The 72,089-nt window shown below is 33.7% G+C and overlaps 3 protein-coding genes across 8 annotated transcripts in view; 1 reads left to right on the forward strand and 2 right to left on the reverse strand.

The window, feature by feature from the left end:
• Positions 18,348-33,425, forward strand: LOC109330598 (long chain acyl-CoA synthetase 4-like). Its single transcript, XM_019564841.1, has 19 exons — positions 18,348-18,646; positions 19,416-19,479; positions 19,588-19,677; positions 20,176-20,232; positions 20,431-20,479; positions 21,045-21,121; positions 26,902-26,941; positions 27,026-27,120; positions 27,236-27,403; positions 27,637-27,747; positions 28,078-28,165; positions 28,260-28,326; positions 28,872-28,947; positions 29,035-29,152; positions 29,790-30,035; positions 30,668-30,807; positions 31,137-31,322; positions 31,880-31,999; positions 33,193-33,425. The coding sequence occupies exons 1-19, from the start codon at positions 18,495-18,497 to the stop codon at positions 33,238-33,240; spliced, it is 1,992 nt and encodes a 663-aa protein (XP_019420386.1). The 5' UTR covers positions 18,348-18,494; the 3' UTR covers positions 33,241-33,425.
• Positions 43,947-47,643, reverse strand: LOC109331537 (nucleoside diphosphate kinase III, chloroplastic/mitochondrial-like). Its single transcript, XM_019566099.1, has 7 exons — positions 47,469-47,643; positions 46,565-46,705; positions 45,566-45,603; positions 45,408-45,458; positions 44,923-45,090; positions 44,720-44,832; positions 43,947-44,250 (listed from the first exon to the last, which is right to left on the reverse strand). The coding sequence occupies exons 1-7, from the start codon at positions 47,539-47,541 to the stop codon at positions 44,127-44,129; spliced, it is 708 nt and encodes a 235-aa protein (XP_019421644.1). The 5' UTR covers positions 47,542-47,643; the 3' UTR covers positions 43,947-44,126.
• LOC109331536 overlaps positions 71,814-72,089 on the reverse strand; it is a 4,552-nt gene continuing 4,276 nt past the window's right edge. For all 6 annotated transcript variants that reach the window (XM_019566095.1, XM_019566094.1, XM_019566097.1 and 3 more), the window contains one exon: positions 71,814-72,018. In XM_019566095.1, the coding sequence (XP_019421640.1) occupies positions 71,935-72,018 (84 nt within the window). In that variant the 3' untranslated portion in view covers positions 71,814-71,934. The remainder of the gene's footprint in view (positions 72,019-72,089) is intronic.

A 72,089-nucleotide genomic window follows, 5' to 3' on the forward strand; every position in this document is an offset into this window, starting at 1 on the left:
ATTTAATGTGATATTATTGTGAAGAAGAACCTCTCATTGACCTTGGTTAGGTTTTGATGAAGATACAAACATTAAAAAAAAGGGTAAGGATCTTAAAGTATGGTAAGCACACACAAGAAAATAGATAAGTCTAGACCTAACCTTTATAAAGTCATTCTTACTTATTATCGCACAATGTTCTTGAAAATATCTTTTACATAGTTTTAAAAGGATGATAAAGATTAAGGTTCTCAAAAGAAGTTTTTAGAATTAAAGGTTACTTTAAACATAGTAGCAGTTACTTGAAACACACTAACAAATTACTTAATACAAAGTAACAGGTTACCTGTTAGAAAAAAGTCAATAACCGATTAGAGTAAGTGGTTAATCGATTGCTATTTTGGACAACGAAATTCAATAACCAATGATCACGACATAGTAATCGATTACTATTTTGGACAATGAAGTTCAATAACCAATGATCACGACATAGTAATCGATTACTGTGTGCTTTTAGTGCAGTTTAGAATTTGAAATTCAACCAATATCTTCCCAAACATGAAAGTGCAGAGTGTCAAGATAACACTATTAGCTTGCCTATGTTTTGATGACGACAAGGATTTAGTGAAAGCTTGAAGATAACTCAACAAATCAACATGCCAAGGACTCAAGAGCTTCATGTCTAGACTAGAGTCATCATTAATAGTCTTAGATATGTGTCTTAGTTATTGAGTCTTAGATGCAAATCTCACAAGTCTGAAAAACAATCATATCATTTACATGAGACATGCCATCTAGATTATTATGTGTTTATGCATTAATTATCCATATTATTTGTGTATATTAGGCATAACATAATGGTAAAACATGTATAGTTGATAAACATAACATATAGGTAATTTACCATTTAATCTCTTAGCTGGAAAATATGTCAGTTAATCGATTAAGCAAGGCGTTAATCGATTAACGTGAAATCAGTTTTAACAAATAACTGAAAAACAGAATTCAGTTATTCTCAACAACCCGTTAATCGATTAAAAGGGCACTTAATCGATTAACTGGGCGTCTAACAACTTTTCTATATAAACTGTGTTTTTACACCATGCTTCATTCATTCATTCATTTTTAGAATTGCTAAGTTATATATTTTTCCGTGCTCATTGTGTGTCATATAGGCAGAGAGAAATGCATGTGAGATAGTGAGAGATAGTATCATGCTTAGGATTTAAAATGTCATCCAATTGCATGTGATTAAATGTGTTCATCATCCTATCTTTTCTTGCATTTCTTTTAGAGATTTCGTGGGGTAGAAATTGCATGTTTCTACATAATTCTAAACTCATACATATTCTTGTTAGTTTGTGAGATTTGTATAGGGTTTATAGTTGGATTTTAATTATAATATTTGAGCCATATTATGCTTTATAATACTCTATTTTTGTGCTATTTTTGTGATATGAAAAGTCGTCTCTTGGTGTCTTACCACCAAAGAGACTCAGTGAGTCTTCACCAAGAGTTAGAGGTCTTGAGTTTAGAACATATTCTTGGATGGGGCTAAATCATAAGAAAGATTTTCTTAGGCGATTAGAGTAGTCAAACCAAGGTAGGGGTTCTAGGATTTCAAGAAGGGAGCATATGAGGTCTTGTATTGGAAGTGTGCATGTAATATACATTCGTTTCAATATTAGTGAAGAAAATCTCCTGAGATCAGAAGGGGAGGATTGGATGTAGTTTTTCAATGGAGCGCAAAACAAACCAGGATAAAAATTCCTTGTTGTAGGCTTTTTCTAACCTTATCTATTTACTTTTCAAGTTGTTTAACTGTCTATTTTAGCTGATATTTTGGATACTATAATTCTGTCATATAGAGATTAATTATGTTCAAATATATATGTTGTATCGTTTCTATAATATCAGTGAGTGACTGTGCAAACAAGCCATTCAGCAACTTGTTGTTTTGTGCAATTTAATCGATGAAGTCAATGCGTTAATCGATTAACTGAGTGTTTTCCAGAATAGGACTTTGGTGTGAAAAGTAGTATTTGGGAACCGCGACACCTATTCAACCCTTCCTTCTAGGTGTATTCTGTCCACTGATACCTAATAAGTGGTATCAGAGCTAGTACGACGTGCTAGCTCAACCGCATACGCGTGATCCTCAAGGGAAAACAAATGGGTTCCACCAACCCCTTTGGCGGTGATGGCACATCCATTAACCGCCCTCTCGTATTCAGTGGCGAAGGATATGCCTACTGGAAAGTCCGCCTGAAAATATTCATAGAAGCCATTGACTCGGATATTTGGAATCCATAGTCAACGAGCCTTTCGTTCCACAACATTTTGTGGACGATGAACCGAAAGAAAAACCGAAAAGTCTATGGACCGATGATGAACGTAAAAATTCAATACAACCTATGTGCTAAAAACATCATCATATCAGTCCTATCATATGATGAATTCCTTCGGGTTTCGTAGTGTCAATGTGCCAAGAAAATGTGGGACACTTTACAAGTGACTCACGAAGGCACTAGCGAAGTCAAGCGTGCCAGGTTGAATGCCTTGACACATGAGTATGAGTTGTTTCGTATGTTACCGAGTGAATCTATCAGTGACATGCAAAAACGATTCACTCATATAGTAAACCATTTAGTTGCTCTAGATAAATATTTTACCAAAGGAGAACTTACTAATAAAGTTTGACATTGTCTTGACAGGAGATGGCAACCTAAAGTTAAAGCTATCATGGAATCCAAGGATCTTGACTCCATGCCTTTGGCGACATTATTTGGAATGCTTCAAGAGCACGAGATGGATCTTGGACGCTTGACGATGCACGAGGAATCAGACCGCAATAAGAAAAGTATCTCTCTTAAATTAACAATGTCTCAATCTACAGAACAGAAAGAGGATAATGAGTCTGATTCAGATATGGATGATGAAACGTTGAGCCTTCTCGTACAAAAAATTCAGGAAATTCCTAAAGAAATGAGGCTTCAAAAGTTTCCAGAAGAAAGAAGCGTGCGTGTCAACTAGAAAAGGCAAGGGTAACAAAGAGCGCTTCACTTGTCATGAGTGTGGTAAGCCAAGACACATAAGGTTTCAATGTCCTACTTACCTCAAGAAAGTTGATACAATATCCTACAAACTTAACTTTATTAGATATACTATCACGAATTATACAACATTCAGAATCAAAAGATACACAATTACCTTTGTCGCAGAGTTGGCTGATACTCAACAGATTGTGTTCTAGGCCTTCAACATATAGCAAATTCTCGATCACTGCCCAATTTGAGTATTCAATTGTTCCGGTGTCAAGTATCTTTCCTTTGTTGTTGTTTCCATACGTGGCAAACCTTTTTTCTTTCAAGGATAGATCTTCGAATTTTGATCTATCTCTTGTCATATGTCTCAAGCATCCAATATCAAGATACCAAAGTTGTCCATGTGCTCGTAGACATACCTGCAAAATAGATCTCTTGCCTTTTTTAGGTACCCAATTTATATTGGGTCCTTTTATGTTAGTAACCAAAGAGTCATCTCCCTTTTTCATCCAGACATATACACCACTAGGTATACCATATTTCCTGATGTAACAAGAGTAGGAAGTGTGGCCATGTGTGCCACAATAAAAGCATGTAGGAACCTTCTTATTATAAAATTTCTTATTAGGTCGAGTAATAGGTCTCATATATGGTCTTATCCTACGCATAGGGGGAATATATCTTAGTCTAGTATGGTCACCAACATTTCTACTTTGGCTAAGCATAGTGTCTAAAATGTTTTGACTCTCTGTGAGTTTTGCGAGTTTTCCATTAAGTTTCAAATTCTCATTCTTCAAAGTATCGCAAGAATCACAGACAGTTGATTGACATAAATTATAATTAGAGCAATTGCATGTATTACATGAATATATTAGATCTAATGTTTCATTCTCTAGTTTTAGTTCATCTAATTCTTTCTATAATGAAACTATTTTTTGTTCATTTAGAAGGATTACTCATTTTCTATCAGAACTAATCCTAGCTAACTTCTTTAATTCATCATGCAATTCGACATAAGCATTATATAAATCCTCATAAGGAGGTGAATCATCATATGAAGAAGATGAGGTGTCAGAATATACCTCGTTGTTTGAAACTCTGCAACAAAGAGTGCTCTTATCTGAATCAACTTTCTTGAGGTAAGTAGGACATTGAAACCTCATGTGTCCTAGCTTACCACACTCGTGGCAAGTGAAGCGCTCTTTGTTACCCTTGCATTTTCTAGTTGACTCACGCGCTTCTTTCTTCTAGAAACGTTTGAAGCCTCCTTTCTTTAGGAATTTCCCGAATTTTCGTACGAGAAGGCTCAACGTTTCATCATCCATATCTGAATCAGACTCATTATCCTCTTTCTGTTCTGTAGATTGAGACATTGTTAATTTAAGAGAGATACTTTTCTTATTGCGGTCTGATTCCTCGTGCATCGTCAAGCGTCCAAGATCCATCTCGTGCTCTTGATCTCGTGCATCGTCAAGCGTCTAAGCTCCATCTCGTGCTCTTGAAGCTTTCCAAACAATGTCACCAAAGGCATGGAGTCAAGATCATTGGATTCCATGATAGTTGTAACTTTAGGTTGCCATCTCCTGTCAAGACAACGTAAAACTTTATTAGTAAGTTCTCCTTTGGTAAAATATTTATCTAGAGCAACTAAATGGTTTACTATATGAGTGAATAATTTTTGCATGTCACCGATAGATTCACTCGGTAACATACGAAACAACTGATGCTCATGTGTCAAGGCATTTAACCTGGCACGCTTGACTTCGCTAGTGCCTTCGTGAGTCACTTGTAAAGTGTCCCAGATTTCCTTGGCACTTTGACACTGCGAAACCCGAAAGAACTCATCATATGATAGGGCTGATATGATGATGTATTTAGCACGTAGGTTGTATTGAATCTTTTTACGTTCATCATCGGTCCATAGAATTTTCAGTTTTTCTTTCGGTTCATTGTCCACTAAATGTTATGGAACAAAAAGGCCTGTTGACTATGGATTCCCAAATATCTGAGTCAAATGTGCTGTAGGCATATCCTTCGCAGCTGAATATGGGAGGTCGGTTAATGGATGTGCCATCACCGCCAAAGGGGTTGGTGGAACCCATTTATTTTCCCTTAAGGATCACGCGTATGCAGTTGAGTTAGCACATCGTACTAGCTCTGATATCACTTGTTAGCTATCAGTGGATAGAACACACCTAAAAGGGGGGTTGAATAGGTGTCATGGTTCACAAATACTTATTTTCGCACCAAAGCGCTATTCTGGAAAACACCCAATTAATCGATTAACGCATTGACTTAATCGATTAAATTGCACAAAACAACAAGTTGTTGAATGACTTGTTTGCACAACCACTCACCAATATTATAGAAATGATACAGTAGATATACTTGAACAAAATTAATCTCTATATGGTTGAATTACAGTATCCAAAATCGGCAATTAAACAACTTGAAAATTAAAGAGATAATGGTAAGAAAAATCCCGCAATAAGGATATTTATCCTGGTTCGTTTTGCGGTCCACTAAAAAACTACATCCAATCCCCCCCTTCCGATCTCGGGAGATTTTATTCACTAAAATTGAAATAAATGTATATTATATGCACACTTCCAATTACAAGACCTTAGATTTTCCCTTCCTGAATTCCTAGAACCCCTACCTTGGTTTGACTACTCTAATCGCCTAGGAAAACCTTTCCTTCGATCTAGCCCCAACCAAGTGTATGTTCTAAACTCAAGACCTCTAAGTCTTGGTGAAGACTCACTGAATCTCGTTGATGGTAAGACACCAAGAGACGACTTTCCTTATCACAAAAACAACACAAAAACAAAGTATTATGAAGCACAATATGGCTCAAATATTACAATTAAAATCCAACTATAAACCGTATACAAATCTCACAAATTAACAAGAATATGTTTGAGTTTATAATTATATAGAAACATGTAATTTCTACCCTACGAAATCTGTAAAAGAAATGCAAGAAAAGATAGAATCATGAACACATTTAATCACATGCAATTGGATGACATTTTAAATCCTAAGCATGATATTGTCTGTCACTATCTCACATGCATTTCTCTCTGCCTATATGACATACAATGAGCAGAAAAATATGCAACTTAGCAATTCTAAAAATGAATGAATAAATGTTATGAAGCATGGTCTAAAATCACAGTTTATATATAAAAGCTGTTAGACGTCTAGTTAATTGATTAAGTACCCTTTTAATCGATTAACGACCTGTTGAGAATAACTGAATTGTATTTTTCAGTTATCTGTTAAAACTGATTTCACATTAATCGATTAACACCTTGATTAATCGATTAACTAGCATATTTTCAGCTAAGAGATTAAATGGTAAACTACCTATATGTTATGCTTATCAACTATATATGTTTTACCGTTATGTGATGCCTAAGATACACAAATAACATGTATGATTAAAATCCTTGTCTTCATCAAAACATAGGCAATCTAATAATAGTGTTATCTTGACACTTTGCACTTTCCATGTTGAAAAGCATGAATAACTTAAAATGTTAGATAAAAAAAATATATAAAGAAAAGGTTAATTTTAGATCTTGAAAAGAAGATATGTGAATTGTAAAACTTCATTGATGTGCTGAAAATTGAAATTGAAACCTTAGATGCTAAGCTAACTCTTCATGTAATTGTTCTTCTAATTTAAATGTGACATCTATTTGTGAAAATTGCATTTGCATGAAAAATGAACACAATGTCTTAAATGATAAACTTTCTAATTTTACATCTAGTTATCACAATTCAAACAACTTACTTGCTACATGTAAAAATGATGAGATTAAGTCTACTTTGGAATGTATACATGCAAATAACACATTTCACAATAAACATATAAATGTTTTACAAATTTCACATCTTGAATCCCCTACTTGTTTCTATTGTGGATTGTATGGTCATACCTTAAATGCATGTAGTGTTAGAATTCATGATGTTCCAAATGGAAATTGTATGTGGATTACTCAGAAACAAAATCCACAAGCTACTAACATCAAGGGACCCAAGCTTAGTTGGGTACCCAAGAAAAGCAAGTAATTGTGTTTTGTAGGTATTCCTAAGGACATATGGACTTCAACTTTCATATGAGCATCAATTCTTCTAGGTAAATAAGAAGGTGATAAGATCAAACTTCTGTGACTTGTCAGCAAAGGAAAGGAGACTATGACACGTATGAGCAACTTGTCATCACAAATGCTTGAAGATAGGAAACATTGTGCAACAAAGGTAAAACAAGGTATATCTTCTTAACTACAAGCATTACATACTTTAAGTGTCATAAATATATTCTAAACTGAAATCCTAGCAAGGACATAAACTCAAGAATCACGAATTCCCCAAAAAATCATTTTTAGGCCTAATGCTTTGTATGTTAAATTTACATGTTTTTAAATTCCAACATGAAATTATTAAATTAGCATAAGAATATTTCAATCATATTTTGATTAATAAGTAAATGTTATCTAGTATTTTCTAATCATGTTGAAGCACAGCAAGTTAAATCTCACATTAATGCAAATTTAACCAAAACCATGTTTTTTGGAAAGCCTGTGCGAATTTAATGCTTGATTAAGCCATCTCCAGAAGAGGTGAGGAAATATATGCTTACTATTTTGTAGATACTAATGAGGATAATTGATATTCTATGCAAGAAAAGGACAAGAATCAAAAATTGAAGAAAGGCCAAAGAAAACATCAAATATGACAAACTGCAAACATCTTGATAAAGATGAGGTAAAGCATGTGAGATAACCAAATATCGTGATAAATACTGCTCTACAATATCTAATCACATGTCATGTCTGATATATTACCTAAGTGTTTGAATGCATGCTAGACTTCTAGATAATTCTAAAAGTTCATTTATCGCCACAATATGCATGTATTCTTAATTATAAAATGCATTCTTGATTGTATATGCGTTCATGCTCTTTTGGCTCTGTATTAAGTGCACATTAGGTGTTTAGGATATATCTTTATCTTAATGTCTTAGTAAACATATAAACTAATTCAAACTGTGTCAAAATTTGTTTTTGTGACTTATTTAATCAATTATTCTGTGATTTAATCAATTACTTGAGCTTTTTCAAATTGTCTTAATCGAATATATGTTCCTTTAATCGATTACCTGGGGTAAAAATGTTTTGAAATCTTAATCGATTAAGCTGGAACATAATGGATTAACTGTGTTAAAACTTTTATCCCATTAATCGATTAGCACAGAGGTTAATCAATTAAATGCAGCAATAAAAAAGATTGCACATCAGTTTTGGGATAAGTTTTTGCTAAACCCTAACCTCGTGAACATTGTCCTCTTGTCTGAAATTGATCCCACAATTCATCCTCAAACTCACATTAGAGCTACCCATTCCCTTCTTCTTTCCTTCTTTAAGCATTCAACCCATCAATTCGGTTAAAAATGAAAAACCAAGTTTCCCCCTTTCAAACCCTAACTTCGTTTTAAACCCATAATCGATTACCCATCCAATTGATTCTGCAACCATGAGTAATGAGAGACCAAAGAGAGTGAAACACATAGCTGGTTCAAACCATTTTCTATATCATCCTGGACGTGCGAGAAATCTCAGTGCCGAAGGTTCCTCTTCAGCAACGCAGAATCCTCCACTAGGTTTAGACCCATTTTATGCTCTTGCTCTTCAAGTAGAGAGGTTGTCTCAGTTCATTAGCCGAAAACCTACAGACATTTGTTATGCCGACATGGTATGGATGGTGGATCAAGGATTTCAATTTCCGCATGAATTAGAGGCACAAGGGGTTGTACGTTTTATGGAATTAAATGGTAACATTTACCCCTCTCTGGTTTGGGAGTTTTATGCTAACTTCCAGTATAAGGATGGTAGGTATAGGAGTATGGTGAAAGGGGAGCTGATTTTATTAAATGATGTGTTGTTCATGGATGTGGGAGGCTTATCCTTCAGTATAAGGCTTATTTTGTGGTTTGTGTAATCTTTTGGTTGTTGCATTGTAATTTTCCAAACTTGTTTAGTTTATTTTTGTGCTTTGACTTGAACAATGTAATCACATAACATGCTATGAATGAATATGTTGGTTTTGTGCTGGTAAAATTGAATTATGTATTGCTCTTATGTTTTCATTTAACAAGTGGCATGGAAAGTTATATCATAAATAAATGGTATCAACAAGTGGTAAAACAAGTATTTCATGGTATGTACATAAGTGATATAAAACAATTGGTAAGGTACAAAAACAAGTGCATGAAACCAGTAATAACCAAGTTTATAACTTTTTGCCAATAGCAGGTGGCCTACATTGTTTTATATCATATCAGTAGGTTTAATGGATTAATAGCAGGTCATAGTCGATTAACCATTATCTAAAATGCATTTATGTGAAAATTTGAGCAAGACTTAATCGATTAAGTAATATGTTAATCGATTAACATCCGTAGAAATTGCATTGTATGTTCTTTCTTTTGACAATATACTTTCATATATGACTTTGCTTTTTGATCATGCCAAAAGGGGGGAAAGGTTTTTCTTTATGTTTTGCAGGACTTACAAGAGATGATAAGTTGAGGCTTCCGCAACGAAAAAGAATACATCACCCAATGCTCGAATTGAGGGGGACAAAGAGGGAGAAACGTGCATCAAATTACAAGAATAGGATAAAACATAGTTGATTGTCATCAAGCATATCCAATAAAGAACTGTTAGATCCAACAAGTTGTTAACAAATGTCAACAAGTGTTTGTCATCATCAAAAGAGGGAGATTGAAGATGTAAGCATGCATGAATGAGATATTGAAGAGGCAAACATGTATCACATAATGTTTTGATGAAGACAAAGGACACACAAAGTTTGATGAAGAGAAAAGAGTTATAAAGGCAAAGGATCGACAACATACATAATATTCAACGACAAGCTTGATATGATGGGCCAATCAACAAACAACAAGTATCAACTGTAAAGTCAATACTCAAGTTCACAAAAGGCAATGCATTCAAAAGAAGATCTAGCGGTTAAGTATTTTTATATCTTTATTAGGTCTTAAGATGCTTGCTTAGTAAGGGTCTAGGCTAGGATGAACCCTAATGAAAGTCTCACAAGCTAAAATCAATCATATCTAAAATGAGACTTACATGAGTACATACATGATTTACATGTACATACAAACATACATGATCATATGTTTTTAATGCATTTAACAAGTGTTTTAAATCATACATCATTCAAAGGCATGCATAATGAGTTTATAAATCATGTAGGAGGTTCATTCATCATTTGAAATATGTTTTATAAAACCATTAATCCATTAATAGATGCATTAATAAATTAATCCTTGGAAACACATTAATCGATTAAATGAGAGGTTAATCGATTAAGGTGGTTACTGTTTCTGTTTTCTGTTATTTTCAAGAAACCCGTTAATCGATTATGGTTAAGTATAATCGATTAACTTCAGTTAAAAACAAAATAGTATTTTAACCCAAGTTTTTCATATTGCTTCATAAGAGAGAAATAAGAGAGAATCAAGAGAGATGAACTCTGATTCATAGGCTTAGAACACATTTTCGAACAAAGAGTTTTACACAATATTCAGAAGATCTTAAGCTCAAACTTTCATATCTTTTGGAAAGATTTTCTAAGTGTTCTTTTGAGAAAAGAAAAGGGTGAATCTTTACAAGATATCCGTTGAGCTTTCATTGTCATATTGTTGTGAAAAAGAAACCTTGCATCTGACGCATTTTATTCTGTAATTGTGAGATCTTTAGAAAGGTTCTTAGATTGTAAGAAGAGTGTAAAATCTGCATATTGAGGTGCATATGTAACTTGAAGAAAATTGTTAGACTAAGGCATTGACATACTCTCTTAGTGTGTTCTAGCATAATAGAAGGAAAATAGGTTTGGGAAAACCCTAGTTGCGATTAGGTAAGTGTCTTCACAAGAAGCAAGCGGTCTTGGTAGTAAGTGATACTTAGGCTGAAGCTAGAGTCACGAACGGTGAGATATCCTAGTAGGAGAGCTTAGTAGTCAAACCGAAGTGGGGGCTTTACAGTTCCAAGAAAGGAGCATCTTGCGTCTTGTATTGGATGTGTGTTTGTAAGAGCATTGAATTTCCATAGTGAAGAAAAATCTCCCAAGACCAGAAGGGGGGGCTTGGATGTAGTTTGCTAGTAGACCCAAAAATGAACCAGGATAATTGCATATTTCGCATTACTTGATTTACGAAACTTGACATGCATATAATTATCTAACAATTGCATATTCTTTATTGTGCATTTACAAGATATTATTTATTGTGCATTTACGTAACTTGGAAGATCTAAAGAAAATTGTTTTCACTGTAAGTGAACCATATAATCGATTAACTTGTTTAGTTAATCGATTAAAAACATATCGATTTAATCGATTAAGTTTGTGTTCAATCGATTAAACAATGTGTAAATTTGTGTTCCCTCTTTGTTTATCGAGCGAAGATAATTATTTACCGTATCTCCTATTCACCCCCTCTAGGTGAGTGGTAGAGCCCCGTGGGACCCAACATAAGAGGTAAGTGAATCTAAACTCAGAAAAACCTTCAAAATTTTGAACTTCCAAATGCTTTCAATGAATTTCATAGTGACTATATCAATTTGTCTAAATTAATTTCAAAACATAAAAATGACTTAGATATTTTAAGAAATAAACCCTCACCTTCTTCTTCATGTTCAAATTGTATTACTCTTGAAAATAAAAATTCAACATTGAGTCATGAACTTAATAGTTTGAACAAGAGTAGTAAAGATTTAGACAAAGTGTTAAAAGTGCAGAGACATTCCATAGACCGAAGATATCTAGGTTATTCAGACGGACCCATATCAAATAAAAAGGATGTCAATACAAAAATCAACTTTCAAAAAAAGTATCCATACATCTAAGTGTTATAAAAATAATCTTAGGATACTTAAGCATCAACCCATTTGCTCTTATTGTAAAAACTTTGGGCGCATACCCAATACTTGCATGATTAGAAAATATGGTATGTCCTTCGGTCGATATAAATGGGAAGAGAAATGTGATAAACCTCTAGGACCTAAATCAAATTGGGTACCTAATATAACTTAACATATTTTGTAGGAATACTTGGGAGCCGCCCGTGATTTATAATACTTGGATAGCGGCTGCTCAAAGCACATGACCGGTGACAAAAGCAAGTTCTTTGTCCTGACTACAAGGGACAAAGGTTATGTCACATATGGGAGCAATAACGTAGCACATGTTTCTATGTTGAATGAGACTAATCTCCCAAAATACTTTTGGATAGATACAGTCAGTACAGCGTGCTATGTTTCTAATAGAGTTTTAATAAGATCAATTCTAAAGAAACCCCCTAACTCTTCAAAGTTAGAAAACCATATATTTCTCATTTTCATGTGCTTGATAAGTTTGATGCAAAAGCATGTGAAGGAATCTTTCTTGGTTATTCTCTTATAAGTAAAACTTTTAGAATCTTTAATAAGAGAACTTTAACCATGGAATAGTTTGACATGTTTCATTTGATGAAACTAACCCCTCTAAGGAAGATACAATTGCTTTTGATGATGAACACTTACCTAGCTCCTCTCAAAGAGAAGCATCCATTACCGATACAACAACCAACACGAAGCAAATGAAAATAGATGATGATCTACCATCACAAGAAGAGCATGCTCATTCCGACTTGCCTAAAGAATGGAGAGCACACCAAGATCACCATATCGACAACATCATTGTTGATATCATTAAGGGAGTTTCTACTCATCTTAAATTAAATGATGCTTATTTAAACATGGCATTCTTATCTCAGATTGAATCATACAAAATTGATGATGCAATTGATGATGAGCATTGGATTTCTCCTCGACCTAAGAATAAGCATGCAATAGGGACTCGATGGGTTTTCAAAAACAAATTGGATGAGAATGGTATTATTGTAAAGAATAAAGCTAGACTAGTTGCCTAAGGCTATAACCAGGAAGAATGTATAGACTTTGAAGAAACCTTCGCTCTGGTTGCTAGGCTTGAAGCTATTAGTTTTGATTAACAAGAGCTCCAACTTCACCTAGAAGGGGTGAATACGTGGCCTTAGTAAAAATTAAAAACAATTCATATACAAAAGATAATCGCAAAAATTACTGGTTTTAATTGATTAAATGGATAATTAATCAATTAAAAGAAAGCTTGAGTTAATCAATTAACAGAAGGCTTAATCGATTATCCTTGCTGATTTCTTGGAAAATATTTTGTTCTTGATACATCAAGAAAGCAGTGATTAATCTAATTTAATATGCATGTAAACAGTTCAATGAAAATGATTAATCTTGAAAATTCACTTATGCAATAATCTTGATATGAATATAATCAAATATAATGAAATACGATAATTGTGCGAAAGTAAAAGTGTAGGGAAAATTTTGATAATGCTTGGGAAAATTTGGGACTACAACGTAGCTAGGAAAATAATGCAACAAGCAATCATGTAAAGTGAGATTTCCAATAGAGGGGATATCTTGATTTTCATAAACTCAGTCACTACCCTTTGTGTTTTTACTTTCTTTTTACATTTGAGGAAATCTATATAAGGAATAGTATAATTTCTTCCCATCAAATTCCTGCCATGGAGAGTGAAGTCCAAAGCTGACTTCGGCAATAGTGAATGGTATTTTGAGGCAAGCTGAACTAAAGATTCTCAAATCCATGTCGAATTGTTGTCCTTTGACTGATGAAAAAAACTTATTTTTCCTTACTTTCATATTATAATAAAATATTCTCACAAGTTCAGTGTAATAAGCATGTTGTTCCTCAAAAAAATCAAAGAGATTCTATTGCTTAAGGAATTCAAGGAAACGAAAAATGTTCAAATTCAAGAGAACCTAACCTTCCATACTTGGGAGAAATCAATGACTGTCGAAGGAAATATTCCTAGAATACTGAATCTTGCTCATCACTTTAAGAAAAGCAAGTGGTTGACTCCTTTGAATAGCATTGGAGCGTTAATTCTTGCTTCTTGAAGTGGAAACCATGAAAATGGAGGATTTCGAAATTTAGTGCTCAAACGCTGAAATATGTGGTGGGAATGTATTTAGAACTTAGAATGTAGTATATTTTGTTAGGTATCAGTGACAGAATACACCTAGAAGGGGGGTTGAATAGGTGTCACGGTTCCCACTTACCACTATTTGCTCCAAAGCCCTATTCTGAAAAATCACATAGTTAATCGATTAAAGCTATGACTTAATCGATTAAGTCGCACAAAATTAGCAGTTGCTGAATAGCTCAATTATACATCCAATTAAAGATTATACAAAAATGATATAGCATATATATTTGAACACAAATGATCTTTATTTGGCAGTAATACTATATTCAAATTATTAGCTACAATAAGCAATTAAAAGCTACTTAAAACAGTAAAGAGATAAGGGAAAGAAACAGTCTGCAACAAGGTTTTTATACTAGTTCATTTTGCGGTCCAATGCAAAACTATATCCAATCCTCCCCTCTGATCTGGGAGATTTTCTTCACTAAAATTGAAGCCAATGTATCTTACATACACACTTCCAATTACAAGACCTTAAATGCTATCTTCTTGAATTCGCAGAACCTCTACATTGGTTTGACCTTACCCAATCGCCTAGGAAAACCTTTCCTATGATCCAGCCCCAGCCAAGAGTATGTTCTAAACTCAAGCCCTCCAAGTCTTGGTGAAGACTCTCTGATCTCGTTGGTGGTATGACACCAAGAGACGACTTTCCTTGTTACACAAACAACACAAAAAATAGAGTAATGTGAAGCACAAAATAGCTCAAAATATTACAAGAAAGAACAAGCTATAAACCCTATACAAATCTCACAATTAATAAGAATATGTATAGGATCAGAATCATGAAGAACATGTAATTTATACCCTTAAGAAATCTCTAAACAGTAATGAAAGAATCATGCAAGAACAAGATAGGATGATGAACATATTTGATAATATGCAATAGATGACATGTTAATCCCTAAGCATAATATTATCTCACTCTAAACTCACATGCAAATCTCTTTGCATATATGACATACAAAGAATACGAAAATATGCAACTTAGCAATTCTAATATGAATGAATGTATTAATTCATATATGAAATCTGTTGAAAATACAGTTTATATAGAAAAGTTATTTTGCACCCAATTAATCGATTATGTTGTTTGTTAATCGATTAACGGGCTGTTAGAGAGTAACTGAATTCTGTTTTTCAGTTATCTGTTGAAACTGTTAACAAACTGTTTTCACGTTAATCGATTAACTGACATATTTTTCGTTAAGATGTTAATTGGTAAACTAACTATATGGTATGGTTATCAACTATACATGTTTTACCTTTATGTTATGCCTAAAATGTACAACTAACATGTATGATTAATGCATGAACATATAATAAACTAGACGGTATGTCTCATGTAAATGATATGATAGTTTTTAGACTTTGTGAGATTTACATATAGGTTTTCCTAACCTAGACTCAATAACTAAGACACATCTAAGACTTTAGTCTAGACATGAAGCTCTTGAATCTTTGGCATGTTGACTTGTTGAGTTGTCTTTAAGCTTTTACTATGTCCTTTGTCTTTATCAAAACATAGGCAAGCTTAAGTGCTCTCTTGACACATTGCACTTTCATATTTAGTCACCAATTTTAAGAAAAATGATCAAGAAATGTGATTTCTAGGTTGTGGATGGGTGACCACGGTTTGAGAGAGATGAAGAAGATGAAGAATTCTGGAAAAATGAAGATACACTTATAAAAGATACTTAGAGTACTCAGTTACTCATGCAGAATAATCGGTTAGTCAAATATTGAAAACCCACTTATCTAGAAATTCAAGCTAGATAATCGGCTACTCTCCAGAGTAATTGGTTACCCAATCTCTCTCGATCATCCAGTAATCGGTTACTGTCCTCATATATTAAATTCTTCAGGTATCCTAATACCTGATAGTGAGTTACTCTACCATGGTAATCGATTACCAAAAAACATGTAAAAATTGAAGAATTTAAACACATATGAGAGCAAGTAGGTATGCAATAACCATCATGAAGCAAACATGTAATTATATAAACACATTTTAGGATAAGTTAGCTTCATCTAAAATGCCTAGTTCTCTTCTAATTTTGTAAAACGATTCTTTTACTAAAAGCTTAGTAAATATATGTGTGAATTGTTCATGAGTATCAACAAACTCTAAAAACACATTTTTTCTTTTATACGGTTCTTTAGGAAGTGATGTCTTATATCTATGTGTTTGGTTCGAGAATGTATAATTGGATTTGTGTGAGGTTTATAGCACCAGTGTTATCCCACTTCAAAGGAATACACCTTAAGTCTAAACCATAATCATGTAACTTTTGTTTGAGCCACAACACTTGGGCACATCAACTATCTACTGTTATCCTCATCCTATCATCTTCCTCATCCTCATCCTCGTCCTATACTCATCCTCATCCTCATCATATCCTCATCCTCATCCTATCCTCACCCTCTACTCATCCTCTTCCTCATCCTATCCTCGTCCTCATCCTCATCCTATCCTCTGCCTTCGTAGTACTTAAAGCAACACATGAATGTTTCTTACATGACCACATACTAAGGCATATCCCAAGATGTGAAAAATACCACTAGTACTATTCTTTTCAGTTATGCAACCAACAAAATCTAAATTCGAATAACTAACCAAGTCACATACACTTCCCTTTGGATACCAAATCCAACGCTTGTTCTTTTTAAATATTTCATGATTCTTTTTACACAACAAGATGCAACTCTTTATGTTTTGATTGATATCATACACGTAGGCAAATACTACACATAATATAAATACAACAAGCAAGAAGATAAAGAAGGGAACCAATCTCGATACTTGGTTATATCAATGCATTATTAAACTCATAAGTATCAACACATGTATTTGATCATATAGAAGTAGCGATGACTTTGCATTAGTCTATCTCAAATCTTTTCAGAAATTCCTTATAATATTTGGATTGATTAACAAAGATGTCATTCTTCATTTGTTTGACCTGATGTCATCTCAAATCTTATAGTATTTCTTGAAAACATAACTTTATCTATTTCTTGTATAAAACAATGTGCACAAATTTGAAATCTATATATGAAATATGCAATACTGTTATAATTTATTTACAAATACATTATAGTAGATGATATAGAAGTCAAAACTAATCCTCAATTAGTAACATCGAGTTTGAAAGGAACCACAATAATATTATTTATATGACACTGTGCTTAAACAATTTTGGATCCTCAAAGAATTAATAATGAATATTTGTTCAAAACATTGTGGTGGCTAACTTAAATGTTTACATTTTAATTTTGTTGGAAATGCAAGTTTTTTTATATGTTATTATTATTTGATAGGAAGTGAGAAAATGAATATTTGTGATGTCGTAGGCAGAAAAAATGTAAAGGAGGTGTCAGTGTTCAAAGAAGGAAATATTATATCAATATGAAATGTTGGACAACATAATATCATTTAAAATAATGTTTTTTGTGAAACCATATTGGAGGATACATATGAAAACTCCCAACTCCAACTTGCTTGCCTTGTGGAGGGTACATATGGCTAAAAAAACCATCACTAACCCCAATGAGCTATTTTACAAACTTTGAATTTATCCCTCTTCCTTTTTTATAAATAAAAAATCATCCTGCATGTGTATGCTACATTAAAATTATCATTCAAGGAAGATCAGTCTATAACCAACGCTCCCTCTTGCAAATCAATTTTTCAAATGCCTTTTTAATGCTGCTTACTTTTTTTTCATTTGTTTTTTCCTCTACAAGATAAATACTTGTAGTTATAATTATATTTGCCACGGTTAATATAATATCATCAATAAATTGCTACAGTAACTAAATCAAATAGTTCATTTTCAAAGTTTTTTTCTTCAGAAAATAATGTTTATAATTACTAATAATTATTTTTTAATTTGTACTATACTAATTGTTTTGGATTTCATAAATATTCTATATTTAAAATTAAAAATTAGTTTGGAATTACTAAAAAATAGAAACTATGTTTGAATAAGAATGCATCGTCCAATGTGTTGTTTATAAATTTTAGTAATAAAGAATAGAGATTAAATTTGAATACGAAAATTAAAATTTTAAATAAGAAAAGAATTATTGACCAATGATTCCGGAGAAAAAATGTGCACTGATCTAAAATTGTTGACTAATGAAACCGTTTCTCACGTAAACAGGTTACGTTGCCATATACAACTCAGAAGAGAAGAGCCACAACAGAATAGAATACAAGCTCTTCATTCCAAACACTTAATATTTCTCATTATCTCATTGAGTAAGAAGGGATAGAGATATTTGGAAGATTTTTTTGGTGTGTGAAGAGAAAGATATCTGTTTGATCAATGGCTCAAGAAAGACTAATCGTTGAGATTGAGAAAGGAAAGGAGGCTAGTGAAGGGAGGCCATCAATGGGTCCTGTCTATCGTAGCATTTTTGCTAGTGATGCATTACCTCCTCCTGTTGAAGGTCTTGATAGCTGTTGGGACATTTTTCGGTATATGTTTTCATCTGAATGACTCAAATGACAATATTGATTATTAGGAGAAAAATTAATATGGACTATTAGATCCTATTTTAACATCAAAATTATAAGATATATGCACATGACTTATATGATCACCCATGAATAATTTTTAATTCTAACCATACATGTATTGTAATGTATTATAAGACCTAGGTTTATTTATTATTCTCACTGTTTTTAAACGAGAATTGTTATCATTTGAGTCACTCCTTATATATATATATCTTTGCTATGTTATAATTCATAATGATTTCAAAAAAATTAACATAGAAAGAGTACATATATTGAAATTCAAACTAATGTGGTAGTTAGGTAAAATCTTCTTTAGACAACAATTACATACATATATTAAAATTATAAAATGTTTGAGGATGACCCTCAATACAATGATAATATTGTGTCTTATGACTTAGGTCATAGGAAAACAACCTCTTTACTTATAATGATGGTAATGTTATATACATTTTATCTTCTCAACATCCCAATAAGTAGAAGCCTTTTTAATAGAATGAGTGATGGGTGATAGGATATATTATATAAAATTAACATATAAACATAAATTTGGAATTAAAATGGAAAGCAATGTTTTATAAACTAGCATAAGTGGTTATCAACATGCATGCTAAAATATTATGTTTAACATTGTGGTATTGTTATCTCAATTGATATAAAAATGGTAAGGATAAGTGAAAAACTGGAGAATAGTTAAGAGTATCTGACTGATTTTGTGCTATTGCAGAATTGCTGTTGAGAAATATCCAACAAATGGAATGCTTGGTATCCGAGAAAATGTTGATGGGAATGTATACTCTCTTTTCTTACTTTCACTTATTTTGTTTGTCATTTTGCAAATATTTTCCTGCAAAAATTTGTGTCACCACTTTTGAATTTTATTGTCTGATTCTATGTAGCCTGGCAAGTACAAGTGGCAAACTTATAAAGAAGCATACGACTTGGTTCTCAAACTTGGAACTTCAATCCGCAGTTGTGGTTATGGGGAAGTAAGCACCATGTGCCTGTCAAGTCCTGTAGTGTATCAAAATTTTATTTGAGATAGTTAGTATTTTAAATTATATTCAGCAGTCACAATTATGGCCATAATATTATGGTTTAGGAACTTTTAACAATGACATCACCACCACAATTATGGCCCACAATTTACGTAATTACTATAAACACAACGTAGCCAACTACCACAATTTAAAGCACACAATATTTTTATATCTATTTACATCAATTCGTTTCCTTATTTTTTTGAAGTAACCAATATCCCTATTTTGATGTACATAAATCATTTGCCATGCCCATTTTACTGGGAAATGAAACCATGTTATGCTTTTACTTGTTTTCATGCTTTTGACTTCTTTAATATGTGACTCCAATTCTTGGATTCTCAGTACATAATGAAGCATAGTTAAATATTATTTATTTCATATAATTATCATTTCTTGCAGTTTTGTATTTAATTTAAGCTTAGCTTCTGTATTGCTGATTTTCAGGGAGTAAAATGTGGTATTTATGGTGCCAACTGCCCAGAGTGGATTATAAGTATGCAGGTACAAGGCATTTTAAGATTGAAACCTTGTCTTATTGATTGAATATCTGCTTTGTACAGAAAGATTGATTTCTATTACTGTGCTGTGAGATGATGTTGTGGACATCCTTGGCCACCACCTAGGGGTGGCAATTTTTAATGTTGTTAAACTAGTTTCTATCCTATCAATATTTTCTGACATATTGCAACATATTTGCAGGCCTGCAATGCTCATGGACTTTACTGTGTTCCTTTATATGATACCTTAGGTTTGTGCACAACTTCTTTAGCATATGTCTACATAATGTTCATGACTTTGTTTTAAATTGCGGTTGTAATTGCTGTCATTATGATGTAAATTCTGGCCACTATGATTATGGATTATTTTTTGATTAAAAAAATATTTTTGAATTTAATGTAGTCCGATGCAATCCAATTGCAGTTTGATGTGGTCCAATTGCGGTCTGATGCGGCCACATCATTGTGAATCAATGTCACACTGCAATTATGGTGTGATATGGTTGCAGTGATCACTATAACTACAGCACTGTGACTAGATCACATGATGGGGTCTGCAATTTAAATCATTGGCTAATAATTTGACTCGACAACACAACTGAAATTTGTTTTCCAATTAGTACATGGTACATCCTGTTGTGAATAAGGAAAAATCATCATCTCAAAAACATAAACCAATTACTAGTACAATGAAATTTGTTTCTTGGGTTACTTTTATCACTGAAAAGATTATTTGCCCTCCTAATATTTTGATATTTATTTTTCATATTTTAATTATCATTTTTTTTAACTCTCATGTATATTTATATGACTTAGGTGCCGGAGCTGTGGAGTTTATCATATGCCATTCTGAGGTCTCAATTGCATTTGTAGAAGAAAAGAAAATACCTGAGGTTTGTCTATTGAAATTATCTATTACCTTTTATCCGTAAAAAAAAAAGCTCTTCTGAAGCACATATACTGTTAGGAACTAGATTTAGAGATAGAAAAGATAGAATGTAAGAGATGAAAGAATGATTCAAGATCAGAATGATCTTGAATGTTTTGAATTTTTCTTGAAGAATCTAGAATTGCAATTGCATTACACCAATTATGATTTCTAGAATTTTCCCCTAGGTGGTAACTGATTCCTAATCAGTTATAACCTCCTTCCTTACTTCCCAGAAGATATCTTCTAATTACATCATAGTTTCTATTTATAGAAACTCTCTCCTCTAACCAACTCTCAACCGAAAACAGAAACAAAGAAAACAGAAAAACTATCATTCTTTTCTTTTATTTCTTCTTACATACACATGTTTAATAGGAAGCTTACTCCTATTCCTATCAATACCCCCCCTAAAAGACCCACCTTGTCCTCAAGGGGAAAAGATGGAAACTTCTCTTGTAACAATGCAGCTTCTTCCCAAGAGTTGTTGCAAGATGATAGATTGGCCCACTTGATTAAAACTTCCACCTGCCCCTGTTCAACTTCCAGTTCATATTCTTCATTCAACAATGGAGGAAGTGGTTGAGGTTGTTGACTTGGTTTGAGAGCCTTCTTGAGAAGAGATACATGAAAAACTGGATGTATCCTTGCCTGGCTAGGGAGATCCAGTTTGTATGCTACCTCTCCAACCCTGTTTAGTATCTTGTAAGGTCCATAGTACCTAGCAGCTAACTTGGCAAAAGGTCTTGAAGCTAAGGAATTGAGTTTATAAGGTTGTATTTTTAAATAAACCCAATCCCCCTCCTCAAATACCACTTGCCTTCTATGCTTGTCAACCTGTTTCTTCATCTAGTCTTGAGCCTTAGAAAAGTTATGTTTGACTTCTCCCAGTATGAGATCTCTTTGCTGCAACAATTGATTAACATCTTCTACCTTAGATGGAAATTCCCCTGCTTTGATCAACAGGGGAGGATCTCTTCCATAGAGAGCCTTAAAAGGAGTCATACCAGTGGAGCTATGATAAGTAGAATTGTACCAAAACTCAGCCCAAGATAACCACCTTGTCCACTATTTAGGTCTAGGCCCTACAAAGCATCTCAAATATCCTTCCAAGCATCTGTTAACCACTTCTGTTTGCTCATCAGTTTGAGGGTGATAAGAGGTGCTAAGCTTCAAATTAGTGCCTGCTAGTCTAAACAATTCTCTCCAAAAACTGCTCACGAAGATAGGATCTCTATCAGAGACTATGAAAGAAGGGAACCCATGTAACTTCACCACCTCAGTCACAAAAACTAGAGCTACTTCCTTGGCAGTAAAAGGATGACCCAGGGCATAAAAGTGAGCATACTTGGTAAATCTATCAACTACTACCAAGATGGTATCCCTCCCTTGCATTCTAGGTAGACCCCCAATGAAATCTAGAGAAACATAAGCCCAAACCTGTGTAGGTAGAGGTAACGGTTACAACAAGCCTCCAGGGGTGAGGGTAGAGTGTTTATTTCTTTGGCATACATCACACCCTTCCACATAATTCTTTATATTCTTCTTCATTCCAATCAAGAACACACAACTAGCTATTCTTTTATAGGTTCTAAAAAAACCCGAATGACCTCCCATAGGGGTTTCATGACACTCCTTTAGAATCAAAGCCAATCTGTTGGACCCTTGTGGAAGAACCAATCTGCCTTTATTCAACAATAACCCCCCTTGAACTCAAACCCTGCATGAGACCCTGGTGCAACAACCAAGTCTTGTATGACTTGTTTCCATTTGGGGTCTTGATTCACCCCTTGAGTCCAATCTTTTATCTCCTCCACAGAAACTAGAGAAATAGCAGCATACATTCCCTTCCTAGATAGCATCAGCAACAATGTTATCCTTCCTAGGTTTGTAATGAATTTCAAAATCCATACCTATGAGCTTGACTGCTCATTTAAATTGCTCCTTTGTAAACAGTCTCTGATCAGTGAGGAATTTCAGGCTCCTCTGATCAGTTTTCACCACAAAATGTCTCCCAAGTAGGTAATACCTCCATTTTTGCACAGCTTGCACCAAAGCCATCAATTCTCTCTCATAAACAGATCTTTGTTGAGACCTCAAAGACAACCCCGTACTCCAAAAAGCTAGAGGCCTCCCTTCCTGCATTAGGATAGCTCCCAACCCTTGGCTAGAGGCATCTGTTTCTACCACAAACTGTTTAGAAAAATCAGGAACTTCCAAAAGGGGAAGGTTCTGCATTGCCAACTTTAACATCTCAAAGGCTTTTGTGGTTTGTTTAGTCCAACAGTAGTTGTCCCTTTTCAGCAAATCAGTGAGGGGTTTGGCTATCTTGTCATAATTCTGGACAAATCTTCTATAGTATCCAGTTAGTCCAAGAAAGCCCCTTAACCCCTTAAGATCCTTAGGTATAGGCCAAGAGCTCATCGCCTCAATCTTTGTTGCATCTGCTTCCACCCCCTTACTTGAGATCATATGGCCTAAGTACTTGAATTTTTCTTGGGCAAATGTACACTTCTTCTTGTTTGCCTTGAGAGAATGTCTTTGCATCACTTCCAACACTATTTGCAGATGCTCAAGATGAGTTGGAATGTCCATGTTGTACACTAAGATATCATCAAAAAAGACTAGAACAAACCTTCTTAAAAAAGGCTTAAGGACCTCATTCATCAAGGCCTGAAAGGTGGAGGGGACATTTGTAAGACCAAAAGGCATTACCACAAACTCATAGTGCCCCTCATGTGTCCTGAAAGTAGTTTTTTCCATGTCTTCTTCTCTCATTCTGATCTGGTGGTAGCCTGATTTCAGATCCAGCTTAGAGAACACACTAGCTCCTTCTAACTCATCCAATAACTCCTCAATGATGGGAATAGGGAACTTATTGGGAATAGTTATCTTGTTAAGGGCCCTATAATCAACACAAAACCTCCACCCTCCATCTTTCTTCCTTACTAAAATGATAGGACTTGAGTATGGACTGATACTGGGCCTTATCACTCCAGTCTGCAACATCTCCACAACCAATCTATCAATCTCAGTTTTTTTTATAATGAGGGTATTTGTAAGGTCTTAAATTGGGGATATTTGAACCCTCCTTGAGGTGGATAGCATGGTCATGTCTTCTTTTTGGTGGTAGCTCTTGAGGATCATCAAACACTTTATCAAATCTTCCCAATACATCAACAACTTCTGTTGGAACCCTCTGGACAAAAGTGGAATCAGCCTCTGTTCCTCTACAATGTAGCATCAACCCTTCTCCTTCTTCTTTCAAAACTTGCACGAAGGCTCCCAAGGAAAGTTGTGTTTTGGTTAAAGCAGGATCCCTTTTGATGGTGTACTTCAACCCATTCTTCCTTAGTTTCAACTCTAGCTTGCCAAAATCTTCCTTGACCTTACCCAGACTAGCCAACCACTCGAGGCCCAAAACCACATCTACCCCCTGTAAAGCAAACAGGTACAGGTTCTACTGGATATCCAACCCATGTACTACCAGTGTCAATTGGTCACACCTTCCCTTGCAATGGATTTTGTGCCCATCCCCCACTTCTACCACATATTTAGGGGTGGCTTGCACCTTGAGCTTCCACCTTTCCACCAGATCAGTAGCTATAAAGTTGTGTGATGCTCCACAATCTATTAATACCACCACCTCCTTACCCTCTAAAACCCTAGTCACCTTCCAAGAGTGTGTAGAAGTTAACCTAGCCATAGCCCAAAGGGATAACTGTAGGGAATTAAGGTTAGCCACTCTAGATCCTTCAGTGTTTGACTCTTCCTCCTCCTCATCCTCCTCTAACAAGATCATCCTCATTTGTCTATTTTTACACCTATGCTCTCTACTAAAAGGCTCATCACACCTAAAGCACAACCCCTTTTCTCTCTTCTCCCTCAACTCAGACCCTGTAAGATGTTTAAAGCCTCTTCCCCTAGTATTGTTACTAGACCCTGCACTGCTCATAGCTACTGAATTACTGCTCCCTACTGCCTGACCCCTCTTCTTATCTCCCCAATTTTTGGACTCCACTGTCACTGACTTGCTAGGAAAGGTATTCCTAGAAAAATGAGTAGGTCTAGGGTTCACCCTCTTCTGTACTATTAGATTTTTGTCCTCTATCATAAGGGATTTTTTAATTACCTCAGATAGAGAAGGATGACCATATAGTCTGATCTCTACTTTGATTTCTTTCTTGAATCCATTTAAGAAAATGCCCTTCACAAAATCTGGATCAATCTCCTTAAGTGCTCCCACATATTTTTCAAACTCCTCTACATACCCCTCCACAGAACCTTCTTGTTTTAAAGCTAACAGTTTCTCAAATGGATTATGCAACATTGATGGTTGAAACCGTCTAATAACTGCCACCTTAAACCCTTCCCAAGTTGCTTGAGGATTGCACCTACTCCATCAATGATACCAGTTGAGGGCCCTCCCTTCCATGGCCACCATAGTGGCTTGCATCTTTTCTTCATCAACTAAATCCTTCAGCATGAAATACCTTTCAAGTCTCTGTGTCCATCCGAAAGCATCATCCCCTAAAAAAATGGGAATCTCTAGCTTTCTCCACCTTTCCCTTCCTCGATTATCCCTCACTTCCCGCTCCTCCCCAAATTTGCTTTCTTCATCCCATGAATTAGGAACCCTAGCTTTTGTGGTGAGTTGAGCTAAGGTTTCTTCTAACCTCTTCATCCTCACCTCGTTTAATTCTATGCGAATGCGTTGTTCTTCCCTTTCCTTTCTCATTGCTTCACGTTCTAGAACCGAATCATCTGCATTTCTTGCCATGCCTCTTGTAGATACCATGCGCGAATTCCCTTCTCAGAAGCGTGCAATCAGGGCACCGAGATGGTGCTCTGATACCAGTGTTAGGAACTGGATTTAGAGATAGAATGTAAGAGATGAAAGATTGATTCAAGATCAGAATGATCTTGAATGTTCTGAATTTTTATTGAAGAATCTAGAATTGCAATTGCATTACACCAATTGTGATTTCTAGAATTTTCCCCCTAGGTGGTAACTGATTCCTAATCAGTTATAACCTCCTTCCTTACTTCCCAAAATATATCTTCTAATTACATCATAGTTTCTATTTATAGAAACTCTCTCCTCTAACCAACTCTCAACCGAAAACAAAAACAAAGAAAATAAAAAAACTATCATTCTTTTCTTTTATTTCTTCTTACATACACATGTTTAATAGGAAGCTTACTCCTATTCCTATCATATACCATGAACACCCTCACATGTCGATGTCGGACACGTATCCGACACACGGATACGTTCAGATTTGTGAAGGATATATATCTCTAGAGTATCCAAAAATTAAAAAATATAAATAAATAAATAAAACAAAGATGAAGACCTGTATTTGATACGTTTTCAACAACAACAAAATAGGACAAGATATGATACGTTTTCAACAAAAAAAATAGGACAAGATATGATACGTTTTATCAATTTTATGAATTATTCTATTATATTTTATAGTTTTGGTACTTGAAATTTTGGACGAAAATAATTTACAGTTTCCATTATATTTTCTACTTTAAATATTTTGATTTACACTTATAATTTTATTATATTTTATGTATTTTTTACTATTTTATACACGTATACCCAAACGTATCATATATATTAGAAAAAAATACATGTCGAAATATCGGATATATATCATATTCGACACATGTGTCTGCATTCGTACTTGATAGACAATCACTAATATAAATATATTTGTGTATGAAACTTTTCAGCTATTCAAGACATTTCCAAATGCAGCAAAGTATCTAAAGAGTAAGTTTCGTTGATTCTCTCTATTCCTTTCCTAAAATGTGTATCTATTTGACAGTAGCAATTACCTTTATTTCTTATGTGTAGCACTTGTGAGCTTTGGAAATGTTACTTCTGAGCAAAAACAAGAGCATGAAAAGTTTGGGGTCACAATATATTCATGGAATGAATTTTTACAATTGGTGGGTTATTCATTTCATGTATACTACTCTTCTAGTAGTATCTGTAAAATTTGACATTAAAGATACTCATTCTATGGTTGCGCACTCGTAATTCGAGTTTAAATGTCTCGCACAGGGTGATAATCAAAGTTTCGATCTTCCCGTGAAAAAGAAAAGTGACATCTGTACAATAATGTATACAAGTGGAACTACTGGTGATCCTAAGGGAGTGATGATATCCAATGAGAGTATTATTACACTCTTATCTGGGATCAAGAATGTGCTGGAGAATTGCAATGAAAAGGTAAATAGTTTTCTTTTACAGCTCCTCAATATTACTTGGAACTTGATAGCTGCAAGTTATAAGTACAACAGGGTACACAACAGAGGATTCCTAAATGTTAATTTCTTTTTATTTATGTTATGGATATTGGTTTCATAATTTGAATGTTTCTAGAAATATCAGTTTTAGGATAATGAATGTTTAACTTTCCTATCTATGCTTCCCTAGTCTCACTCCTTATTCTTGCTTTGCAGTTGCATGAAAAAGATGTGTACATATCATACCTTCCTCTTGCACATATCTTTGACAGGATTGTTGAGGAGGCAATGATATGGCATGGTGCCTCAATAGGTTTCTGGCGTGGGGTAAGTATATGTTTTAAATCTTTCATACTAAATAAAGTTATGATGTGTATATTGAACTATGGATTTGATTTTATGATTTTTATCCCATAAAATAAAGTCAAAATTTGATTTTTTTTTTTATAAGAATAATGCTACTTATACAGCCTTATACAACATCATCCCATGTCTGCAGTTTTCAGCATCTGATTAGTATTAGTCTCTCACCTCATTTTCTATACACATATATTTTGACTCTCATGAAGGCGTGGTTGTGAGAACTATGCACATGGGTAATGTGCAACAAGTTTTTTCTTGTTAATAGTAAAGCAACCATTTATGCAATGGCTGCAGGATGTCAGATTGTTACTTGAAGACATTGCAGAGCTAAAACCAACTATTTTCGTCGCTGTTCCTCGTGTGCTTGATAGAGTGTACACAGGTAAACTTTTGTTCGCAGTTTAGTGATCTTTCTTAACAGTTTTTCCTCACAAAATGTCATGTATTAAGAATCTCAATCTCCATCTGGTACACAGGTTTGAACCAAAAGATTTCTTCAGGAGGCTTTGTAAAACATACTATGTTCAGTTTTGCCTACTCATAGTAAGTAATATTTTTTTGGAAAACAATCCTCTTCAATACTGGAGAGGAAAGTTGTGGTTGTTCGAGTTGTATTGAAGGATAAAAGGGTCATATAATTACTTTTAATGATAAAAGTGCCAACCAGTTCTGTTTTTGTATGTTGTTTTGTATGTCATTAGTTGTCTTCTTTGCCAAATCATAACAAACTCTGTCAGGGGTTCTCTAAATATGAAAGTTTCACTAGAGCCCAACTCTTCTCCATTACTGTACAGTCCCGTTCTAGATTATAAGGAAAAATGGGATTCCTGATTTAATTTATTAAAAAGTAAGTTAGAATCAGGACCGTTAGATTTTTATTTTTACCGCATATTACAATCCTAACGTGGCAAAGGACTCTCGAGTAATGGAGAGGATCCAAATTAGTTTCACTCAGACGGTACAACTGTTCCTATGCCAAATCACACAAAAATTCTTAGTGTTATTATTATTGTTGTCATGATTGAAATTGTTTGTCCTTGGTAGGCACTGCAATATCTAATAATGTTAATCATGACAATTGGGTGCAGCAAGTTGCAAAACTTGAGGAAAGGGAAAAACCATGGAGAAGCAGCTCCATTATTTGACAAAATTGTATTTAATAAGGTGCTGTTATTTTACAAATTCTAATAACCCTCCATCTAAACTGTAACAAAATTCATGTCCTAATAGTATTTTTGCAACTTTGATCAGGTAAAGCAAGCTTTAGGGGGCCATGTACGTATTATTTTGTCTGGAGCAGCACCTCTATCTAAACATGTTGAAGGTTTCCTGCGGGTGGTAACTTGTTCTCATATCCTACAAGGATATGGTATGCTCTTGATAATAAATATAAACAATCTCATACATACCATGTCATCATTTTGTTTCTTGCATAAAAAATTATTACAAGAAATTCAGAGAGTAAAGGTTTGTTTTGAGTTGGTTTTTAGAGGGGGGGAAATGGATATGAAGGACTTGAGAGTTATCTCACACGTGTATTTCATAACTCTGAAGTTTTTTTTCATTCCCTCAAATAACCAATTCGTAAACATAACTTAAGAGATGTCCATACTTAACTTTGGACTCCAACATATTTACAATGACTGTGGATTGACAACTAGGAGTCTCAATAGCCTCATCCTAATTAATTCTAAAAAATCAGATTGTGAACATAATATGCAAGTTAACTAATGTGATCTCTCTCTTATTGTGTGCAAGTATCATAAGATTCCCCCTTACTTGACATGGATAATAATATGACACTCCAAATTATCTATTCACATTCTCTACTAATCAATTATAACTTCAGTTTGTTATTATGTATAATATGATTGAGAATAAAGAGTATGAATAAAAAAAATTACAATCTTAACAGTCTCTCCCAGTATATTTGCATGTAAAGTATTGATGTATTAGATTTGCATATATTTGGATTTCATGAATGACCTTTTGTTAAAATGAAATAGGTCTAACTGAAACATGTGCGGGAACCTTTGTCTCATTGCCAAACCATAACGACATGCTTGGTACTGTGGGCCCTCCTGTGCCATATGTGGATGTGTGTCTGGAATCTGTTCCTGAAATGGGATATGATGCCCTTGCAAGCACGCCAAGAGGAGAAATCTGTGTTCGGGGAAAACCTGTATTTTCAGGATACTACAAACGTGAAGACCTCACAAAAGAGGTTATGATAGATGGATGGTTCCATACAGGTTTGCTTATACTGCCAACTCACTCAGAGTTTTAAATTGTGTTTATTGTAACTGTGATTGCAACCGTTGCAGTGTGAATTATTTTGTCAGTAGAAACTATTTTTGAAATCGATGTAGTCCGATACATTTATGTTGTTGTCTGATGTGACCTAAATGCAATCTGATGCAACTATATTATTATGATTGGACATCACATGACAATATTTGTGATTGCATTACGTGATACGTTTTGAAATTTAAACCATAATGTCAAACTTTTTGTGAATGTAAATTTGTTTTTGAATTTGATGCTGATACGATGTTATTCAATATGGTAACATCATTGTCAGGATGAAACATAGTGGTAGGGGTGATGCAGTTGTGATAGCCACCTTAACTGCAATATTGCAACCCCATCACCTCCATAATGTGAAACCTTTCTTTCGGTAAACTATCTACCGAATCCCTGCAATTAGTACTTACATTTTTGTCTTTAAGACCTAACTTTAATAATCCCTATATCCAAATAACTAAGTTAAACGAGTAAATTGAAAGTGGAGACTGATTGGAAGGAGTTTGTAATTTATTCCTCTTTTATATTAGTTGCATGCTCCAGCTTGGTTACATTTTATTTATGACTGATCTTTAAACAGGGGATATTGGAGAGTGGCAACCTAATGGAGCCATGCAAATTATTGACCGGAAGAAGAATATATTTAAGCTTTCCCAAGGAGAATATGTCGCTGTTGAAAACCTGGAAAATATTTATGGTCAAGTTCCTATTATTGAATCGGTATGCCCTGCAAACCCTTTTAATGATTTTAAAGCCTTTATCTTGTAAAGAATTTGTTTTCCCAGTTGGAAAAAATACTAGTATATTAATATTTATTGTGGGTGAGATTCGAATCCATAATTTCCTTCACCTTATTCCTTAAATTCTTAAACTCTTCACACTGACCATCAGATACTAATGTTAGCTTGATTGGACATCGCTGCTTTCTGTTTGAACAATTAAATGCTATAACATCCATATATAGGAGTGGTTTCAAAAGATTTTTCCACGGCTGATAATGTTCTGTGACATGTTTGTATTAACTTTTGTCCTCCACTCCTCTATTTCAGATATGGGTCTATGGAAACAGTTTTGAGTCCTTCCTTGTTGCTGTTGTTAACCCCAGAAAGCAAGCACTTGAACAATGGGCACATGAAAATGATATTAAATCCGATGACTTCGATTCTCTTTGTGAAGATTCTAGGACAAATCGTTACATAATTGATGAGCTCACAAAGATTGGGAGAGGAAAAAAGGTCCTAAGCAGTTTCATTTTCTTCATATCATCCTGATTAGTTATATTGTACAATATAAAGTATATATTTAACTTGATGAATTTGATAATTTCTCATAAAATCCAACCAACAAGGTGTTGGACTAATGGTGAAAATCTTGCTTGATCCCTAAGATGACCAAAAGATTAGAGATTTGATTTCTGAGAGCGACACTTATTTGAAAGGGGCAGTCATGTACCTTGAAAGTGATTGGTTTCTTAGTAGTACAAAAAAAAAGTAAAATTGGATAGTTTCCATAAAAAAATATTATTATTAACATGCAGTAAGCTTTTCAAACAGAAGAAATATTTTCAATCTGATTACATGTTTAAAAAAAAATAGATTTGTCATGAAAATCCATATGATTGCTTATACATGAGTATTTAGATATGAACCAAAATTTACTTTTTATAAGAAGTGATTGAGTGGTAGAATATGTATTATACTGATGTCAATTGATCCTTATCCTCTGTGTTTGTAAGTATAAATATGAACATTACTCGAAGTTGTATCTGATCCTGAATTTTTCTTTTTGGCAGTTGAAAGGTTTTGAGCTTATAAAAGCCATTCATCTTGATCCAGCTCCATTCGACATGGAACGTGACCTTATCACTCCAACATATAAGAAGAAAAGGCCCCAGTTGCTTAAATACTACCAGGTACAAATTGTCAAACCCTGTAGGTTCCTTTTTGCTTCATATGAATAGAAACAAGTGATTAGTGAAAAATAAATGTATGCACTAATTTTATAAATTGTCCTTAGATCATTCACCATTTGTGTTTTAACATCATTGACTCTTATAGAAATATATATAAGTAAATGGTGAATAATGTACAAAGTGTATATACTTTTTTATAGTATTAGTACATAAATATCTGCACTTACTTCATAATGAAAACACTAACACAATATCTAGCTATATATATTTTGCCGGTGTTAGCATTACATGTCAATATTACATATCAACCGTCAAATTATTGAAAATGGGGAAGGGTAAGTTCTAACAAAATAGTCTTTTAAATTGGGGTTACTAAGATTATGACCTCTCGATAGCACAGATATGTTGAACACCCTTATGTTCAGATTTGTAAAGGATATGTATTCTAAAGTATTCAAAAATTAAAAAAATTAAAATAAAAAATAAATATGAAGGTATGTATCTGATATGTTTTCAAGAAAAAAAAATTAGGATAAGATATGATACGTTTTAAATTTTATGAATTATTCTATTATATTTTCTAGTTTTTATATTTAGAATTTTGGAGGACAATGATTTACAATTTCCATTATATTTTCTACTTTTGATATTTTGATTTACACTTATAATTTTTCATATTTTATGCATTTTTTCCTATTTTATATACGTATCCCTGAACGTATTGTATCCTATATTTTAGAAAAATGGGTATCGATGTATCCGACACACATATCTGTATCCGTGCTTCATAGATTGTGACTGTTGCGATATAGATTACAGCCTTTGCAGTATGAAATACTTTGTAATTAAAAAATTATTTTTGAAATTGATGTGGCTCAATGCAGTTGCGTTGCTGCTTGATACGGTCCAATGCAGTTGCATTGCGGCTCCAGCATTATGAATCAGTATCACACTGCGATTGCAATATAATTTGCATTGATCATCATAACCATAATATTGAGTCACATCACGATCTCCACACTTTTGAATCACCGAACATAACCATGTTCCATGTGTGATATGACTTTTGCAAGGTAAAAAATTGAATTAGAAAAATGCTACTGACAAACTTGTGCACCATTTTAATGTATGAGTTTCAGAATCAAGACCTTTACCTTATTATTTCTGTACTGACTACAATATTTGTTTTGCAGAGTACCATTGACAACATGTACAAGACCATAAACAAATCCAGTGCTTGAGACATGCTTTTTGAGATAGCTTAACAGAGATAAAGTATTTTCTGGATGAGAATGTGCTTGCCTTTTCCTCAGTTGTTTCCTTTTAAGTGTCAGTGTAGATGTATATTCACAGTGACCATATAATATGGTCTGCAGTGGATAGCTACAAAACCGTAGAAGGTAATAAAACTTGAATATAGATTTTTTGTCTGCCTTATACGTTTTTTCGTATTAATGAAAATCTAATATATATTAATTAAAAAATTTAAATATTTACTGTTGTTGCTATTTTTATTTCATTATTATTATTATTAGAAAACAACATGAGATAGACTCTAAGACACATGTATTTTCATAAAACTTTACTAAAGATGGTAAATTTATGTTTTTAACAATATTAAGTTATTACCCTATCATTGTAACATTAACTAATATTTGGAGCAGAAATGCAATATAGAAATTTTCCATTTGGTCCTTTAGATACATCTCATGTTTGCCGGCGGTGTAAAGTCTCTATTGGGGTTTTATGGGTTCTGCAATTTGTGAGAAGGCGTAAAAATATCAACCACTTCCTAGCCAGGGATATTTTAAGCACCTTTCATGTTCATGTTAGATATCAGTAATAGAATCTACCTAGAAGGGGATTGAATAGGTGTTGCGGTTCCTAAATATCGTTATTCGCACCAAAACCCTATTCTGGAAAATCATTCAATTAATCAATTAAAGGATTGTCTTAATCGATTAAATCGCACTTAACAGACAGTTGTTGAATGACTCGATTATACAATCACTCACAGATTATACAAAAATGATATAACAGATATATTTGAACATAAATGATCTTTATATGGCAGAGTTACTATATTCAAATTATCAGCTACAATAGGCAATTAAAAACAACTTAAAACAGTAAAGAGATAAGGTAAGAAATAGCATTCAACAAGGTTTTTATACTGGTTCTTTTTGCGGTCCACTGCAAAACTACATTCACTCCCCTTCCAATTAAGACCTTGAACGCTACCTTTTTGAATTCTCAAAACCCCTACCTTGGTTTGACCTTACCTATCGCCTAGGAAAACCTTTCCTACGATCCAGCCCCAACTAAGAGTATGTTCTAAGCTCAAGACCTCCAAGTCTTGGTGAAGACCCTGTGTATCTCGTTGATGGTACGACACCAAGAGACGACTTTTCTTGTTACAAAAATACAACAAAAACAGAGTAACGTGAAGCACAAAATAGCTCAAATATTACAATTAAGAACAAGTTATAAACCCTATACAAATCTCACAAATTATTATGAATATGTATAAGATCAGAATCATGAAGAACATGTAATTTATACCCTAAGAAATTTCCAAAAGAAATGAAAGAATCATGCAAGATAAGATAGAATGATGAACACATTTAATCACATGCAATGAATGATATTTTAATCCCTAAGCATGATACTATCACTCACTATTTTCACATGCAATTCTCTATGCCTATATGACATACAATGAGCACGAAAATATGCAACTTAGCAATTCTAAAAATGAATGTTTGAAGCATGGTGTAAAAACACAGTTTATATAGAAAAGATGTTTTATGCCCAGTTAATCGATTACATTCTCTGTAAAAATACAGTTTATATAGAATAATTGAATTCTGTTTTTCATTTATCTATTGAAACTGATTCAAATTGTTTTCACGTTAATCGATTAAAGCCTTACTTAATCGATTAACTGACATATTTTCAGTTAAGATATTGAATAGTAAACTACGTATATGTTATGCTTATCAACTATACATGTTTTACCATTATGTTATGCCTAAAATGCATAAATAACCTTCTCCTTATCTTCATTGCATGTTACTTTTTCAATTCTTTAGGTATCTTCTCTTCTCTATTCTTTTTGCTTAAATGTGTAGTTACTACTAATAATACAAGGGCTAAAAGTTTTAATGGGAATAGCATACATTTGTGACTAATAGAAGGGTAACGGATTTTAAAGTACATAAAGTTTTCTTTATAAAATTTCAATTTGTAACATTTGTATTAAAAATTGTTTTCATTATTATTTAAAACGTGGTAGTCAAAGAGGATATAATCCGGTATGACATATATATAAAAAAATGTATTTGTATGTTGTTTTGAAATCTTTGTATTTCTTGATTTTGTAAACAGGTCAGATAAAATTGGGTGTTCACATTGTCCATTTGGGAGGTTGAGTCTAATAGGCTTGATCTTATAATAACATCATTAATGGGGAAAGCATGAGGATATGTGGTCTGTAGCACCACTATCTATGATCCAAAATACATATTGACATTGGAAATTAGGTATACCTTCATCAATGTTATCACTGAGATCATGAGGATTTATGCTTGCAGAAAATGCATTAGCATCATTTTCATTGTTAATAGCCTTTGATTGTTGAAGCATATTGACCAACCCTTTGTATTGTTCATGGATTGATCCAAAGATTGAGTCATCCTTTCCAATTTGATGATAAGTGAGATTCTTTCCTGAGTTAGAGTCACAAACCATTGCAGAGTTAGCTTGCTCATTCCTGGTGAATTGGAAATTGGTTGGGAATCCATGGATTCGATAGCAAATTTGAATTATGTGTCCAGTCTTCTTGCAATGTTTACATAACTTCGCTGAATTGGTACCTTTGTTCCAAGAAGGTCTATGCTTGTAGAAGGACTCCTTCTACCATAGTTATTCGAACTTGCAGATACTCTACCAAAAAATGCTCTTGATCCCCATCCCATATTGGAGCTTCTTGCAACTAAGCCTCTTCTCATCAAACTGGTTCATGCTGCTAAAGCCTTGGTCTCAAATTTTGCACCGTATAGTTGCCTTTCTTGCTAGACAACTAGTGAAAAGACTCTGCTCATGTTAGGTAATGGCTCAATCAACATAATTTGGGACCGTACACTAGCATAAGCATCATTCAATCCTTTTAGGAATCTAATCACTTTATCTTCAATTTTGTATGTTCTCATATTGATCAAGGCATCACATGTACAAGGGATTTAACAACAACACTAGGGAAAGGGTATGAAATTGCCAAGCACGTCCTATAGTATCTTTAATTCAGTGAAATAATTGATAATACTCAACTCTTCTTACTTGAAATTTGCAATAGTTTCTTGTAATTCTACTATCCTGAACAAATTGCCTTGAGAAAATCCTTCTTTCAACTCATCCCTTACCTAATATGTTTTGTCCATCCATAATATGCTTTATGTTATTAAAGGTGAAACTGATCTTGAAATCCAAGAAATGACTATGTTGCTTGCTCTCTCCCATGGATGGTACAAAAAATCTATCTTGAGTGGCATTCGGATTGATCCATCAATGAATCTAAGCTTATGTTTTGAGATCAGGCACATTCTTATGGACCTTGACCAATAATGACAGTTTTCCCCTTTGAGTTGGGGTGACACGAGTGAAAATCAGTTATTCCCTTACAACTACTTCCCAAAAACTGACTATTACAACCCTTCCCTTTTCCCTTTATAGCCTTTCTTTCTAACTACTTTTGTAACTGCATTAACTACTATTCCCTTCAAAACTACTTTCTATTTCTTCTAATATATACATGTTTAATAAGAGTCTTGGGCCTCTTCCTATCAATACCCCACCCCCTAAAAGAACCACCTTGAGAGGGGAAAAGTAGGAAATTTCTCTTGTATGCTGCCAGCAGATTCCAAGGAATTGTTGTAAGCAGACATATGATTCCACTTCACTAATACTTCAATTGATCCATGTTGACTCTCCCTTATATCTACTATGCCTTCCAGTTCTACCTCCAACTCATATTCTTCATTCAACAATGATGGAAGAGGTTGAGGTTGTTGACTTGGTTTAAGAGCCCTTTTTAATAAAGATACATGAAACACAGGGTGGATCTTAGCATGATCAGGCAACTCTAGCTTGTATGCTACTGGTCTAACCTTGTTGATTATCTTGTAAGGACCATAGTACATGGTTGCTAGCTTAGCACAGGGTCTAGAGGCCAATGATTTTAACTTGTAAGGTTGAATTTTCAAGTATACCCAATCACCCAACTGAAATTCCACATCCCTTCTATATTTATCAGCCTGCTTCTTCATCTGGTCTTGAGCTTTCAACAAATTCTGTCTGAGTTCCCCTATAATTAGGTCTCTATCTAACATCAACTGATTCACTTCCTCTACCTTAGAGGGAAATTCTGCAGCCTTCAAAATCATAGGGGGGTCCCTACCATATAAAGCTTTAAAAGGGGTCATGCCAATAGAACTGTGATAGTTAGTGTTGTACCAAAATTCAGCCCATGCCAACCATTGTATCCACTGCTTGGGCCTAGGTCTTGCAAAACATCTTAAGTACCCCTCCAAACACCTGTTAACCACCTCAGTCTGTCCATCAGTTTAAGGATGGTAGGAAGTACTCAACTTTAATTGTGACTAGAAAACCTGAATAACTCCTTCCAAAATTTGCTTAGAAAAATGGGATCCCTATCTGAGATGATGGTTATATGAAACCCATGTAGCTTTACAACCTCATTGACAAAAAATTTAGCTATATCTTTGGCAGAAAAAGGATGACTCGGAGCATAGAAGTGAGCATACTTGGATAGTCTATCCATTCCCACAAAGATGGTGTCTCTTCCCTTGCTTCTAGGTAGACCCCCAATAAAGTCCATAGACACTTCCATCCAAACCTGAGTTGGTATAGGGAGTGGTTGTAGTAATCCTCCAAGAGTTAAGGTAGAATGCTTATATCGTTGACAAACCTCACATTCATCCACAAATATTTTTATATCCACATTCATGCCAAGAAAATACAAACAGCTCTCTACTCTTTTATATGTTCTAAAGTAACCAGAATGGCCCCCCATAGGGGACTCATGGCATTCCTTTAAAACCAAAGGGATTCTGTTTGAACCCTTTGCCAACACTAACTTCCCTTTATACATCAATAGCCCTCCTTTCAATTCAAACCCTTCATGAGATCCTGGTGCCACCATCAAGTCTTGCCTTATTTTCTGCCATTTGGGATCAAGTTTTACCTCATGTGACCAAGCTCAATTTCACTCTTTTTCACCAAAGAAATTGCGTACATACCCTTTCTGGACATGGCATCAGTAGCACAATTTTGCTTCCCTGGTTTGAATTGGACTTCAAAATCCATCCCAATGAGTTTCACTGCCCATCTCAACTGTTCTTCTGTGAAAAGTCTTTGATCATTAAGAAACTTGAGACTCTTTTGATTAGTTCTGATGATAAAATGCCTCCTTAACAAGTAATATCTCCATCTTTGTACAACTTGTATTAAGGTCATTAATTCCCTCTCATATACTGATTTTCGTTGAGCTTGTAATGATAAACCCTGACTCTAGAAGGCTAAGGGTCTTCCTTCTTGCATTAGGACAGGTCCCAAGTCTTTGCTAGATGCATCAGTTTCAACTATAAACACCTTAGAAAAATCTGGAACTGCTAACTTAGGTAAATCAATCATGGTTACTTTGAATTTCTCAAAGGCTAGGGTTGCTTCTTCATCTCATTTGAAACTATCTCTCTTCAAAAAGTCAGTGAGGGGTTTGGCCTTCCTTCCATAATCCTTTACAAACCTCCCATAATAACTAGTGAGCCCCAAAAAACCCCTCAAGCCCTTGATGTCTTTAGGTGAGGGCTAAGAACTCATAGCTTCCACTTTTGCTTGGTCAGCTTCTACTCCTTCTGCTGGAACAATGTGCCCTCTATACTCCAATTTGTTTTGAGCAAAAGTGCACTTCTTCCTGTCAGCTTTGAGAGAATTCAGTTGCATAACTTCCAAAACTTGCCTAAGGTGATCACTGTGTTCATCAATAGTCTGGCTAAACACCAATATGTCATCAAAGAAAACCAACACAAATTTCCTTAGAGAAGGTTTGAGGACCTCATTCATCAATGCTTGAAAAGTAGAAGGTGTATTGGTAAGGCCAAAAGGCATAACCATAAACTCATAATGCCCCTCATGAGTTCTAAAAGTTGTCTTCTCAATATCCTCTTCTTTCATTATAATCTGGTGATATCCAGACTATAAATCCAAGTTAGAAAAGATCTTTGACCCACCTAATTCATCCAATAACTCTTCTATAATTGGAATGGGAAACTTATTAGGGATATTGATCTTATTAAGTGCTCTGTAATCCACAAAAAATCTCCACCCGCCATCCTTCTTCTTAACTAGTATCATAGGGCTTATGTTAGGTCTGATGACTCCTCCTTGCAACATCTCCAATACTAACTTCTCAATCTCATTCTTCTGGTAGTGAGGGTATTTGTAAGGCCATATATTTGGTATATCAACCCCTTCTTTGAAGTGTACAGCATGATCTTGCCTCCTGCTTGGTGGAAGCCCTTGTATATTATCAAAAACTGTATGAAACTGTTGTAACACCTCTACAATTTCCCCTGGCATTTCTGGAGATTTAACTGCATCATCTTCCTTTTCTGAATATTGCAACATGAATCCCTCTCCTTCCTATCTTAAAACCTACATGAAGGCTCTTAAAGATAATTGACATTTGATTAGGGAAGGATCTCCCCTGATTTTGTGCATTGTGTTTCCCCTCTTGATGATCAATTCCAGCTTACCAAAATCACCCTTGACTTCACCCAAACTAGCCAACCATTCCAACCCCAATACCAGATCAACTCACTTCAAACCAAACAAATAAAAGTGTTGTACCACCTCTAAGCCTTGTATTTTTTAAAGCTCCCACGTATTTTTCAAATTCTTCCATGTATTCTACCACTGATCCTTGTTGTTTTAATGCCAACAGTTGCTTAAATGGATTCTGAAGCAGGGAGGGTTGAAATCTTCTTATTACAACCAACTTGAAACCCTCCCAGGAAGGTTGAGGGTTGCATCTGCACCACCATTGGTACCAATTGAGAGCCTTCCCTTCCAAAGTCATCTACGTAGCCTGCAATTTCTCATCTTCATTGACTTCCTTCAACATAAAGTACCTTTCTAGCTTGTTGACTCAACCATGTGCATCCTCCCCCGAGAAAATTGGAATTATTCTCCCTAATTTCACGCTCTCCTCCAATTCGACTCCCTTCATCATGAGATTGATTAACCCTAGGCCTCGTTGTGAGTTGAGCCAGAGCTTCTTCCAATCGTATCACTCTAGCCTCATTCAATTTCATGTGTATTCTATGTTCTTCCCTTTCTCGTCGCATTTCTTCTCTCTCATGCACCCAATCCTCAGTACTTCTTGCCATTCCTTGGGTTGACACCATACGCAGCTCCTTCGTGGATGAGTTCTTTACAGGGTACCAAGAATCTTGGTGCTCTGATACCAGTGTTAGAACTGGTAAGTATAGGTAGAATATTGAGAAGAAAGTAGAATGATAAAAAGGAATTCAAGATCAATGTGATCTTGAATCTATAGAAATTTGATTGAAATAGGAAAGAATTACAAGATTGTGACAAAAGTGTATCCAAGAGCTCTCAAAAACTGATTTGCTCCAAATCAGTTATTCCCTTATAACTACTTCCCAAAAATTGACTATTACAATTTACAACCCTTCCCTTTCCTTTTATAGCCTTTCTTTCTAACTACTTTTGTAACTGGATTAACTACTATTCCCTCCAATACTACTTTCTATTTCTTCTAACATATACATGTTTAATAAGATGTTTGGGCCTCTTCTTATCATACTAGACATTTGGATCTTGGTCGAGCCATGTGTACAAGGTTGATGTATTATAATATTTCTTTTTAATTAAGTTAATTTTTTTAATTGGATGGGCACTCCAAGTGGGACGGAAACGGAAAAGGGGACAAGTGATCCTCATCACATATTATGTCCCTTAGCAACATTCTTTAATTTTCATTTTCTTATAAACTAAATCCTAGCAACCAATTTAGGACAACATGGTTTAGCACAAAATGAAATATTCGGCACTCTGATGTCGCTGATTAATTGAAGTTATAGTTTACTCATATTTTTTTCTCCCTTCAATACTTTTTTGTGTTCTCGTTCATGAATATTGGATTTACGTAACATTTAATAATGTGATGTTTTAAATTGTGGTTATGGTTATTGCGATTGTGGTTATTGCAGCCGTTACGATGTGGATTGCGGTATGAATTATTTTGTGAGTAAAAATATATTTTTGACATCAATGCGGTTTGACGTATCCAGTCCGATGCAGTTGTGTTGCAGCCTGATGCGATCCAAATGCGGTCTGATGTGGTTACGTTGCAGCTTGTTGCGGTTGCATCACTGTGATTCGCTATGACACTGCAATTGCTTGTGTGATATGGTTGCAACGGTTAACGCAACCACACTACTACAGCCGCATCACGTAATATGGTTCACACTTTGAAATACTAAACAAGATTGTGGCGAAGCAGCAGGCATTGTCACCAAAAACCCGCAATTTCAAACGCTGAACAAGAAGACCATGGCCAAGCAGCAGGCATTGTGACCAAAAACCCGCAATTTCAAACACTGAACAAGACCATGGCCAAGCAGCACATTGTGACCAAAAACTTGGATACAGCAAACACTATGTCAAGGTCCATTCGTGCAGGCACTATTTGGATGAATAGCTTTGCCTTTGGGAATGGCGTCCCTTTTGGAGGGTATAAGATGAGTGGTTTTGGAAAATATATTATGGGATGGGTGCCCTTCACAAGTACATACAAGTTAAATCTGATTAATTCTCATTTACAACTCTCCCTAGCTTTCAATATCTCGTGAGTACATCATCAAATCAATAAAAAATAAAAGTGCAGGATCTTATGTTGCATGATATGGGTATGTCTTTCTTAATAGTTACCTTCATCCCTAAACTAAAAATTTCAGCATGTAACAATTTCGGTAAAAAATTATGCTAATACTTAGACGGTAAATGAGAGTCGAAATAATCCCTGATAGTGATTAAAATCTCTTCAAAAAAAGGCATAAAAATACTTAAAAAAATATTTTGACCCACATATAATATCTTTAGGGACTATATTTTGGTTTTCCAATTTTTCAGGGACATGGTATATCAAATTTTTTTGAGGGATACAATGACTTTTTTCTCTTCTTCATACATTAAAGCCCATAGTTAATTGTTAAATAATCTGTGTATTTTTCCCTGCCAATGCCTGGTTTTCAATAATTAATTAAAGCTGGGGTCAAGCATGTTGCATCAAAAGCTCTATGAAAAATTAGGATTTTTTTCTAATGAAGAAAAAATGAAAGAAAAAAATAAGGATCAGAGGGATCATGTTTGATCTAACTTCTCTTTAATGGAAATCTTGTCCAACCATTAGGAATTTGCACTTCATATTTTTTTCTAGATAACCCTCTTTTCAATTTTTTTCCTCTTTAATATCTATTGTTATTAATATTTATTATTTTGTTATCAAATAAACTATATTAAGCCATTGATTGAAATAAAATGTGTTTGACTCCATTATAAATTACTCAACAAGCTTTCTTGATAGAAGTAATTTAGTAGTCTTATTTGGTTAAAGACTTAAAAAAATCTCAAACTTATAAGCTCTACTTTGATAAATGAAATAGAAAACTTATTTCACATCATCTTACATTCATCCATCAGTTGATTAGCTAACGTTATCAAACATTTTCAATTCAATGAATTATGTCAAAACACATACGGTACTGAAAGGTTGTTGTAAAAAAATTACTAATAAAATAAAACTAACAATACCTCAATGAAATGGAAGGACATCTCCCTTCTTGTGAATGGTTATGGTATACTGATACATAAATCTTCTTGTGAATGGTTATGGTATACTGATACATAAATACATTTTTTTTAGCTAATCATGGTACATATAGTGATACATAGTTATAAAAATCACAAGTCAATGAATTAACATAAATACATTTTTTAGCTAATCACAAGTCATGGTACATATAGTGATACATAGTTATAAAAATCGTACTGTACCGGCCGGTTCAACCGGAAAACCGGTGAACCGGACCCCTAACCGGTACGGTACAGGTGTTGAACCGGCCAAGTATCAAAACCGGTCAAAACCGATGAACCGGCCGGTATTTTACTAAACCGGTTGGTTTATACACATATATTTTTTTTTTAAAACTTAAAAACTCATTACAACGTGACTCATCTTTCCATGTCTGAAGTACTGTCTGAAGATAGGATTTGGTACAAAAATATAATATTCATGTAAGATAACTTTGACTCATGTTAAAACTCTAAATTTATTTGTTTTATAGAGTGAGTTGTGAAGTTATGTGATTTATTTATATTTTGTGGTTGTTAAGTGATACTTTTGGATTGATATATATTTTTTAATTTAGACTTTGAATTTGTTAAAGACTTAAAGTTGTTTATTTATGTAAATTTTGAGTACATTATAAATATTGATTATAAATTTGAGCTACCTATTTGGAATTTTTTTTGTTATAGGTTGTTAGAGGTTTATATAAATAAAAATATAAGTAGGTATGTCCGGTTTAACCGGCATGCGATTTAATTACTGAACCACTAGTTGAACCACTGTACCATTATACTAGTACCCTAACCGGTTTAATAATCGGTACGGTTTTAACAACACTGTGAGTGATACACTATGTAGTATAATAGATGTGCTCCTAGAATGGGAGGACTCACCATAAACGCATAATACTTATTTCTCTTTTGGATAAATATTTGACCTGTTTTAACATATTTGTAACATCTAACAAAGAAATAAATTGTCTCAGGGGTCTTATCCGACCAATGAAATAATGCAATTCTAAATTGAGTGAAATGTATTGGTGCTAATGTATTATTCTCAATCCCCTGCTTATTTGTGGCTTCTAGAGTTCAATATTGCCATTTACTTCTCAGCTCATACATATAAGTTATTCCAAAACTCACTTCAAATTTATTCCAGATTAAAAGCTTTCAGAATTTAGTTGACACCATAAACCCACTTCTCAGCATTGCTAGTGAAGCTAACCAACTCCTCTGGCTTAAACCACAAGTTAATCTCATCTTTAGCAGTCTCTGGACCATCGCTTCCGTGGATGATATTTCTGCAGGCACGGGCAATAATCAGGTTGTGATGATCATAGAATAGACAATGCATTTATAAATTATAATGAGAAGAATAATGCTTCTTGTACATTATGTTTTCTTTGGAATATAATTCTCTCATGTTTATATTTCATATGGAGAAAGAGATACGAACGAGACAATGGTCTAGTGATGTAAGACTCCACTGTACTCTCAGATATCATACTATGTCAAAGGTCAAATGTTCGATTCCTGGGAGCATTTCTTACCTATAGGGTGAGGGGATATCCTTGATTATACAAATAATATGAAGAAAGAGATGTACACAAAGAGTCAGAAACCATAATCAGTCCCTTCAACTTCGATAGGCCTCACCTTTTTATGGTCTTTGTGTCTATTTCTCTGTTCATATTATAAGGTCAAGTGAATAGTACATGTGTGCAGAAAACATGATGATATCAATTGATACCACATTTTGCAAAATAGTACCTTCCAACAACAACAGCAAGATCACCCCTAATAGTTCCAGGCTCTGATTTCTGTGGATCTGTGGCTCCAATTAGTTTGCGGCCGTATGTAATAACTCCTTGTCCTTCCCACACCTATGACACAATTTTTTGTGAAATAAAAAAGACAGATTAGGAAAACAAGCTTGTTTGATTTCTAAGGCCAAAGGTTGAATCATTTCTAACCATTGCAATAACAGGGCCAGAGCTTAGGAAATCACACAGCCCGTCGAAGAAAGGCCTCTCTTTCAAGTCATGATAGTGCCTTGCTGCAAATTCCTTTGAAGGAATCAACACTTTAATTCCCACAAGCTTGTACCCTTTCCGCTCAAAACGGGATATAATCTCTGAAATCTGCAAAAGGAATACCTAAGAACCTAAACTTAACAAATGGAGAATTGCAACATGAAAACATCGAAGAAAGAGGTGGCGACCATATTGTGCCATGTGCAATCAAGGTTGTTTATACACAATGTCTCGCAGACAAATCATATGTTCCTATTGACATCTTAATCGTCTATTTACACTTCTTGTTAATCACTCCTAATATTTTAAAAATAAAAACTAAAATTTTGATTGGTAAGTGCGGAGTGTGAATAGCTATTTAGGAGTGTCAATAGCTTCCTTAATCCATAAAGAAGTGCAAGAAAATAAATGTAGATTCACTTTACCAGCCCTCTTTGCACTCCATCAGGCTTAATGGCAATGAAAGTGCGCTCCAACTGAGAAGGAAAAGGTAAACACATGAGAATGATATCAAGAAAGAAAGCGAGCAAAGTTGGGAGTTTAAACTGATGAAGATGTTTAGGAAAAATAAAAATATGCATACCTCAGCAGCATGCACTTCTTGATCTTGAAGCATGTAGGCTACAACAAATAGAAGAAGAAATAATCAGCAGCAAATATCTGGGTAAATTATGCAACTTATTGTGCAACAATCAGGCCCCAACAACTCTATCATATCATAAAGCAAACCATTTTTGCTCAAAGTTAACTAGTGTAAACTACTCTGATTAAGCAATGTAATTATAAATACTAATGCAATCGTCTCGGAAGTTTGATGCACATGGCAAACAGATCAAGACAGTAATTGCCAGTTCATGGTGTTATAGGCGATTTATATGTTAAACTGTTCCAAAACTCATGGTGAAGATTGACGAATATGTCCAAAAAAAACTAACACAAATAGGGTAAAAGAATAAGCATGAATTGATTACTTTAGAAGCTTGACTGAAGTTTTGAAATTCGTTTATGGTGTTGGGGAGATAATGTGAAGTAATAAAGTCTATACCACATCCAATACATTGATTTTATACCCAGACACTGCTCTAGGAAAGTGAAATTCAATTGATGTAGAAGAGGTTCCAGAAGCTCAGAGGCTAAACTTAAGCAAGGAACAAGGCTCCTCTTCCCTTTCCAACAAACAAACTTTATCTTTTGCACCCAAATCAGGCGAGTGTCTACTTGTCACTGTACTGTCTATCTATTATCACTCTTATTCCCTTACCTCTTTATTAAAAGAGTTGATTTAAAGTTTTAAACTATTAAATCAGTACAAATCAAGACTATATAATAAAAAGTTAACAAAACATGAGTAGCAATAGACACAAAAGAGTGACAATAGCAAACATAATATGTACTTATGTCCATTGTCACTCCCATGAGAGAATTCATCCTCTCTCACAAACCGATATTTTATGTAGGATTAGAGATGGCAAATCATAGCAAACATAATATGTACTTGTTTGCCTTCATGAACTCAAACCAAATACTAAAAAAATGTGATAACAGCAAGTGGAATTGTTTCAAGAGTTATTCTTGTCTAAACCTGCTGCGGGAAGAGCAAGAGCTCCTGCAATCCATGTTCTGGATCCACTTCCATAACCAGCCCTTCCATAATTTGAAGCGAAAAGCGGCACTTTGCTTGGCAATGAAACTGCTGCAGCTGCTGCAATGGCGCGTCCTCCTTCTGTAAAGATGATGATTTATGAACTCAGTCATCTCAGATGAACAAGCACTAATATATTTTCACATTTATAATAGTTACTCCCCATTCTTAAGAAGATATAGACATAAGAGCCTAAAATAAATACATAGGAGACAGAAAAATCCATAGCTTGAAGCAGAAACACGTCAAGGTTTCTATTGGACTTAGATCCTTGACCATATTTACATTATTTCGGGTTCATCCTACCGCGTATCACTGACACAGTTACATATAAAAGAAGTCTGTATAATAATAATGAACCACCTAGATACTGAGGACCAAAACCAGAACTGTGAAACTGAAACGGATTCCTCTCCCATACTGGATCCTCCGGTACAGGAGATGGAGACATATGGCATTAAAAAATTTAACAGTACATATTTTAAATTATTTTTAAATAAAGTTTTTTTAAAATTATTAGACCAATCTGGCTATGTATTTCAGCACAAGACTGTCCGGTAATGGAGAGGATCTTAGCAGGTGAAACCACGGAACTATTTCTTTGACATCCAGAATCTACTCGGGACTCTGATTAACGACAATTTAAGGATCTGTATCCATTTCTTTTTTCAGATCAATAAGAGATCTTATTTACTATAATGAATAACTCGCTTTAGAATAGACAATTCCATTGGAAAACCCAAAATGATGGTAGGATAAATAATGTGGAGAAGAAATGAATGGAAATAAAAAAATGGAAATGAACGTAAGATTGAGAAGAGAGAATAATAGGAGGATGTGATACCAGAGTAAAAACGAGAGCCCTTGGAGGCAGCGAGAAGGGACCTGGCAGCTTTGCAAACTTTTGAAGCCATCATCTTGTTTTCTTCGCCGTGACACTTTGAAAGACACAAAAAATGCGAATCAAAGATCAAGGATATGTGTGCGTGAGTTTGCCACTGAGAATGTGTTGCGTGTGATCTGCGTGCGTGTGTCGTTGTATATAATGATGTGATAATGTGTGGTTGGTCCCTGTGCGTCTCGTGCCTCACGTTGCTTTTTAGTTTTTGCACTTTCCTTTTTATCAATTCAAACTACATATTTATATATTTATTAGAGTTAATTACACTAATACTTCTCAATTAGTGAAACTATAAAAATTATCTCTCATTTTTTATTCACACACAAATATTACCTAGTTTGTATATTTTCATTATACTGATCAGTCTTGAATGAGAAATAAGTGTCATCTTTTAAATAGAAAATATAATAAATGCAATTAAGTTAAACAAAACAAGGTATATTGTGAGGAAACATCCGAACAGTACAGTATACCATGTTTTGTTTAACTTAATTACATTTCTAACATTTTTTTGTTCAAAAAATCACACTTATTTCTCATGCAACGGTGATTAGTGTAATGAAAGTATGAAAATTAGAGGGTTTATATAATTTCACTAAAACTCAGGGGTGTCAATGTAATTTACTCTATTTATTATGGTCTCTCAAAGTTGTTACTTAGATTAGTTTGATCTCTTAAAATTTGAAAAAAAATTAAAAACTTAAATATAAGTTAAATTATTTATTTTTAGCATGTTTATAATATCTAATAAGGAATAATTTGATTATAACAAGGTCTATTTTAACTCACGTTTGATATTTTGTATGATCATTTTAGATTTTTAACTTTTTATGTAACAAATTGGTACATTTGAAAATTTTAAGGAAACAAAATAACTATTTATTATTTCATTGTTTGATGTGATTGGTTTTAATTCAATCTACGCATTGGATTACTGGTTGCACTAATGATTCACTAATTGGATCAATTGACTCGATGCATAATAATTTTTTTAATAAAACTTGAAGCATATTAAATTTTTTACTAAGGTGATAATATAATACTACTTAATATTTTTCATTTCAAATATAAAAATTTATCATTACATAAGTATAAGTATGTGATTAAACAATCAACAATAAATATTGTATTTATAGTAAAATGTCATGCATATATATTTTAGAAAAGTGTCATTAGGCATGATCTATGTATTATCTTTACCAGATTTTATCATGCATATATATTATAATATAAATATGTTGTTCAAGTAATTATTAATTTGATTTCAAATATAATAATTTCATGCTTTAAAAGTTTTAGAAAAATGCATTCTTGTGAATGTAAAATAATTGCATATCTTTTGATAGGTAGAATATCTATTGAAAATTTGTTATTATGAAATTAAATCGTGTGAATCGCATAATAATACCTATTTGTAAATTAACTAATAACTATTAAATTCAACAACAAAAAATATACATAACAATAAAAAATAAATGACGTCAGACGAGATAATAGATTTTTTTAAAGCCATTTATGTTTTAATTTATAGGGGGTAAAAAATTAATGAGAAAAGTATAACAATAAGAATAGTGAGTCTTTTTAAGGTCACATACATTATCATTTATTAACAATATCTCATTTTAAAATGAAATATTTATTTTCATATGATCTGAAACCAAATAAAAATAATAAATATGACATGATTTTTGCAATTACAACAAGAATTTAATGACCAATAAAATATCAGATCTAATATATAATTATCATTGCTCCATAGAAAATCAGCAAAAAGGGTTATGGGGAATTTGTATCCTTCTACCCAATCATTACCACATAAGTAAAACCATCTTTGCTACATAGATAATAAGCAATTCTTGAAGCAGGGACACTACAAGTGTGACATCTTTGTATTTGCTAGCGAACTTTTAGGTTTCACTGGCGAGAAGGTTGTCAAACATGCGTCTCTATATTCTTTGTTAATCATTTTGTTCCGTTTTCGGTGTTGTTGGCTTGCAAGGATCTGCCTAATTGTGACGCGTCTCATGTTGAGTGAGCCAACAAGCACTTTTCTGGTTTTCATGCAATTTGGTCCATGTGTTATCCATTTGACATAAATGATAATTTTCTATGCTCCATTGATATGTCGTTACTCCTCAATTTCTGCACGTCCAATTGCCACCTGCCATGTGGCCTGGGTAGACTTAATTATTTGGTTTTTTATTTTATTTCTCCTATTTTTGGTTAATATTTTATTTTTGTTCATTTTTATACAAAATAGGTAACTTTAAAAACAAATAATATAAAATTAAGTAATATTTTAAAAATAATAAGTATATTTTGCTATAATTTAATTAATAAGAATTATATTTAAATATTTTCTTTATATAATAAGTTATTTCAAGAATTTAATAGTGAGGTTACAGCTTGTACATCTTACTTTCTGCCTCGAATCAATATACATTTGGGATCATTACTACTGTTTGTGCTATCTCTAAAAGGGGAAGTAGGTTCAAGACCAATGTGGTCTTTTATACTATTCATTTCCTCTAATTAAAATAATTTATGTAAATAAAGTAATAAATTACTTTTAGAATTTAATACTATTCGTTCATATCTTAATTTTTTGCCTCGAGCTCAAAAAGACTCGGGTCATTAGTATTATATGTGTTATCTCTCAAAGTGGGTTGATGACCAATGTGTCTCTTCTCCTATTCATTCTCTTTTACTTAAAATAATTTCTTTAATAAATATATTAATTAATGAGTTATTTTGAGAATTTAATAATAAAATCATGGCTCATGTGGCAACATATTTTCTACTCTAAGTTGAGAAATGGTTGTGATCAATAATATATTCTCTGCAATCTCTCGAAGCTAGAAGTCGGTTCAAGACTAATATAGCTTTTTTGCTATTTATTCCTTTTCAACCAATTAAAATAATTTCTTTGATAAAAATTCAACCAACTAATCAATTTTCAAGTCATAGTTACATTTTCTTGATATGTAGGAGCAAGATAAATTATTGTCACCCAATAATAAAAAATTGCATTTTAATAATTAAGTTTTTAATCAAATAAATTGAGAGTATAATTACTCCATACAATTAATGATGCTACTATTTTATTATAGCTAGACAAAATGTTAATACCTTTCTTTATCTATTGAATCCCGAGCTTAGAACTCTTGATCTATACCAAAATTTTCAAATTGGACGTAAAGTAGAGTTTTTATATTTTGACAACAAATATATGTAGTTGCAACTCCAAATAATTGAAATGTTGGAATTTTATTCTACATCTTCATAACTTGTGTGACACAATTCAATCGAGGATCGAAGTGTAACCCATGAATGATGATTAATCCTACAATAAGTTTCTAAATGATTCAGCTAAGAACCAAGGAAGACATTCCTCATAATATTCATTAAGCAAACTTCTAAACAAGATGTTGGTTATGTTCATCCATTGATTAATAAAAGTGAAATATGTTTAAAGAACATCACAATCAAGATAAGATGACAAACTCTATTATAATATTATAAATCATAATGCAATCAAATATGTTTTGTCCCCTAATAAGTGCCTTTGAACAATGAAAAAAAAATGGTAAGACCAAGCATTCAGCCAAAACGTATGATTCATGGCAAAAACATCCGTAACCACTTATTTAAAATAGGAATTACAATAATTTAGAAAATTTCAAAAAATTATGAGAGAGCTGACCAATCACAGTCAAGTTGTGCATGTGAACATGTTCACGTACTTTAGCCTAGTTGTGAACATAGATGTTGTGTACTCATAAATAGTGGTGCCTCGCTAGCCTACCCATTTCTTCATTTTGGTTCACAACATTCCATCCTCCGAGGTTAAATGTAACACCTAATAATAATAATAAATTGAATTATTATTAATTATCGTGTATGATTTTGAGTTTGTATAAAATGATTGTTATATGATTTTTTTAATATGTCTAGTGTTAGTTAAATAAATTGTGTAATATTTTAAAATATATTTAGGATTTGAATAGCATAATGATAATTAATTAAGAAAATAAAATAGATAATGTTTTTATTTAATAGTAAATAAGAGATTTAATTTTTCTAAATATAAGAGTAGGGAGAAAAGAAAATCCTAGCAACCACAAGAGAAAGGAAAAGAAAATAAAAAAGAAAGAGACAAGGTTTCTCAATCAATCCATTATTAGGTAACACTATAGCTCTTTTAAAATTAAACTCCATAACATTGTAAACAGAGAATTCCTATAAGTGATAGGATAACTCTAGCATTTGGATTTGTTGTGCTGATTTCAAAACGGGGTTCTAGAATCAATTGCATGGGTTGACATTCAATGTTTATATTCATTTAAAGAGATTTTTTACCAATGCTTCTATAATTTTCCAATTGGCAACGAAACAATGTTGACTTTTTATATAATGAATGTCAATTATTTTGTACTTCACGGTTACCAATGCTTGTGGTGTTGAGTTATTGATGTCTACCACATTGATGCAAATCAAGGTGGATATATATTGCTAGGATTCTAAATATATATATTGATGCTTTGTGAAAGGATATATTATATCATAAAAACATATGCATATTAATCCAATCATTTATCACTGTGGATATTGATTCAATTTTTACTACGCATTTATACATACAAAAATATCCCAAGGTGAAGCATTCATATACATATATCATATGCCAACCCTGCAACTCAATTGATTTGCAGCCTTATCTTAACTCATTTATGTTGGTCGGAGACAGTATCCCTTCAGCCTTAGCTTAATTAATTTATTACCCAATTATAATTTGTTAACTGCTGAAGAAGCTTATTACCCGATTATATTGATTGATTTATAACTGTTGAAGAGGGTTATTACCAAATTATGGTGTTTGATTGTTAACCGTTGAAGAGGTTTATTACCCCATTACATTGATTGATTGTTAACTATTGAAGAGATTCATTACTCAATTATATTGATTATTGAGGAGATTTTATGGTATGTTGATTGGCCTGGTCACAAACAAACGAACTCTTAGTCACATGAAGACAAGTTTATTACCGGAAACGGGATAAGATATTTCTACGAACTAGGGGCACCAGGTGAGGGGTAGACACCTCCAGTAGACATGTTGTGTGCAAAATTTTAATCGTGGACCGAGGATTTGAGACAATTGATATTATATACAAATTGATTGAAATGTTATGATGTGTTTGAATTGTATTCCTCTTATTTATATTTAAGTTATGAGTAGTGAACTAAATTATAGAGTTAAGTGAGATTATTACTATTTATCTTTTACATTTCTATGAGATTTTTCGTACTTGGTATGGCTAGTAATGTCATATTTTCTAAAGTTTTGTAATTATAGTGTTACTGAGATTTTATCTCACTATGCTTGAGTTTTGATATTTCTAGGGTCTTCTAAGAAATGATTGAGTATCAGGTAGAAGAACCGCAGTCAAGCAACCATTGTATATGATAGCTTATTGTTACTTGATTTTTTATCTTGTGATTTGTTAAGGAGACATTTATGTGTTTGAGGGTATTTTAAGACTTTGTTCTTATCCTCTTTAGATGAAGTCCAGTTTATGATGTTGATTTAATTTAATAATACTTTATTTTTTATATTTTTATATATTGAGGTGTTATCCTTCTACATTAAGGAAAGTTTAATGCTATGGGAACCTTTTAATGGACATGTTTCCGCTTGTATGTTATTATCCAAATTAAGATATTACATGTCTTAGTGGTAGCGACTCAATGAAATAAATGACTATAAGTCTTTGATGCTATGGGTTCGAGTCGTGGAGGCTCCCTTTAGGGGGAATAAAATAATGTAGTATTTTATTCCTCTAAAGGGAGCCTCCGCGACTCGAACTCATGACCTCATGAACTTATAGTCATTTGTTCCATTTATTCGCTACCACTAAACTTAGTGGTATCGACTTAATGCAATCAATGACTATAAGTCCCTGAGGTAATGTGTTCGAGTCGTGGATGCTCACTTTAGGGGGATAAAATACTGTAGGAGGTATTTAAGTTTAATAGGTGGCACACTCAATAAATTCGTGGGCTCGATAGGTCGCATGTCAAGGATGTGGTATTACATTGTGTAATGCTTGTTCCCTTTGTCCTTTTGAGATAAATTACCAAACATGGGTTGAATGATTAAGGATTCACTTAGGATGATATCAACTTGTTTTCCCAAATCTGGCGCAAATGAACAAACATTATAAATAGACAACACATTAGAGGCGTTACTATTATAACTTGTTTTATTTTGCCTTTATTTCTCTCAATTCTTTGCTATATCTCTTTTTCCTCATGTTCTCTGAACTTTTTTCTTTCCTCTCATTTGCCTCTTTTTCTTATTTTTCTCTCTCTATCTTTTCCCTTTTCATTTCTTTTATTTATTGTCCTATATTTTCTCTCAATTTCTTTTGATCATCATATGCACCCTCAAGAGATAAAGGAATAAGAGTTCTCATACATCCATTGTGGTTAATGTAGAGCGTGTTGGATGGTCCAATCAATATATTCTCATCAGAAAAATGTTATGGCTTACCAAGTAAATGATGACATATCTCTATGAGTTTTACTTCATATTAAAAAATGTCTTTATGCTTTCCGATGGAAAAAGAGACTTTGACTCAGTTTCTCTCTAATATGTCTAGATTAAGCTTTAATATCAATCTAATACTAAAAATCTTAGACCAATTCTTTCGGTTGATGATGATAGAACACAATGCTCCTTGGACATGATGTTAGGTTTGGAAATGTTTTTCATCCTCAATGTTGGATTCAATCGATAATGCTACCTATGAATTTTAGTTCAATAGACTCAAACTCAAGAGCTAAGATTTGATATCAAATGATGAGTTCCAACCTTGCATAGGGAATGTTTTAAATCATTCTTGAATTTGAAAACAAAAATAAGGGTAAGTGTTTATGACTTTTGGGCTTGTGGAGGTGTTAGGGTGATAAATTACTAGGAAAAAACTAAAGACTAATTGTTTATGTTTCAACAGAGGTCCAAATTGATGAATAAAAACAACAACCAATGAGTTTTGTAATGGATTGATTATATGGATATGAAATAAAATGAAAATGATAGAATAATGGGAAACAAATTAGACAAGAAATAGGGATATGAGGCTTCATACTCATTGGAGCGATAAGCCCTTTGAATGCCAAAGAGAATAATATCTTGATAAGTTTTGATTTGGAATGCAACAATTAAAATTCTTTGATAAGCCTCTTGTTCAACTAGGAACTCATGAGAATCACTCTAACAATATGCACAAAGCACAAACTCCACACAAAGTTATTCATATACTATTAATTCATAAAATTTGAGTACACATATAATGCACCAGGAACTATATAAGAAAACAACTCTCATTATGGTAATACAAGTTTTACTACAATCATTAATTCCTTGGCTACTACTAAGTTCCTTCCGATATTAAAAGGACAAAATGGAAAGAATCAAGCACTCAACCAAAACATGTGGTTCACGTCAGAAAGTTCAAGAACCACTTATTTAAAAAGAAAATTACAATAATTTGTAATTTTAAAAATATTACAAGAAATTCGATCGTCACACAACCGTGTCGTGTATGAGGATACAGTCGTGTACCACAATCCAGTAGCCAACACAGCCATGTTGTGTACTTACACACGCTCATGCCTACCATCCTATCTCGTTTATTCACTTCTTCACACTATTCCATTCTATAAGGTCAAACACAAACCTTCCATATTTTACCTTGATTTTAGCCATTCCAAGCACTAGTTTGAATCTAGTAAGATTTAATTTTTCACTTCTTGGATTAGTTTCAACATTATTGTTCAAATCATAGAATGCTATCTTGGTACCATAATATAATATAGTGTTTTACAAAATTTTAAGGGACTAAATTGGCTAAAAACAAAATCAAGGGACGAAATTCATCAAATATATAAAATAAGGGACCAACAATATATTTAACTTTTTTAATCATTTTTATTATTTAAATAATTAAAGGAAAGAAATTTCTAGAGAGGTGTTTCACATAGCGATACATGTCTCGTAGTTAGCTAGTCAACATTGTTTAGGTTGAAATACACATAATTATTATACTTGCCAAAAATTGAGAGTTAAGGGACTCAATTTGCTAAACTTAGGTGATGGGGCTAAATTTACCAATTTGTGAAATTAGGAGGACCAAACTTAATGAATTATGGTTTATGGATACAAAATTATACTTTCATTATATTTGTATTTCATCTTCTAGTGTGAGGTATTTGTTAATTATTCAAACCAACTACAATCTCCATTCTCACTAGGTGGAGTTGGATACTTGGAGGAAACAAAGCTATTATACTTTATCATAAATCATGTTTGTTGACCAAACTTTGATATATAAGTCATTTTTAATTCTTTCATCTATGATTTTTCTTGACTTTTCTATTCCTCTAGAAGTTGGGTTAACCCACATTTGATTTGTTCTCCTTATTAAGGATTTTAGCATTATTCTCTACATATGCTCAAACCACCTAAGGCAAGATCATATCATTTTTCTACAATGGAAGCTACCCTAACTTTATCTTTAATCTATTCATTATTAATCTTATATTGTTTAGTATCTCAACTCATCTGATGCAATATTCTCATCTCTACTGCAACAAGTTTGTTATTATCGTAGTTTGTAACAATTATAAATGACACGAAATAATACTTACTGGTTGAGTCACGACTAGGTCGCTCTCTGTAAGACGCTTCGTGGCACTACCCAAAATGTGCAAGCAGACTATCTACCACGCCGTCCCCGGGATAAAACAGCTCAGATCTTTGTTATCAAATTCTTACTGCATCGTAAGAACCGATCTCAAATACACCCACCACAATATGGCTACTAGTGTCAATTCTCGAAATTCCCACAATATGACTAACAATGCCAATTCTCGAAATTTCCACAATATGGCTAACAATGTCAATTCTCGAAATACCCACAATATGGCTACCCGTGCCAATTCTCTTCCCACGATACTGACTACCAGTATAAGTTCTCAAAATGCTCACAATTTAGCTACCCGTGCCAATTCTTTTCCCTTAATACTGACTACCAGTGTTAGTTCTCGAGATTCTCACAATTTGGCTGCCTGTGCCAATTCTTAGTGCCACGAAAAGAAAGGGGGAGAAGTTTTTCGGAAATGCATCGGCAGAAAATATGAGGGAAAAATAAAAAGTTGAATGAAAACGCATTCAACTTGGGGCAAGTTATAATGAGGGGAAAGACCTCTATTTATAACATGAGATTTTTTCCATGTTCCTCATATCTCCAATGTGGGACTTGAGACTTGTTTTTTTTCCAAAACTTTTCTATGTGGGACTTGGGAATTTTTAGATTTCACACCCAAAAGTTCCCACTAATGGTTTTCAAAAAACCAAGTTCCAACAATCCCCCACTTGAAATTAAAAAACAATTTCCGAGAGTATTTGTGGTCTCAATAAGATTGTGCATAAACAAAGGTGTCATGCGACTTGAACCTTTGTATAGTGAATAAGATCCAGATTTTACTAGAGTGACTCGTAGTCTTGAACTCTATCTCCGACATTAAACCACACACAACCTTTTCAAAGATGTATTCTGTAAAGCCCATGCGTTGAAGGCCATGCACGTCTATCCCAATATAATGAACGCTCTAGAAATTTATTCCCCAAAATTTCATAGGAAGCGGCCCGCACTTCCACATTCACATAGGTGAGTCTATTAAGAGTACTCCTGTAGCCTATATACTCCACTCCAATTGGAGTATAGATCTCATTAAGAGTTTAACTCATCCTTACATATGCTGCAGGAATCATGCTTCTCATAATTTTATAGCATGTTCATTCTCATATCATAAGTTGTTATTGCCCATTGAACCTATTTCTTGGGACCTCTAGTTAGTTAGGTCAAGTTACCATCACGAGTTATCCTCGTTCTAAGGGCAATAGTCACATACTCGTAGAAGTATTATAAACTTTCTCTCTAGCTAGTTCTTTCGTCAAAGGATATGCTAAGTTATTCTCAACGTGTACATGATTCACTCTAACAGCTCCTGTAGAGAGTAACTCTCTAATGGTGTTGTGCTTACGACAAGTTTGTCGTTTCTTTACCGTTATAAAAGTGGTTCTCAATTTTTTGCAATAGTCGCGGTACTATCACAATGGATCAACACAACTGATATATGTTTTCCCATAGGAAAATCTTTGCAAGCAAGCTTCTCAGCCAACTTGCTTCTTCATTAGCTATTGCTAATGCTATCATCTCAACTTCCATAGTGAATTGAGCTAACATATTCTATTTCTTGTTAGACTCTAGATAGTCCATCTCATCATTTATGGCTTCTCGCCACAAATCAACATCCAAAGAAGTCAAAAATTCTTGGGGAGTTGATGAATTATCCTCCAATATATAGACCATATAATCAAGTCTATACTCTCTAATAATTATTGCTCTCTTACTTCTTCTAGTTTCTATTTCTTTCAAACCTTTTATTTTATATCATTATCTCTAATAACAAGTATATGACTAGTTGATGTGCCCTTACTATTCCTCAATTTAAAAAGGATTTTCTCTTCATTGAAGCCAACATCGTTAGACTCAATGATCATTTTTATGTTAAGGTCGTAAAACTTGTATGCCTTGCTGTTTACATCATACCCCATGAATATACATTCATAGGCTCTGTGAGTTTAACTCTCTAGGGCCATACCATCATAAATGGTTTCATGAGCAATTCTATATATCTCATAGAACTGAGACTCTACTGATTTATTATTAGTCATTAGATACTTGAGGTAGTGGTAACATCATATATATTTTATTTTATCTTAACTTCCTCAATATCATATTTCTTTATTTCTCAAGTGCATTCCAAATTAATTTGGCAGACACATATGAGTTGTAGTAATTATAGAGATCCTCTGACAACTCATTCAGAATGAAATTCATAAAAATAATCATTTTTATTCTAGAGAGCTATATTAATAGCTAGTTTATCCTTTTTTTCCAGCTTTCTCCAGCAACATTAGGATATTGATTTTCAAAACGTGTGTAACTTTACTAATAGTGAGGAAAAATTTCATCTTATGTTGCTAACGTTTGAAATTTGTCCCATCAAACCGAAATGATTTGTTCAAGTCATAACTGTTTAGTCCAGTAATATTATCTATGAATGTCATTGCAGTAAAAACGTCTTAAAATTATTATTACCGTAGCTTGCAACTATAAATGGCACGAAATAATACTTACTGACTCAGTCACGACCAAGTCGCTCTCTTTAAGACGTTTTGTGGCACTACCCAAAATGTGTAAGCAGACTATCAAGCACGTCATCCCCAGGATAAAACAGCTCAGATCTCTGTTATCGAATTCTTACTGCATTGTAAGAACCAATCTCAAATATACTCACCACAATATGGCTACCAGTGCCAATTGTCGAAATTCTCACAATATGATTAATAGTGTCAATTCTCGAAATACCCACAATATGGCTACCCATGCCCATTCTCTTCCCACGATACTGACTACCAGTGTTAGTTCTCGAAATGCCCACAATTTGGCTACCCATGCCAATTCTTTTCCCTCAATATTGACTACCACTGTCAGTTCTCGAAATTCCCACAATTTCGCGGCCTGTGCCAATTCTTAGTGCCAAAGAAAGAAAGGGGGAGAAGTTTGTCGGAAATGCATCAGCGGAAAATATGAGGGAGAAATAAAAAGTGGAATGAAAACGCATTCAACTTGGGGCAAGTTATAATGAGGGGAGAAGGCTTCTATTTATAATATGATATTTTTTCCATGTTCCTCATCTCTCCAATGTGGGAGTTGAGACTTGGTTTTTTTCCAAAACTTTTCTATGTGGGACTTGGGAGTTTTTTAGATTTCACACCCAAAAATTCCCACTAATGATTTTCAAAAAACCATGTTCCAACAAAGTTTATTCTTTTTTCCGATGATTAAAGAGGGCTAAAAGCCCGAGAAGAATAAAAGGAGAAAAGTAAACTAAATTCCTCTACCATTAACAATAGATGCACTATCTAGTAGTAAATTCACCGAACAAAAAACTCAGGATAACATCGAAGATGCAAATATTCCAATTCAATTAATGAGCATGCATAGCCAGATCATCAACCACCCTATTAGCTTCTCAAAAGACATGACTCCACATCACTCATTGGAAGGTTGAAATAGTGTTTTGGATCTACAACACAAGTGTTGCACAAGGGTGGGGGCCTCACAACCAGTACCTAGGAGGTGGATACAGCATACCGAATCAGATTCGATGTTGAATTTTTGGAAACCTCTCTACCTGAGCAACATAACCATAAGACAACAAGAATTCCCTGAAGCTCTACATAAAGTGCAAAGCAGTGACCTAAGTGTTTTGCATTGGCAAACACAAAGGAACCAAAGTGTCACGAACAATACCTCCACATCCAGCTTGATTACTTGAGGTCGAGAATGCACCATCTGAATTTAGTTATACTTACTCACAATTAGGCGAAAACCAACGAATTATAAGAGCATTTGGTATTTCTGTTCAAAGAGTGGCACTCTTCTCCTATCGTAGAGGTTCCAAAATGCTTTTACTCTTATCCAGAATTTCCGACCAAATATTCATCACACCTATAATTCAGTTCTAAAATATAAAAAGGTTCCTCTAGTGCCAAATTGTATCTAAATCCACACCAAAAACTAGTTTCCAAGCTAACTCTCGTATCCACAAGTCCCCATTTAAAAGATTAGCAACACACCAATTGAAGATATCCTCTACAAAAGAAGGTATCATTCACCCGATTATGTCTCATAAGCCTCCAAACATCCCTGATTAGGGGGCAGTCATAAAAAACATGCTCCAAGGTTTTAGTCATACTGCATCTCGGGCAGGCTGCAGAATCTGCTATAGATCACCAGAATCATTGGGAATTAGTGGGGAGACCTTCATTAAATAGGCGCCATATGAACAAATTAATTCGATAGGGGCTGTCATTTTATTGTGCAATATTTAGTCTCATATAACATTGCATGCCTTATAGTTGGGTGGCAATATTTTCCTTTAAACTTGAGTGACATTTTTATCACATATAATACATGAAACACTCCTCAATTTCACACGTCCCACTTGAATATTATGGGTCACATCTATCTATTTCTCTCTATTTCCCTTTATTTGTTGGTTGTTTTATAAGATTGACCTAAGATACTTAAACATTGTGACTTGTAGTATAGTATGATCTCCAATTTTAACCCATACAATAGGACTTATGTGTCTCTTGCTATGATTACACTTCATATACTTCGTCTTACTTTGACTTATACGATTGTCATGTGCTTCCAATCCTTGTCTCCATATTGGTAGCTTTTCAAATATTTCGTCTCCAAGTCCCACACTAGGACAATCTCTATAAAAGCATCTATTGTGGCATTAACTCTTAGATGTGTTTAAAAAGCACGTCCTATACCATTCTAAAATGGTAGGTGCTCAAAGTTGATCAGTGGTGTAATATATAGCAATAAGAAAATCTTACGAGATTACATATTGTGTTTTATACTAATATTGATCTTGCCATATATATTATTGATTGCTCATATGTAGGCCACACAAATTGCTTTATCCTCTAATCATTTCCTCAAACCTTTCTGTTGGAACTTATTTTATTGGAAGTCATTAGTGGGAACTTTTGGGTGTGAAATATAAAAAACTCCCAAGTCCCACATAGAAGAATTTCGAAAAAAAAAACTCCCAAGTCCCACATAAGAGAGATGAGGAACTTGAAAAAAAATCTCATGTTATAAATAGAAGCCTCCTCCCTTCATATTTTCTGGCTCCAAGTTCATTCAACTTTTTCTTTCTCCCTCATATTTACCGCCAACGCATTTTTGTCAAACTCCCCCTCTTTCTTTCTATGGCACAAAGAATTGACATAGGCAACCATATTGTGGAAATTTTGATAACTGACACTGGTAGTCAGAATTGTGGGAAAAGAATTGGCACATGCAGTCATATTGTGAGAATTTTGAGAACTGACACTAGTAGTCAGAATTGTGGGAAAAGAATTGGCACGGGTAGCCATACTATGGGCATTTTAAGAATTGGCACTAGTAGCCATATTGTGGAGGGTGTATTTGAGATTGGTTCTTATATTGCAGTAAGAACTTGATAACAGAGAACTGAGTGTTAGGTATCAGTGGTCTAGACACACCTAGAAGGGGGGGTTGAATAGGTGTAGCGGTTATCGATTACCGCTTCTCGCACCAAAACCCGATTATGGAAAAAAACCCAGGTAATCGATTAACCAATGGGCTTAATCGATTAACACGTAACAAAATCAGAATTGGTAGATTGGCTAATTGCACAGTTATTTACTAACAAAGAAGCAGAGATACAACAAATATTTTTATGCACAGTTAACAAGGATATGGCAAAGTAGTAGTATGCAAAATATGAGCTTAATACACGAATTAAAACAACTTGAATTATAAAAGAGATTGAGAGATAACAGCTTGCACAATAGGATTTTTATCCTGGTTCATTTGCGGGTCCACTTGTAAACTACATCCAGACCTCCCCTTCTGATCTTGGGAGATTTCTCTTCACTATATTGAAAACTTTGTATTGTTACATACACCAATTCAATTACAAGACTCTAGACACTTCTTTCTTGAATTTCAAGAACCTCTAACCTTGGTTTGACTATCCCTATCGCCCAAGAAAACCTTTCTTGCGATCCAGCCCCAGCCAAGATTCTCGCTCTAAATTCAAGACCTCCAAGCTTGGGTGAAGATTCACTCTATCTCAATGGTGGTAAGACACCAAGAGACAAAACCTAATGCACAAAACAGTATACAAAAACAGAGTTTTACTAAGCACTATTATGCTCAAAATACAACAATGAAAACTCAAAGATTAACCCACGCTCAAGTAACACAAGCCATCATGAATGTATGTGAGTTAATAAAAAACATATAACACATAATCTTTCTCTTCAAATCTCTAATCAGAATGCACGAACATGCAAGAAAGAAAGAATGAGATTAAGCACATGAATACTACATGCAATACATCATGAACAATATCAATTAAGCATGTTAATCTCTCTTTCTCACACATGCATCTCTCTTCTGCCTATACAATGCAGTAAATCACGAATTCAACAAAATGATATACAATGCTCCACATTTATGCAAGTTACCAGAATTTATACAAAACACATTTGGCTCTACAAACCGTTTTTCAGTTACGCAGTTAAAACAGAAAACAGTTAAAACAGAAAACAGACACGTTAATCGATTAAGACTCCACGTTAATCGATTAACCAACATATTACAATATGTGATTAAATGGTAAACTACTTATATGTTACGCTTGACTCTTATACATGTTTTAGAAATTATGTTATGCCTAATATGCACATATAACATGTATGATGAATGCATGAACATATAATAAACTAGATGATATGCCTCATGAATATGATATGTCAATATTAATGGCTTGTGAGACTTACATCTAGGTTTACCTAACCCAGACTCACTAACTAAGACACACATCCCAGACTACTTAGAAATATAACCTAGTCTAGATATGACCATTGAGTTCTAGGCATGTTGATTGTTGAGTCATCTTCAAGCATTTACTAACTCCTTGTCTTCATCAAAACATAGGCAAAACAATGCTAGTGCAATCCTTGACACTTTGCACCTTCACTGAGTTATTTTATCCTAGAGACGGCGTGGTTGATAGTCTGCTTGCACATTTTGGGAAGTGCCACGAAACATCTTAAAGAGAGCGACCTAGTCGTAACTCAACTAGTAAGTGTTATTTCGTTCCATTTAGAATTGTTGCAAACTACAATAATAATTTTAAGACATTTATACTACAATGACATTCATATATAATATTACTAGACCGAACAACTTTGACCTGAACAAACCATTTCGGTTTGATGAGACAAATTTTAAATGATGGAAACATAAGATAAAAATTTTCCTCACTATGAGAAAAATTGTCCATGTTCTGAAAACCGATTTCCTAGTGGTGCCATAATAAACTGAAAAAAGGAAAGGGGTATAATGACTATTGAAATAGCTCTCTGGAATGAAAGTGATTACTTATGTAAGAACTTCATTCTGAATGGGTTTCCGATGATCTCTATGATAACTACAGCCCATATAAGTCTGCGAAATTAATTTGGTATGCACTTGAAAAGAAATATGATACTGAGGAATTTGGGACTAAAAAATATGTTGTTAGCCATTACATCAAGTATTAGATGACTTATGATAAGTGAGTAGAGTCTCAGTACTTCGAGATACAAAAAATTGCTCATGAGATCATTTCTGAGAATATGTGCTAAGATGAGCAATTCCAAGTGGTTGTCATAATTGATAAAATGCCTCAAAGCTGGAAGGACTTCAAAAACATTCTAAGACATAAGACCGAAGTAATATCTTTGGAATATCTGATCACTCATCTTCGTATTAAAGAAGAGGCTCGTAGACAAGATCAGAGAGATGAGTTTTTGATTGTCTCCAACAATAGCACTAAGAAGAAATTCTCAGGTGCGGTTCTGAAGCCTTCTGGCACTAACTTTAAGAATCAGACCCACAATGGGAATAAGGCTATGAACACCAGTTGCAACAAGAATTGGAACCCCCATAAGGTTCAATATGCTAAGTCACTCGCTAAGAATGACTCCAACAACCTGTTTGTCTGCTTTAAATGTGGAAAACCAGGTCATATGGCACACAAGTGCAGAAATAAACTTATGGTATGTCTTCTATAGGCCAACATGATTGATGAGCCATATGTGGTGGTGTTATATGAGGTCACTATGGTTGGAGGAACTGATGAGTGGTGGGTAGATACTAGCGCCTCCCACCATGTCTGCTACGACTGTGTTATATTCAAAATATACACGGATGTTGATGACAAGAAGGTGTTGTTGGATGATTCCCACACCATCGTTGTTGTTGGAACTGGTCATGCGGAGCTGAGGTTTTCATATGGTAAGACTCTAATTCTCAAAGATGTGATGCACACTCCAGAGATGAGGAAGAATCTAGTTTCTAATTTTCTTCTTAATAAGGCTGATTTTATCCAGACTATAAGAGCAGACTTGTAGACTCTTACTAGGAATGGGGTATTTATAGGTAAAAGATATGCCACTAATGATATGTTTAAATTAAATGTTGATGTTTATATGAATAAAATTTCTGATTCAGTTTATATGTTGTGTGACTTTAATATTTGACATTCTAGACTTTGTCATATTAATAAACGTGCAATTTTAAATTTGAGTAGCTTAGATTTTATTCCAAAGTTATCTAAAATTGACTTTGAAATTTGCAAATCATGTAGTCAAGCAAAAATTTCTAAAAACCAAATAATCAATAGTGCGAGAATCTGAGCCTTTAGATTTGATACACTCAAATATATGTGAACTCGATGGAACGTTAACTAGAAATGGTAAACGATATTTTATCACTTTTATTGATGATTGCTCTGATTTTAATTATGTATATCTTATGAAAATAAAAGTGAAGTGATTGACATGTTTAAGTTATATGTAACTGAAATTGAATATAAATTGAACAAGAAAATAAAGAAACTCATGAGCGATAGAGGCACTGAGTATGACTCTAAGATGTGTAATGATTTTTATAAATTAAATGACATTATTCATGAAACAACTACACCATCTTCACCTGGAATGAATGGTAAAGCTGAAAGAAAGAATAAAACTTTAATTTAATTAGTTGTAACTATTATGTTAAGTTCTGGTGCAACATCCTCTTGGTGAGGTGAAATTTTATTAACTGTATGTTAGTGTTAAATAGAGTCCCCAAAGCTAAAACCAAATTTTCCCCATATGAAATTTTTAAGAATAGGCAACCAAACTTGTCTTATTTGAGAACTTGGGATTGTCTGGCTTATGTCTGGATACCAGATCCCAAGAGAGTTAATCTCATAAGTAGAGCATATGAATGTGTATTCATTGGGTATGTTGTAAAAACAATACGTACAAGTTTTATGACCTTAACACAAAAGTGATAATTGAGTCTAACGATGTTGACTTCAATGAAATGAAATTCCCTTTTTAAACTGAGGAATAGTTGGGGCACATCAAATAGTCGCATACCTATGATTAGAGACAATGATAATAATGATGAGTTAGAAAGAGAACCTAGAAGAAGTAAGACTCCAAGGACTACTACAGAATATGGACCTGATTATATTGTCTATACATTTGAAGATGATTCATCAACACTCTAAGAAGTTTTGACTTCATTGGATGTTGATGTGTGGCAATAAGCCATAAATGATGAGATGAATTCTCTAGAGTCTAACAAGACATGTCATTTAGTTGATTTGCCTCACAGTTGCAAACCTATTGGTTGTAAGTGGGTATTGAAAAAGAAACTGAAACCTGATGGCACAGTGAATAAATACAAGGCTCACCTTGTAGCCAAGGGTTTCAGACAAAGGGAGAATGTAGATTACTTCGACACATTTTCACTTGTTACTAGAATAACATCCATTAGAGTACTAATATTGCCTACTGTAATACATAATTTAGTAGTACATCAAATAGATGTTAAGACTACTTTTTTAAATGGTGATTTGGAAGAATAAATCTATATGAAACAACTTGAAGGTTTTGTAATACATGGGCAAGAAAATAAGGTTTGCAAGTTAGACAAGTCGTTGTATGGTCTTAAGCAAGTACCTAAATAGCGACATGAAAAGTTTAACGACTTAATGGTCTCGAATAAGTTTAAGGTAAACGAAAGTGACAAACACATTTATTACAAATCAGAAAATGACATTTGTAGTATCACATGCCTCTATGTAGACGACCTACTCATATTTGGTTCCAATATTCATGTTGTGAATAATATAAAATCATTGTTGTGTAACAACTTTGATATGAAAGACCTTGGAGAGACAAGTGTAATCATTGGTATACAAATTACTAGGTCAAAAGAAGGAATTTCTTTGGATCAATCTCACTATGTGGAAAATATCTTAATGAAATATAAACACTTTGACTATAAACCTGCTAGTACACTATATGATCCAAGTGTAAATCTTTTTAGAAACACTAGTGAAGGTGTAAGACAAATTAAGTATGCTAGCAGCATTGGTAACCTTCGGTATGCCACTGATTACACTGGACCCAACATTGCCTATGCTGTGGTATTATTATGCAGGGTTACCAGTACACCTAGTATGGAGCATAGGCATACTATAGAAAGGGTAATGAGATACCTTAAGAAAACAATAAACCTTGGATTACATTATCGTAGGTTTCCATTTGTCCTAGAAGGATTCAAGGATACTGATTGGAACACTCTTTCAAATGATTCCAAAATAATCAGTGGCTATATATTTAGCGTAGTTGGTGGAGTTGTTTCTTGGAAGTCAAAGAAACATAATGTTTTGGCTCAATCTACTTTGGAAGCTGAGATGATAGCACTAGAAACTTGAAAAAAAATCTCATTTATAAATAAAACTCTCCCCCTTCATATTTTCCCGCCTCAAGTTAAATGTGCTTCAACTTTTTCTTTCTCCCTCATATTTTCTGTTGACGCATTTCTAGCAAACTTCTCCCTCATTTCCAGCACTAAAAATTAACACAAACATCCATATTTTAGGAATTTTGAGAACTAATATTGGTAGTCAGAATCGTGTGAAAATAATTGACACATGCAACAATATTGTGGGAATTTCGAGAACTCATATTGGTAGTCAGAATTGTGGGAAAAGAGTTTGCATGGATAGCCATACTGTGGTGGGTGTATTTGAGATTGTTTTTTACAGTGCAGTAAGAATTCGATAACAGAGGACTATGTTGTTTTATCTTGAGGACAACATTGTTGATAGTCTGCTTGCACATTTTGGGCAGTGCCATAAAATGTCTTAAAGAGAGAGATTTGATCATGATTCAGTGAACAAGTATTATTTCATGTCATTTAGAATTGTTGCAAGCTACGGTAACAACACTTTGCTACCTTCTAAGCATCCTATCATAAGTATTCTCAAATAAATGAAAAAGGTGTATAAGAGGACTTCGTTCATTCTGAATCTATCCATTAATCATCATAACAACTATATTATCTTCATGACTAACCTCCTCTATATAAAGTTAATATTCCATAATACATGACTTTTGTTTATGAGACAAAATTCATGAAAATAAATTATAATTAAACTTTAAATGAGCTATTGAACGAACCATGTACAAGCAACAATATTTCAAGAAATTTAAACTTGATTATTTAAATAAATGAGTAAATCTTCAATATCTGTTTTTGCAAGCCAAATCTTAACTTCAAATATCTGACTGCTCATAAGGGGAGCTCGAGCAATAGGAACTGCTCATCATTAGGTTGAAGTGTTGGACCACACATGGTGGAGTATTGTCATTAGAGTTGCACATATGGTGTATGGAAAAAGGTCGTTAGATTTATTTAAATTTTTTGGTGAATCCGAGTAAAATTTTAGTTGAGTAGCTTAAATCATTGAGAACCCTCACTTTTTCTTAAAAAATTGTCTATAAAAATATCGTGAAATATAAAATTATATAAAAAAAATTATCTTAAGAAAATTTATCATACTATTGGACATTTTCCAAGAAGAAGCTTAGCTAAATGGAATCCTCAAGAGAAAATTCTATAATATAACAGTTTTATATTTTAAATGTATCATAATAATATTTTTACCTTTAAATATAAAAATAAAATTAATATTTTATTTTTCCATTACCAGAGATAATTATTTTCTAAAGTTTAAGTGTATTTTGGAGTTTGATTTTAGTTGAAGTAGCATCAACTTGTACCAATAGAGTTTTTTATACGTGTTTAACTTCTCTCCGGTACTGGAGAAACCAGTACTGGAATAGAGGATGAGATTTTTTGAAGAATTTTTATGTATTTTTTAATAAAAAATAACATGTAATCATCACTGTTAAAATTGTTTTTGCCACGTGTCTTAATTCTATCTAGTATTGGAGAGGATCCCACTCTTTTTATACACACGGATCAACCGATCAACCCCTACGGAGTGTTATAAAACTTCGGCTCGAACCGGCCGGTTCAACCATGAACCGGTCATCTAACCGGTTCGAGTCTCTCATCTAACTGGTTTTGTATCAAAATTGGTTTGACTCAGTTAGTTTAAGCGTAAAACTGATGATTTGGATGATCAGACCGGTTAGACCGGCCGAGTCAATCAAAATAAAAAAAAAATAACCAAATTGATGAGATGAAAAAGTCAAATATTTTTAATTTATATGTAATTATGTTTGTCACTTGTTATCTTACGTTATAACCAAATCTTTGTTGTTTAATTAAATTTTAAATTTATTGTACATTTTTGTTGTAGTTAAAATATAATTTATATATTATTTGATAATGTTTTCAACTTGCTTGTGTCATTTTATAGTATTAAATTTTTCTTTATCGATTTTTTAATTAGGTACACTAATGTTTTTAAATTTTGAGTATACAATTATTAAATATTGTTATACAGTATCATTAATTTTTAGAATTTTAATGTAAACCGAGTTAACCGGTCCAACCATTGACCCAGTGGTTGGACCAGTGACTCATTGACCCAGTAACCGGACCAAGTCATTAACAGGCCCGAGTTTAATAACACTGCCCCTACCTACTGGCATTTTATTTAAGTAACTCACATGTGACCATTTGTCATTCACATAGTGTTAACTTTTATTTTTGGTATGACTAAGGTATTCATATAGGACGTGTGATTATCTCTCCAAAAAAATATCAATCTTATAAATTCAATATTTAATATTTAGTTTAATACGATATTTGGGGATCCAATAGAATCTTAAACTACTAAACCAAAGTTTCCTTGCTGCAAAATTATTAACTGATATTACTAGTTTGGTGAAAACCTTACCTAAGCTGTCGGTGTCCTACTGATAAGAATATCATCCAACTAATCTAACTTCAACGCCCAATTAATACGGGTGCTAGACTGACTTTCATATTTATAGCACCTACCTTCCTCCCCTCTTCACTCAATATTTTTTTTCTGTTGAATCTTCACTAAATATTAATTCATCTAATCATGTTGTATTATGATCACATGATAACTCGACTGTGTATGGATCTCATCAAAATAGGCATTGTGATTTTAGATTTACAGTGGGCCCCCTTTAAAAAAACAGTCTTTTAAGGTATTTGCTTCCTCTTCTCCAAAATAAAATCTCAACCCTCTATGTAATATAACTAATAAAGCCTTTTATAATCTTAGTATCTGTTTGTTAGAGGAGATTTAGATCGGAGAGAAAGAGTGAGAGAGATTGAAGAGAGATAAATTTTCTTCTCTTTGTTTGAGAAAAGAGAAAGAGACAAGAGAATAAAAAGTGTGAGACTCATTAAATTATTTTTCTTCAACTTTGACGACAAATTGAAGAGATAATGAAAATTTTGCAAAAATATAAAAAGTATCCTTCAATTTTTTTTATTTTCTATACTCATTGATTTTAAATACTACTAAAAAAATGTTAATTGAAATTATAATATAAAATAAATATAATAAAATCCATAATTTAAAAATATAACATTTATTTTTAATTAATAATAAAACAACATTTTCTCATTCTTTTCTTAATTTTAGGGATATTTTTGTCATTTGAACTATAACATTATATTTCTCTTATCAATTAAATCCCACTAAACAAAAGAATAATAGAAGAATTTACTATATTTCTTTCATTTCTGTTTCTCACCTCTCTATTTCTCATTTTTTTTTCTGTTCTTATTTTCTTTTGTAAGATCAATAAAGTCTTGACGACTTCAAAGAAAAAGAAAGATAAAGAACTTGATGAAATATCCCATATTCAAGGTTGGGAATGAGGAAACGAGTCTCCTAATTTTGTCTAGGAAAGTCATTATGAATCTTTGCCTCTTGGCAATACGTTACGTGCAATGCTTGATTTGGACAAAAAGAAACCAAATGCATTTCCTCTCCTAATGGAAATACCTTTACCAATGGATGATGAGGAGTCTGAAAGAAGCGAAAAAAAGTTCTTGGGAGAGCCTTTCCCTAATCATTCATTTCCAAAAAGATGCTTCTTATGGGGTTCACATGTTGGACAGTAATATACATAAAATAATTTATTTATAGATAGATAGATAATGACCCAAGGAGAAATTATTAAATGATGTGGGATCATTATTAGTCTCAATCACATCTTCCACGCTGTGTACAGCCATTTCTGCAGTTCACATGCATGTGGAATGCATAATCAGTGCGCCAGTAAGCCTAACTAGAAGGGTTCAATTACATATCTTGTGGCTTGTGCTGTTCGAAATAACTGCTTACCTTTTTTAAAATTGTGTCCCAAACTTTATATTACTCTTATTTTTGTTTTTTTATTTTTCATTGGTCATAAAAATAAAATATTAATTAAATATATATTAATTTTATATTTTCGAACCCATGAAAATAAAAAGGTAAATGGAGTAATACAAAGTTTATGAAAAAAAAAATGCTCAGTATAGACCTAAAAGAGTAAAGAACATGTTCTGATTTGAACCACAAGCCACAAATATGTCTCAAGAACAAACTATGTAAAGTGACAACAGGCAACACTCCCATGACATTTTGATTTTCACCACTTGCATCCATGTTCCTTAATACTAATTTAATCTTTTTTCTTCAAAAAGGACGTATCAATTCACTGAGTCTCTCACCTAATCGAGGGAAGAGTAGATATATAAATGTCTCGATCGAAAAAACTATTTGGTTCCCATCTCAAATCTTCCTTAACTCCTCGTACTTTACCCCTTGGTTTCTGGTAAGATGTTGATTTGTAAATTGTGGCTGTAGCTACTGGCTATGGCTGCTTGCAGCAGTTGATACCTTAAAAACATTCAAATATTGACAAAACATTGATCTCCTATCTGCCTGGCCTTTTGTGGCAGCACAAGAGCTTATCAAATTGCAAATCAACATCTCTATGGGAAGATAATGAAAGTGAGTAATTAACTACTCATAATGCTAGCCATGGACAGAAAAGATCAGAGCAATATAAGCAGTTAAGCACCACCCCTAGAGCAGAGTTTTTAATATGCAGTCAGTGTATTCCACCAGCATATAGCTTGTTCATAACTGAATTTAATTAAGGCCAACAATATTCATTGTTTAGGAATGAGCACTCAGATTTTAAGCACAACAGTCCCGATATATCACCAAAATTTCAGGTCTAGTTCTCGAATGAGCCAAAAGTAACAAATAAATCACTAGTCTTTATCCAATTACTGAAAACATTTCATAATACTAGTGCCATATTTACAAGGTAGCTTAGATATCGAGCCACTTAAACTCACCAAACATGGTGTAAATTATGTTACTCCGTAGTCGAACCATTGGGAACTGATGTATCAGATTCCAGTTTGCAGTCAGTTTGCAAAGCTGAGAACCAAGCATCCACCTGAAAGAGAAAGTGGAAGAAAGATATATCATTTAACAAGATGAAATATCTAATGGAATACATATTACACT

Source organism: Lupinus angustifolius, chromosome LG17, assembly GCF_001865875.1.
Source record: "Lupinus angustifolius cultivar Tanjil chromosome LG17, LupAngTanjil_v1.0, whole genome shotgun sequence".
Classification (NCBI taxonomy): domain Eukaryota; kingdom Viridiplantae; phylum Streptophyta; class Magnoliopsida; order Fabales; family Fabaceae; genus Lupinus; species Lupinus angustifolius.

Excerpts from the sequence above, each read along its gene's own strand:
- LOC109330598 (XM_019564841.1), top strand. The coding sequence starts at position 18,495 with ATGGCTCAAGAAAGACTAATCGTTGAGATTGAGAAAGGAAAGGAGGCT. Across the intron at positions 29,153-29,789 it reads TCATATCCTACAAGGATATG|GTCTAACTGAAACATGTGCG; the intron begins GTATGCTCTTGA and ends AAAATGAAATAG. Across the intron at positions 32,000-33,192 it reads AGTTGCTTAAATACTACCAG|AGTACCATTGACAACATGTA; the intron begins GTACAAATTGTC and ends TTTGTTTTGCAG.
- LOC109331537 (XM_019566099.1), bottom strand. The coding sequence starts at position 47,541 with ATGATGGCTTCAAAAGTTTGCAAAGCTGCCAGGTCCCTTCTCGCTGCC. Across the intron at positions 46,706-47,468 it reads GGGCTCTCGTTTTTACTCTG|AAGGAGGACGCGCCATTGCA; the intron begins GTATCACATCCT and ends TCATCTTTACAG. Across the intron at positions 44,251-44,719 it reads CTTGCTGTTGTTGTTGGAAG|AAATATCATCCACGGAAGCG; the intron begins GTACTATTTTGC and ends CCGTGCCTGCAG.